At 41.0% G+C, this 72,089-nt stretch overlaps 2 protein-coding genes across 3 annotated transcripts; one reads left to right on the plus strand and one right to left on the minus strand.

Moving 5' to 3' along the window:
* Nucleotides 1-6,930: 6,930 nt before the first annotated feature.
* Nucleotides 6,931-49,559, minus strand: LOC126417381 (HMG box-containing protein 4). 2 transcript variants are annotated; one of them, XM_050085114.1, is made up of 3 exons: nucleotides 49,429-49,559; nucleotides 10,878-12,356; nucleotides 6,931-7,777 (listed from the first exon to the last, which is right to left on the minus strand). In XM_050085114.1, the coding sequence occupies exon 2, from the start codon at nucleotides 12,344-12,346 to the stop codon at nucleotides 10,892-10,894; it is 1,455 nt and encodes a 484-aa protein (XP_049941071.1). In that variant the 5' UTR covers nucleotides 12,347-12,356; nucleotides 49,429-49,559; the 3' UTR covers nucleotides 6,931-7,777; nucleotides 10,878-10,891. The 2 variants fall into 2 exon arrangements, with proteins under 2 accessions (XP_049941071.1, XP_049941070.1); XM_050085113.1 differs by having other exon boundaries at nucleotides 10,873-12,356.
* Nucleotides 49,560-69,363: 19,804 nt separating this feature from the next.
* Nucleotides 69,364-71,599, plus strand: LOC126459466 (raf homolog serine/threonine-protein kinase Raf). The gene has a single exon (XM_050095862.1). It carries the CDS (start codon nucleotides 69,364-69,366, stop codon nucleotides 71,566-71,568), a length of 2,205 nt encoding a protein of 734 aa, XP_049951819.1. The 3' UTR covers nucleotides 71,569-71,599.
* Nucleotides 71,600-72,089: the final 490 nt, after the last annotated feature.

Below are 72,089 nucleotides of genomic sequence, written 5' to 3' on the forward strand. Positions count from 1 at the left end.
TACTAGCATTTTTGTGGGATGTTATTAACTTTTCCTATTTGTGTTTGCACTAATTAACAGTGGTATTGGTATTGGCTGACTACATCACGTCCTTTGCTCTGAATCTGTGCTACCATCAGCTGGCGAGATCATGTGTTGTGAGCTATGATTGGCTTACAAAAGCACATCGCAATCTTGATTTACGTGCTTTGGAAATTAACATGCTGCATTTGGTGGAATTCAAATATATACTTCCATAATACGAAAATATGCAGTGTACATGTTGCTGCACATCAAAGATCTTTTTGAAACTTTTTTTTTTTCCTGGAACTCATTTTCTAAAGTGCTGGGAAGTTCTACACTAGTGTATAAGAGATGGCGTCGAAGATAAAAGTTCTAAATGTGTCTCTCCACAAAAACGTAAATTTTGCGACAAAAAAGAAATCGTGTGAAAACTGCAAGGGCGAAATTACGAAGCTAAATGAAGGAATTAGTAGCCTACAGTTCGTAATCAATGCTCTGAAAATGGATATTACTAAAATTCAAGAAAGAAAAACTGAAGTGAACACGCCACGTTTTCTGCAAGATAGTTCAACAGTTTCTGAAAAGTGGACAAAGGTGAAGTGCAGCGGCTGCAAACAAAAAGTACAAGATAGATCAAGATAATTGTGAAATAAATGTAAGCTTCGTGCACGACAACTTATTTCACGTACTTTCCACAGCAGATTGTGGAAGTGCAGTGATTAGTGACACACTGTGAAAAGCAAAAGGATCTTGTAAATAAGCCAGAACAAAAAAATATTCGTTGACGCAGAAAAATAAGAAATACGACGTAAATTTAGTAAACAAACATCTGCCAACATTATGTAGTTCTGATGGATTATCGGCTTGTGTGAAAAAGAAAGAGGAAATAAACAGCACAGTTAGGCCTACATTTTGTAGCTCCAAAACAATTACAAAAATCGAAATATATTCAGACAGCCAAACATAGCTACTGACTTTCGTAATAAAAGCAATGTGAACTTAACTTCCATGGTGAAACGAGGTGCGAAATTCTGCACAGCAACTGCAATAAGCCACGAAAAAATTCCCACATTAAGCAACAAAGACGTTGCCGTTTTCCTGGCGGGAACAAACGACGTCCCAAGAAATGAAAAACAAGATCTGATGCTTTCGCTAAAAAGGCGACAGTATGAACTAAGATGTACTAACGTCATTGTATTTTCAGTACCACATTGTCATGACCTAGCGGAATGGTCCTGCTTAACAAAGAAGTGGAAAGTGCAAATAGTGAGATGAAACAGATATGCTGACGATTTGAAAATGTGACTTTCATTGATATAAGCAAACTAGGCAGGAGATTCCATACTAGACATGGTTTCCACGTAAATAGATTAGGAAAAAATTTCGTAACTGCAAAAATAATAGAAATAGTAAATGCCAAAACGAAAGTAAGTTGTGACACTTCAAACGTAATTCCCCTCAAGGACAAGACCCACAGACTACTTGGTGAATCTGAAAATGAAGCATCACCACTAAAGACAAGTGTGATGTTCTGACATCGCAAGAAAACACCCCAAGTGCTAGCAATTCACAAGCATCAATGACACCGGGAGCTACACCAGCAGCAACAACAACAGCAGCAGCAGCAGCAGCAAGCAACTCACCATATCCCAGTGAACGACCTACAAGGTGCAGAAAACCTGTCCTTCTGGAGGATTTTTGGTACCTCGCCAGAGCAAGGAACGAAGTATGACACCACAAAATGTAAATACAAATGTAACCAGTTCTCATCCTCATCACCTGCAGATTCTAAGCTTAAACATTCAGCGTCTTAGAAATAAATCACTAGAACTAGAGGTAGCTATGAACAGTGCAAATATTGACTGCATGTGCATTGTGGAGCATTGGTGCAGAAGTTTTGAACTAAGTAGCATTAATATTCATCCGTTTAAGTTGGCAAGTCAATATTGTAGAAAAAATACAAAAAATGGAGGTGTATGCATTTTTACCAAACCAAGTATCAGCTATAAAAGAAGGTGTGAAGCTGAATCATTGAGTGTGGAAAATCATTTTGAAGCAGCAGCTGTGCAGTTGAATGAAATACAGCGAAAAGTCATAGTCATAGCAATGGTGATGCAGACATATTCTTTAACCTATTAGAAATATTGCTTAACACTCTGTTTACCGATAGAGCCACTGTAGTTGTGTGTGGTGACTTCAATATTAATCTTATGAGTGAAAGTAGGCTAAAAGACCAGTTCCTAAATCTGTTATGTACAGGGTGGCGCAGATGGATCGGGTGGTTTTAAAATACTTGTCAAACTGTCAATTGTAAAGGTATTGGATTGAAATAAAGTGCAAAACGTGTAGTTACAATGGAAGTTTATTAACAAAAAAATAGTAATGTTAGTTTTTAAAAATTACATCCATCAAATGCCCTCCTTCTCGAGCGACGCATTCTTGGAGTCGGTCCTTAACGTTCCGCATTGCCCGCTCAAGCACATCACCAGGAATTGATGTGATTTCGGTGTGAATTGCTGCCTTCAACTCCTGAATGGTCCGGGGTTTGTTCATGTAGACCCTTGCTTTTAAATAGCCCCATAAGAAAAAGTCACATACCGTGAGGTCCGGTGAGCGAGGGGGCCAATGGACATCTCCATTACGGGAAATCAAACGGCCAGGGAACAGAGCGCGTACAGCTTGCATTGATATCCTAGCGGTATGTGCAGTTGCCCCGTCTTGTTGGAACCACATATTGCCCATGTCGTAATTGTTCTCTTCAAGTTGTGGGAGAAGAAAATCTTCAATCATGTTCACATAACGCTGCGAATTAACAGTAACCGCCTGCTCCCTTTCATTTTCAAAAAAGTAAGGACCAATTATCCCTACCTTAGAAACCCCACACCAAACCGTCACTTTGTCACTATGGAGAGGCCGTTGGTGTAGATCTCTTGGGTTAGTGTCGGCCCAGTAACGGCAATTTTGCTTGTTTACGTATCCGTTAATGTGAAAGTGAGCCTCGTCAGACATCATGATAATCAGGTTTACATCTTCCAATAACTCCAACATCTGTTGGCTAAACTGAAGCCTTTGAAGATGGTCTGTTGGGAGAATCTTCTGTACCAACAGGATTTTATAGGGGTGGAATTTCAGTTCTTCGTTAAGAATCCTTTGAAGGCTCCGACGTGACATTCCAAGAGCTTGAGCACGACGTCTCGTTGATCGACGTGGGCTCGCAGTGACATCGCGTCTCACACGCTCCACGTTCTCAGGCGTTGTTATTGTTGGCGGTCTAGGCGTCCATTTTGGAGCACATGAACCAGTAGTGCGGAAATTATGCACCCAACTCAATATCGTATCTCGCTTAGGAACACTACCGCGAGGTGGGATGTTGAAACGCCGGCGAAAGGCACGCGTCACAGCAACAATTGACTCGTTATTGCGTATGAACTCTTCCACTGCGAAAACACGATGCTCAACGGACCACGTAGCCATCGCGACTGACTGCCAGCCTGCAACTGAAACTTCCCGTCCCCCCCCACCACAGGACGAAGTCGCCGAACACCTGGCTCCCCCCCTCCAGACGTACAGTCCACTTCAAAACCACCCGATCCATCTGCGCCACCCTGTAGTTTCAACCTGCTTCCACACATACACACACCCACAAGAATAACAAATAATACAGTCAGTCTTATTGATAATATATTTTCAAATGTAGGACGCACAGAAGTTGAAGTAACAAATACTGATTTGGGATTATCAGACCACAATGCTCTTGTCCTCAAAATTCCTTCAAGGCCACAGAAAGAGAAAAAAAACACACTTCATGTATAAAAGAAATTTTTTTACAGAAAACTGTGTAGAATTCATAAATATGCTAACTAATGAGGCTTGGGCAGAAGTACTATCCCTAACAAATACAAATGATGTATATAACACATTTTCTTACATTTTCATGGGATATTTTGAAATGTGTTTTCCAAAAAAGCTGTCAAAAATCAGGTCACATGGCAATACAAAGCCAAGTTCTTGGATCACAGCTGGCATCAAAACTTCCTGTGGAACTCTAAAGAGACTAATTTCTAAAATGAAAACATCCACAGACCCACAATTCATAGAATATGTCAGGAATTACAAGAGGGTATATAGAAAAGTAATTGCTAAAGCAAAATTCATGAGTAATGATAGTTTTATAAGACAGTCTGAAAACAAGTCAAAAGCCATATGGGGTATTGTGAAGACTGAAATGGGGAAGAGTTGTGAAAACCAGGACATTAGCCTCAAAAATTTTAAAAATGTAATATTAATAAACAAGATTTGCCAAATTATATTAACAATTATTTCATAAATGCAACAACTTCATTAAGCTTAAAATTTACAAACGAAGAAAAACCTGAATATCCAAAAACAGCTTGTAGGATGAGGGTAGAGCCAACAAATGAGGGTGAAGTGTTGAAAGTGATACAAAGCTTGAAACCCAAAATGTCGGCTGGCATAAATGAGGTGCCTGTGTCAATCATAACAAGGACTGCACCACAAATCACAAAGCCCTTCGCACACATAGCCAATTTATCATACAGTGAAGGAGCTTTTCCAGAAAGGCTGAAAATTTCAAAAGTGAAGCCATTATTTAAAAACAGCGACAAGTATTAGGTAAAAAACTATCGCCCAATATCTCTCCTCCCAGCATTTTCAAAAATATTAGAAAAACTGATGAAGCACTGAATCAACAAATATCTAAATTACCATAATTTACTAAACATGAATCAGCATGGCTTCCAAGCACGTAAAAATACCGAAACAGCAGTAATGTGCTACACTGAACAAATAATCAAAAATCTAGAAAAAGATTTAATATAGTAGGAGTAAACTTAGACCTCTCCCAAGCTTTCGACACTGTGAACCAGGACATTCTTTTATAAAAATTGGAAGTGTTGGGTATACATGGGATAGGAAAAAAATGGTTTGAATCATACCTAAAAAACAGAACACAGGGTGTAGGACTGACATCAACTTACTCCAATCACAAAATACATTCAGTATCAGAGGCAAAAAATGTAGAAATAGGAGTACCACAAGGCAGCATCCCAGGGCCCGTATTGTTTCTTGTCTATATAAATGATTTTCACACCTCAGATGATGCAGACAAAGCAATAATATTTGCAGATGATACTAGTGTGATAATAAGTGCACCAAAGCAATTGCTACCAACAACTGCTGATAAAGTACTAAATTACATCCACTCTTGGTTAAAAGCAAACAGATTGACATTGAATGTAAATAAAACAAATTATGTGCAGTTTGGGAAAAGATGTCAAAATGTAAATCTCGATCTGGTGTGGCATGACAAAGCCTTAGACAGAGTGACATCCATAAAATTGTTGGGGATTCATGTGGATGAAAACTTAAATTTTAATGACCACGTAATAAAACTTGCACAGAAACTTAATTCAGCCTGTTTTGTCCTCAGAATTATTGCAAATGTTTGTACCTCAGAGGGTGCCAGAATGGTATACTTCGGCTATTTTCAATCTCTTGCCACATACGGAATAATATTTTGGGGTTCCACAACAGGGCGCCTAAAACAAATTTTTTTGTTGCAGAAGAGAGCCATCCAAATAATAACTCAGTCATCCACAGACACAAAACAAACCCATATTCAAAAAACTTAGAATACTTACTATACCATCATTATACATATGCAAATGTGTATTGTATGTCAGGACCCACATTGCAGATTTTCAGACAAATGCCAACTTTCATAACTACAATACCCGTAATAGTGCAGCACTCCATACTCAGTGGACAAAAAGAACGAATACACAAAGGCATGTGAGCCATATCGGTGAAAAACTGTACAACACACTGCCAGTCAACATCAGGCAGTTAGAAGATGATAAAAAATTTAAAACAGAATTTAAAAAAATTCTAGTGCAACAGTGTTTTTATTCTGTAAATGACTATGTAGGTCAATAATTTTTTTTCTGATGGTATTTATAAAGGCACAATGGAAATACTCTATCTGTACCTAATCATTCATTACCTAATCATCCATTACATTTACATACTTAGAGGACAGCTGTTGTGTGATGTAAATATATACTTAAGCAATGTTGTGTATATAAGGACTTTCCGTTTAGGGAGGACAAAACTAAAGCCTTATGAAAAACAGACTATGCATTTAAAATAACAAGCAGGGATGTATATAGGCTATATTAATTTCACTGTATTATTATTAACTTCACTGTACTATTTTGTTTTGTACTTTTTTATGTATATATTGTTTGTGTCCCATTTCTTTGAAATGGCTTACATGTACCCTTGACAACATCCATACAATATTTATTGTCAATGGATGGATAAATAAAATAAATAAATAAATTGATAAGTTTTACTGTTCCAAGGAAAAGCATACCGTCACTCAATAAGGAAAAAGTTTATTTTTAACATGGAAATCCAGGATTTTCTTTTTCGTTGTCCACGTATATACCCTGATACTAGCAATGTTTCTTCCACCCAAAATAGGTCTTCGATTTTGTACATGTGAGAACTTGTTTGAAAAAGTCGTGTCAAGCCAACAAAATATGCTGCTGAAGAAATTGTGTAGAGGAAGATGAATGTCGACTTCAGGAGGTAGCAGAAGACAACTTGGGGAATAATGATGTTATTGAGGTATCACCAACATTAAGAATCTTTGTGCAACAACACTGTTAAAGCATGTGATGCAGAAAAGCCTAAGAGAGCAAGTGATTATTATGAAGAATATACGGCAGTGAAATTAAGAGAGTATACTACAAATGTACAAAACAATGACAGTATAAAATGAATGAACTGCTGGTTCAAGCTGACATGGGAAATTTGGTTAACAATCCCATGTAGTTCAGTGAACTTACATTTATCACGTGGTCAAATGCTACTGTATATTCATACTAGTATGAATAAAAATGATTCACAGTTTAGTTATTGTCTTTAACTGAACCTTTGCACATACATAAATACAGATTAATCACAATTGTCTTGTCAGGTGACTCACCCATCTGAGTTAAAATGTTGTGCAAATCTATTTTAAATTTCTGCATGTTTCTTTGAAGATTTTCAAGGCACAGGTCTCACACATAAAAATGATCTCTTGTGTTCACTACCTTGCCACCAGCTGGCAAGAACCACACTTCAATTTTGAGTTTTGTTGTCAATTGGTCCTATTAGTGTGTACAAGTGTATCGAGCTCTGACTTTTTCTTAAAAAATTATGCAGATATGTGCATGCTGTCTATGAACTCAGAAGCAAAAGTTTTCTCAACATCAGAAAAACTGCAGGCGTAATTCTCAAAATGTTCACTACCACCCCCTAGCTCTACCGACTCTGTAGTTGAAAACACTTTCAACCAGCTGTCATGTGTGTTCACCAAAGCATGGTTTCAACATATACTCATGCAGGGCAAGTGCTTGGTCTCCCTTGAATGTTTAAAGCACATTTGTTGTTCTCCCTACTAGTGGCACCTCCTCTAGTACACCTAAAACATTAGCATCAACCTGTTTCCAAAACTGAAGTATTTTTCAGATTCCACCATCTGACATGCATCCTTTGGGACTGATGTTTGCATACATTAAGTGGCTCCTAACAAAACTACACTGAAAAACCTGTCATAACTGTACTCATAAAAATCAGTTCCACTACTGGTAGGTGCACTAATTTCACAGTGCCCTCCATGCACATCTCCAAGGCAGTGTGACAAGTTCCTCAGGTCTTTATAAACCTTCACAGTCTGCAGCCATTCTCTTCTTTGGCAAGGAAGCTGAAACAACAGGAATAATTAAATTATTGTACTGTTTTGGCCTTCATATCTATAAATTGCACTTGTTAAGCAGAAATTGGACACACAATGCTTCATAAGTAGTATATCACTGACGAGCTTACTACACTATCTTGTAAGTGTGTGTTTGTATGTACGAATGTAAGTTTTTATCTTCATCACATGTTATCAATAGAAACTACAAGGCAGATTTTATTATATAAAACAGTGGTTCCAACATGGAGGTAATTATTCCCTGAGGCATAAAATGAATCTTTCTGAGGGGGTAGAAACCAAAAGGGTTTCACTTTCTCTCAGTCACAAAACTAAATTACTTTTGAAAGAATATTATTATTGCCCCTATAATTTGTAAGACTTTATTGATTATATAAGATACCAATAAAGTTTTTTTTCCAAATATTATCATTAAAGCATGACATGGTGTTGCAGAAATTACATCTAGTGAAATGAATGTCTAATCATCATCAGCTTTTTCACATTGTCCAATCTCTACAAACGTATATTCCGTTTTGTGCTATGCTTCTATGAGTGAGACATGCAAGTAACAAATGTTAAATATATGAAAATGTCTTGTCTGAGTTTTATGTAGTTCCTGGAATGCACCAGAAAGTCCTTCAATATTCACTTTGAAATGGAGAAACTAATTAATTGGTAATACAACAGACAGTAACTACATACCGGCTACTATGCTGCTCTACACAGTCAGACATGAAGCATTGGTATGCTTAAGTCTTCTGATTTCTGCCAGCTTGGAAAAGGAGATCCAGCAATCAAATGATTTACAAACATAAGTACAGTCAACACATTTTAACTGGGTTGGTTTTAGTTTGGTCTATAGGGTGCGGAAGAAGCAAGTGTCATTAGGTAGGGCAGTGGCGCAGCTTTAGTTTCTGAGTAGGAGTTGATAGCACTTGTGATGCACTGGGTATTGCTTCATCATTCATTCTAGCACACAGACTACCAAAACAAAGCTCAGGAAAAGAAACACTGAATTCTAGATATACATATCTGAAAGAGATTTTTGATAACGACATCAATGAAACATAAAGGATCTGAATAGACTCAGAGCATGACTTATTATGTGCATTTCCTGAGAAACCAAATATGAAGAGATGGTTAGAAATAAGCAGTACCATCCTGTCATTGATGCGTTAGTTCTTGGTTTAATAAGACACAAACAAGAACTAAATACTGTTTATCTTGAATCATTTCATAAATAAAAGCGATCAAAGAATTTTTTCTACTTAAGTTAAGGTTGACAATAACTTTTTGGAGGAGGAGTGGGGGTAATTAGCTAATATTTGATTGCACTCAGTGGTAATGATCTCAGCTGTTGCTGAAATGTGAAATAAACACTCGAGAATGGTGTAACTGTCTCCAGTTGCTGAGAATCAGAGTGCAACCAGTTGCTAAGAGCCAGATTGTAAGTGCAACTCTTTCTTCAGGTAAGACTGCTTGTCTGTAGTTGTCCTGCTTCGGATTTTTTCCCTCAATACCAGTAAGCAGCCAGCAAAACTTGTACACTGACGTACATGCAAAATTTTGGCCTAATTAAGTTGGAAACTATAATTCAGTGACTAGTGCACTACCAGCACATGTCTGATGCTTCTGCAAAAATTCAAACCCCCCCCCCCCCCCCCCCTCCTTTAAAGCTTCGATTTTTGCATCACCAACAGTGCAGCTGACATACACAACACCCCTGTCTGGATATCACTGTTTTTCATTGCAACTACTTCACTATGGCAGCATTCGATCTTATATCTGTGCATATGACTTTAGTGCCATATAAACAAAAATGCACTGTTTGGTTGGGTTCACACAATCAATGCTCTTCTCAGCAGTTTTCTCTTTCACTCGTCTAGAGTAAACACTTGTTAATTTATATTTATATTTATCACATGAGTTCTTAACTCTGTGTTACTCAAATTCTCCTTAAGAATAAATGGACTGATAATAACTAGAAAAAAGGAGTGGGGGGATAATTAGGACACGGCTTTTTTGAGGACGATAATCAGCAATGTTTTATATCTCCTTCTCTTACAGAAGAAACATTTGTTAAGTGGAATCATGCTAACAGTTATATCATTTACTCGCTCAGATCCCCCTCTCCCCCTTTTTTTACGTACCTTTAACTCTAAAGTTCCTGAATTAAAGATTTTGATATGGGCATTTTATCTTATGTATGCAATGATACACAAACCTTGAAACTTCCTGGCAGATTAAAACTGTGTGCCCGACCAAAACTCGAACTCGGGACCTTTGCCTTTTGCGGGCAAGAGCACTTCCCCGCGAAAGGCAAAGGTCCCGAGTTTGAGTCTCGGTCAGGCACATAGTTTTAATCTGCCAGGAAGTTTCATATCAGCGCACACTCCGCTGCAGAGTGAAAATCTCATTCTGGAAACATCCCCCAGGCTGTGGCTAAGCCATGTCTCCGCTATATCCTTTCTTTCAGGAGTGCTAGTTCTGCAAGGTTCGCAGGAGAGCTTCTGTAAAGTTTGGAAGGTAGGAGACGAGGTACTGGCAGAAGTAAAGCTGTGAGTACCGGGCGTGAGTCGTGCTTCGGTAGCTCTGTTGGTAGAGCACTTGCCCGCGAAAGGCAAAGGTCCCGAGTTCGAGTCTCGGTCGGGCACACAGTTTTAATCTGCCAGGAAGTTTCATATCAGCGCACACTCCGCTGCAGAGTGAAAATCTCATTCTGGATGCACAAACCTTGTCTGGATGTTCGAAAAGCAATTACTCTCCATGATAAAATCTAACTGTTTCACATCTCCATGCAGACCTGTGGCAGGATGTAATTACGATAATTTCTCGATGCAAACGTTTTAAGCAAACTGAAACTTCAAGACCTGTACATTGTGTTTTTACTGACAGTGAAATTATCAAACCTAAAATTATTACCATTAGCCGTGAACATGAATGTGGTTATGGGATGCAAGAATGGGGGGAAGGGGATAGTAAATGTCAGAACACACAAAATTGTTTGGAATGGGCAGGCAAGTGTGCTTACTCTATACCAGTCTAAATGAAGATTACAGTAAGTCCATAATACTAGAATTATGTTTGTGATAAACACTCACTACACCTCTCCTTTTACCACTAGAGGCCTGGCATAAAGTAGGCAATGTTGTCAAGCAGTTTCGACAGCATCTCCGGTGGACAGCTGTTGGTTTCTGGCAGCTGCCGCGTCAGGCAAATGAGAGGGCCAAGAGCACACAGAAGTGAGTCCAGCAAGACAGATAGGCTACCAGAAACAGCAATTTGACCCTCATGTTCTTTCAGGCGTTCACCAATAATGCCGAGTGATTCCCCGAGCAACTTCAGATGAGCTGCCACGTCCACAGGCTGTGTGCCAACGACCTTGTATAGGCCGGGTCCCACTGCAGGCTCAGCTACCAGTCCCCGCCCACCAGATGCGCCTGCTGCAGCTCCAGCCTTTGAATCTGCAACCTGTTGCTGCTGTTGCTGGTGGTGGCGTGCACTTCCACTTGATGCTGATGTACCTGCACTACTGCGTGAACCACTTCCAACTGCGCCAGTCACTGACATTCCTCCAGTAGTAGTGCCACTTTCTTGCCTAGCGGCTGCCCCTGATGTTGCACCCGATAATGAGGATCCACCACCAGCTTTATTGATGAACTTCGAGCGGGACCCAGAAGTCCGCCAGCGACCACCGTCCGTCTGCTGACTTGATCCGCCAACTCCTTGAGTTACAGAACTCTGTGCCGATGCATCTGATCCAGGCTTGGTCAAAGCGACACGTTTAGCACGCCTTTTCCAAGCATACTTCTCGTTGTTGGGTACTGTTGCCCAGAGCTCACCAAGACGCTTACTAATAGTAGCAAAGTCTGTGTCGGGATTAGCACGCAGTATTTCCTGCCTAACCTCCTTTGCCCAAAGCATGTAGGCAGTGAACCGTGTTTTGCCTTTATCCTTCCGTTGTGCTTTAGTACGTCCAACTACACGACCATCTCGCACCACAAGTTTCTTCTTAGTTGATTTCTCGAGCATATACAGTGACTGACCTCCACGAGATGCTGTTCCTGAGCCTGAAGGTCCTTCATCACCTGTCCGGCTGTTGCTTTCATCGGGGATGGCTGTTGTATTACGTTCTTCCACAAGTCGATCTTCGTCAGATGCTGCTTCATCATCAGAAGATGATGAAGAACTGGAACTGGACTCATCATCTTGAACATCTCCTGTGAACTCATCTGAACTTGAATAGATATCATCTCCCCCATCATTTGACAAGGTATCACGATGATGGACACCAGAACTGGATGTTGTGCGGTCTGAGTGTAATGTGGACGATGCCCTGCCTCGCCCTCTGCCGCCACTGCTACCGGCAACAGGAGAACTGAATGAGTCGCCACCACGTCGCCTATACCGATTGTCAATATCATCAGGCGATTCAAAATCCATCAGTTTTGAAGACTTCTTGCGAACTCGACCTGAGCGCGAAACACCTGTCACCTCCAATTCGTCTTGCTTAGCTCTTCCTCCAGAGGTCGAGTCCATGTCGTCATCAAATTTCCTCTTCAACATTTTGGACATAGCTTTCGCACTGAAACAAAAAACATACTGTAATTAGTGTTGCAGATGGATCAACGTGTACCAGAAAGAAAAGCAGGTACGTAATGAGCCCTGCATTTATTTGTGATAAAGTACTGGTAAGTTATTACAGGCTGTTTCTAAAAACATTTTGTGTTTTATGTCTCTGTTGCAGTCCATTCGATTTAGGCCTATGGGAAACAGAACAATGTAGAACGGAAATAACAAACAACTGGCAACAGAATATTACTTAAATGTATTACTTTTAAGTAACTATTTCTTATTTTTGAAACTGTTTTGAAATCTGACCCTTTTCAAAGTTCACATCCTGTCCTGCTCATGATGCAAATGAAAGAGACTGGTTGTGAGCTTATGTTATAACATGCAACAATAACACACAAATCTGCTTCATATTTCCTTTTCTACAGTTGCTTCATTAAATGAAGGGTCTTGAACAGTGTCTACATTTGAACAGTTTGCCACTGCCACTGCCATTAAAGCAGGGAAGAAGTGGTGTACTTATTATGTGCAAGTTTTTCTTTACTGTTTTCAAAGAAAGATGCTGAAAGCAAACACAGGTGTCCAGCCTACATTATAACAGATCTGTCTTCTTATCAGACAGAAAATCTAAAGAACTTTTGGTTCTTCCACTAAATCAATAAAAAGACTGAAGCCATCTGTTCGGACATTGTGACCATAATGGCATCAAAATGGAGGATGTCACAGAGAAGGCTGAAATACTAAACTCCTTTTTACAAAACTGTTTCACTGAGGAAGATCACACTGCTCTAAATAGTCATATGAATGTCAAAATAACAGATCACAAAATACAGAAAATCAACTGAAATTGCTCAACAGAGAAAAGGCCACTGGTTCCAATGGGATACCAATATAATTCTACATAGAGTATGTGAAATAACTAAACTCCCTTCTAGCAGTAGGTTACTGGAGAGAAAAACATTTCTAGCGATCAGAAAAAAATGCAGGTCATTCCCGTTTTCATAAGTCATCAAAAAGGTGCATAAAACAATAGGTCTGTATCGCTGACATTACTATGTTGTAGAATTTAGAAACGGGTTTTATGCTCGCATACTAGGACATTTCTGGAGACCGAAAACCTCATTCTTTAGGAATCTACATGGATTCCAAAAAGAATCATTGTGTGAAACCAGGTCGCTCTAATCGCCTACAGGATCAAGAAAACAGCAGCGTCCATATTGATACCATATGCCTTGACATCCCAAAGGCATGAAGGGTCCATAACAAACAGAACGCAGCATGTTAGTCTCAATGGCAGAAACTTTCATATATAAAAGGAACCTCAGGTGCATCCCTAAGGAGCGTTATAAGACCATTACTTTTCGACACTATACATAAATATCTAAAGGGTAGTGTCAATTTCCATGAGGTTTTTTGTGGACGATGCTGTAATATACAGAAAAGTTGCAACACTAGAAAATTATAGCAAATTGCAGGAAAACAACGCCTGATACATGGCTGGACACTTGGCTCTCAACTTAAACAACATTGTCCCTGGTCTTCACGGGATCAGCATCTTATTCTGAATTAGGCAGTATGTTGAATAGCAGAGGGTGGCCAGATGCCCTTCCTGTAGTCGAATTTGTGTACCACCATCCGTCTGTGTCTAATATTATCCCACGTGAAAGTGTGCAAACTTCTTCTAAATGTTTGCAAATAGTGTAATTGATATGACACATGAATATCAGCCTGATATTCATTCACCTAGTCGAATGTGGGAAACAGACTACAAACCACATCCAGGCGGCTAAGCACGTTCTCCCTCATTGTCAATCCACAAGGCAGATCTGATCTGGGCCCAGAAGTGGCATGCTAACACATGAGGCTATCCAGGCAGATCTATAAACAAATATAGCACACTGCAGATGATGAGGTGGAAAGATCCATTATTGAATGATTACAGAATTGCAGGACAATCACTGGAAGCAGTCACAGCCATAAAATATCTAGGAGTATGGTTATTGAGCAATTTAAAGTGTAACAACAACATTAAACTAGACAAAAAAAAGGTTCAAATGTCTCTGAGTACTATGGGACTTAACTTCTGAGGTCATCAGTCCCCTAGAACTTAGAACTACTTAAACCTAAGGACATCACACACATCCATGCCCGAGGCAGGATTCGAACCTGCGACCCTAGTGGTCGTGCGGTTCCAGACTGTAGCGTCTAGAATCGTTCAACCACTCCAGCTGGCTAAGATAGACACCAAACTGAGATTCATCTGAAAGATCCTCAAGAAGTGTAGTCCACCCACAATGGAGGCCACTTACAATGCCCTCATTGGCCCAATACTGGCATATTACTCACTGGTCTGGGATACTTACCAGACAGGATTGACAGAGGAAATAGAGAAGAACTGAAGAAGATCAGTGTGTTTCACAACAGGTTCAATTACTAATTGCAAAGGTTCACAGAAATTCTCAGCAAATTCTAATGGCTGACACTACAAGATAGGCTTCAAATTCAGAAAGAGTATGTTCTTAGAAGAGACAAATCAATATATTGCTACCTCCTCCGTACATCTCACAAAAAGGCTATAAGGTGGAACTAGAGAGATTTGAACTCACACAGAAGCTTACCAACAATTGTTCTTCTTGCAAATCATATACCACTATGACAAAAAAGGAGGGCACACAGTACAATCCTCCCCCACCCCCTCCCCTTCTCCCTGCACCCTTCCCGAGTCACCATCAAGTAGCTTGCAAAGTATAGATATAGAAGAGTTATGGGCAGCAGTGTTATGTGATATGGAGAACTCAGTATGAAAGGAGCAATCTCGGCCTTATAAATTTAATGCCCCTTTTTGTGTGGAGTAGCAGTAATGTTTAACATTGATATAGAAACTGGATGAACACTTAAATGTTTCATTAAACCAAAACTGAAATTGCCATATTAATCAACAGGTTTTCATAACAAGAATGTTGATTGCTGAAGATTAAGTTTCCTGAGTTCTACCCAGTAAGGACCTGAGAGGAAAATAAAATTGATTGACATAAAAATTAAATAAGAAAACACACCCATAATTTTCACAAATAAATACTACAGAACATGATGATATCATACAAAAAAATGCCTCCTTCAGGACTTTCGCTATCATTCCATTATATGTCCATGCGCGCGTGTGTGTGTGTGTGTGTGTGTGTGTGTGAGAGAGAGAGAGAGATGTATGAGAAAGGCAGTGGTGTGTGCCTGAGAGGCTATGTGAAATTCTAGATCAGGCAGTGAAGTCACTCTATGCAGTTTACCACTACTGGTCATTTCCTCTCCTGTTCCACTCACAACTGAGCAATGGAGAAACAGTTGTCCATATGCTCCAGTACGAGCCTTAATTACTCGTATCTTACTTTTGTGGTCCTTACATAAGATGTACGTCAGAGGCAGCAAAATCATTCTGCGTTCAGCTTCATATGCTGGTTTTCTAAATTTTCTCAACTGCGTTTCTTGAAAATGTCGTCGTATTGCCTCCAGGGATTCCCATTTGAGTTCACAAGTATCTCCATAATACTTGATCAGAACTAGTAGTAAAGAAATCTAGCAGCCTAGCTCAGAACTGCTTTAATGTATTTATTTAATCATACCTGGTCGAGATCACAAACACAGAAGCACTAATTAGAACTATTCATACTACTGTTCTGTACATGATTTCCTTTATAGGTGAGTTACACTTCCTCAAAATTCTCCCAATAAACCAAAGTCAACTTTTGCCTTCCTGCTACCATCCTTATATGTTTGGTTCATTTCATATTGCATTGCAACACTGTGCCTAGATATTTAATCAATGTGACTGAGTCATGCAGCACACCACTGATACTGTACTTGAATGTTGCACAACTGTTCCTCCTGCGCATGTGCATTAACTTACATTTTTCTAACTTTAGAGAAAGCTGCCATTCATCACATCAACTAAAAATATTGCCTATGTCATCGTGTAGCCTCCTACAGTCACTCTAAGATGTACCTTCATTTTCACCACATCATCTCATCAAACAGCTGCTTACCCTGTGTGTAAGATCATTGATGTATATATAGAACAAGAGTAGTCCTATTACACTTCCCTGGGGCACTCCTGATGACACCCTTGTCTCTGATGGACATTTGCCATTTGGGAGAACATACTGGGTTCTTCGCCCAACTCAAGGACCTGGGAACCTATTCCATAACCTCTTACCTTCGTTACTAGTTTACAATGGGGCACTGTGTCAAAAGCTTTCCTGAAATCTAGAAATATGGAATCTGCCTGATGTCCTTCATCCATGGTTCGTAGCAAATGTGATGAAAAGGACAAGCTGAGTTTCATATGAGAGATGTTTTCTCAATACATGCTGATTTGTGGCCATATGCTTTTCCATCTCAAGGAGTTTTATTATATTTGGACTCAGAGTATGTTCAACAATTATGAACAAACAAATGTTAAGGATATTGGTCTGTAGTTTTTTGTAAGTCTGTTCCTTTACCCTTATTATATACAGGAGTCATAAGAGTGGTTTTTTCCCCCCCTCCCGTCACCTGCAACTTTGCACTGGGAAAGAGATTCACAATAAATCCAAGCTAAGTAAGGGACAAGTGCCATAGAGTACTCTATGTATGTAAAACCGAATTGGGATTCCATCCATACCTGGCATCTTATTTGTTTCCGACTCTTTCAGTTACTTCTTTATGCCTTGTACTATGTGCTCCACATGGTATTCTGTACATATGTTTGTACAATCCTCCGGGGCATGAATGACTTCTTAAACACAAAATTTAAAACTTCAGCTTTTCTTTTCCTGTCTTGTACTGGCAAACGAGACTAGTCAACGAGTGACTGGACAGAAGCTTTTGAAACACTTACTGATTTAATGCAGGACCAGAATTTTCTTGGGTTCTTGGCATGATCTTTTGCTAAGGTATGACTGTGGAAGTTGCTTACATGTTAAACATTCTCAGTTTTCTTGCCGTGTCAATTCTTGATAAAATCTCAAGCTTTCGATGATATCCTCCATCGTCATTCTGAGGAGCAACTGACTGTCTTCAGTTGTGGAAGTTACTCTTTAAACATCAACCTTTTTATAGATGCACCAACTCCTACTATCTTTTGCTTGTTTTCATTTGCTCATTCTTTTTTGAACTGAGAGTGCAACAGTCTCCACTTTCTCAGCATTTTCTGAATTTTGCTAATAAATCACAGTGGGTCTTTTCCATCCTTAATCTACTTGCTAAGCACATACTTCTCCAGAGTGTGATTTTTTATCAGTTTAAACTTTGCCCATAGCTCTTCTATGTTCACCATACTTGAACTAAATTATGTCCATTGAATGTCTAAGTGGAATGCAAACAACTGCTTATCTGCTCTTTCTAGCAAAAGCATTCTTTTAGCCTTCTTGATGGATTTATTAACTTCAGTAAACATCACCACTATGATAATATCATGGTAACAACTCCTTGTCTCTATACTGACACTGTCAATAAGGTAAGGCAGGCATATTTGTAGCTGCAAGGTCTAAAATACTGTATAACTCCACTTTTACGTTACTGGAATTAACATTTTCCCGACGTTGATGACATTTTTTATCGGTCTCATAAAATTTCCTATGCCCGCAATGTTAATTTGCAACCGATTTTGTGTCAACATATTTATAATTTTCCAACGGTTTACAGATTACAAAAAAACGTTTGTGGAGAAAAAATGACATTGGCATGATGTTGGCCATCCAGTAGAATTTACAAATATGATTAAGTTTCTTGACACCAGAGCACTCTACTCAGCACATCTGAACCAGTAAACATGTAAAAGTTGGAACAATTCGTGCCATACCTATAACCACAACCATTTCTAAACTGCCTCTACTGTGCAAACGCAGTTTCGTGATTGTTGTGATACCTTTGTCGAACCATATTTAGCATGTTTCAGCATATGGCCACTTGGAGCACTAGCTGACGCCGTCATTCACTTTGAGTTGCTCAAACGTTTTTAGTGTGAATACAGCGCCGGTTACGTATTTTACTCACGCTGCACAAAACGTGTATCGAGAGTTTATTCTCGTTGTCAAGTGTAGTATTTACATACGTATTTTTTTATGATGTTACACGAACAAACGATGTGAGTGTTAAGTTTGCGTGTGTGTGTGTGTGTGTCGTTTTCTACATAACTGATGAGGCACAGTACCTCATACCTCAAAAATATGACTACAGTGCAAAAGACGCAGAATCACACATATTCAAACACCACACAAAATACTTGTGTACATATTTGCACTTGACAACGAGAAAAAATTCTCGAAATGCGTCGTGCTAAGCATGAAAAAATACGTAACTAGTGCTGTATTTCATTATTTACATAATGAATTACAGCTGCTGGCTTTCAAAAACATAATTATGCCGTATGAAACTGAGGCAAACGTTCATACTTCCCAGACAGTTATCAGTTCCAGTAACATCAGCAGTTTTTGTTAGATAATAAACCTTCATTAGATAATAAACCTTCATTAGATAATAAACAATCTCCTGACAAGTCTTTTGATGCCTGTTATGTATACATAACACATAAAGTGCCAGGGGGAATCCTGTACATAACTTTTACAGCTTAAAAATTATTTCCCACATTTTACATCATTTTTTTTAAGCCATTGAAAAGTGTAAAAGTGGGGTTTCACTGTATTTCCATTACATTTGGGCTGTCTGACTAACTGCTCAAGACTCGGGAACCATAATCGAAACTACTTCACAAGACTGCCTGTCTGTAACATCTGATTTAATCCATATATGTCCCACTCTGTACTTGGTAAGTTAAAGTCGCCTGGATATTTCAGCACTACTGACCGTAGACTTTTTTTAATGATACTAAAAATGTCACAGCAGAAGCAGATGGCCGGTAAATACATTATATAATTAGCTTGAGTTCACCTAGACCTGTTACATGTGTTCAGATAACTTCACAGACTCAATTTTGACCTCGGTAAACACAATATTTTTGGCAACTGCGATGAACACTTCCCCCTTCTATGGAGTCTAATCTGCCTTTTCAATATACATTCCATGTCTCGGTAAATATGTAGGAGCTTTCTACTTCGGGTTTCATCAGCTTTTAGTTCTGAGAATAATTTGAATGTGACATCTCTCCTGGAGAGTAGTAAATTTAAGACCTTTGTTGCAAATGCTTCAACAATTTGCTATTAAAATTTTGACAGTCAAAGTGTCATTACTTTGTATGCTGCCTGTTTGCTCTTTGCATATCAACTGGCGAACATTCATTAAAGGACCTAAAAAACTACCTCCCAGCCTAAAAGACCCCTATGTGCACTCCACAAGTACTCTGCTACCCGACTAGCTGCTTCATTTGTGTAGTGCACCCATGACCTCTCAAGATGAGCCCCACAATCCTCCCACACTACAACGCACGTCCAGAAATCTGCAGTCAAAACCATCATGGAATCGACACAGCCTTTTGTTAAGACCCTACTTTCATCTCCAAACTGATCAACTCTGGGTATGATGCTGCAAATTGTGAGCTCTGCTTGAACCCCGCAAGGAAGGTCAGCAGTCTTCACCACTTCTGGTAGTTGCCCACGTAAATGAAGATGGCCACAGAACACAACCAACAGACGTCATTAGGGCTGAAATGAGCCACAACTTGCACACGAGTGCACCCTGCTCGCTCATAGCCGCAAGCAGGGCCTCCTCCCCATCTCAGATGAGGCTTCCACCCTGGTAGACATACCTTATGCACACTAGACTTCTTTCCAATGCTGGATGGTATTTCCATCAGGAACTCCATAACGCAACTAACACTGGGGCTTCCAATAACAAGCAATCCCCCCCCCAAACCTGCTTCGATCCTGCTGAAGGAGTAGCTACACGTTCATTCTCAGGATGATTGGGGGAGAGGCCAGACACCCAGCCTGCAAACTGACTCTCCGCTCAAGCAGCGGGAATGTGTTACAACCTGCCATTCACCCAGCAGTGAGAATGGATCCACTGCATCAGGTATACTGCAAGGCACCTCAGCAGCAGAGCCTGTCACCAAACCAACAAACCTGACATGTCACATGCGATGCACCAGATTCACTGCCACTGCTACATCCAAAGCAGCAGTCTAAAGATGGCTCACCACACCCAAAAGCGTCTTCAGCTGTTAACGAACAGTGACACACTGCTCCTGCGACCGACATCACACATCCTATCCCTCCTAGTACAACTAACTTAAGAATTAACTATAAATGCACAAAGACAAAAGCTAAATATTTAACTTGCTACTTTCCTAGTGTGTCACCAACGGAGGCTGGCACCTTACTGAGCTGTGTAGTTGGTCATTCAAAAGAAATGACAACTCCACTACAGGCTGCATAAATCTACATTTTGCAGTTACTGAAATGACAGATTACAATTCTTAAATACAAAAACATACTAGGTATTAAGAATTAAACTATGAAAGCTCACAGAAAAAGCTAAATATAATATGCTACTCTACTGGTGCATCACCAATTGTAGCTTGATACTGACTTAGGCTGTGTCGAAGTATCACCATTAGGTATGTGGCAAATTAAAACAGGTAGTGTGAGTTAGAGATGACTCCACAAGATAACTAGTACAAGAATTAACAGTAAATCCAATATGGAGGGCACATATATTGCAGTGAATGGGATTACAGAGATAAGGTCCAGTGAGTACACTGTATCATTTGGGGAAGTTCAAATAAGTGTCATGCTACTGCCAATCAGTGTATTTTACACATCTTAATATGTATAAACCCCCCACCCCTCCCCCCTCATCCTTAATCCCACAACCCTCCAGACAGCTATCACCACTACTCATTGTTCCATATCCATTACCACCTTCTTATTTTTTTCACTACTACTCTGTCTACACTTCAATTAGATTTATATGTCTACGAACTTTCACCCATTCTCTTTTCTCTGCAGTTGTCTCCATCCCAACCTCTGCATCCCTATCTCCTTTCTCTTGTGTCTAACATGCAGCTATCCATGCAACACTGCAGCATTACCGCTATGGCATCACTTTTTGATTATCTTTCACTACACTGTCTCCTTATACCTTGCCCTTTGATTCATCTTCAATTCAACCAGAAAACACAAAGTTTCCCATGGAACAACTCATATTTGTTCACCTGATGGAGGTAAGAAACCCTACCAAATTTTAGCATTTCATCTCTCTCTGTCTGCATCTTATTGCACTACAAAATCTGGAATTTTTTTCATTTTTTACATTTTGATAGCAAAAACGACACTTGTTAACATTTTGAAAATAAATAACCATTTTTTTAGGCATCATCAAAAAACTGTGAAATTTGGAGTCTGTTTACTCAATAGCAAAAGGATTGAAGAAAAAATATCTCATGCCTATAAGTAACACCATCAAGGCAGGAAAAATATGTGCCCTTACAAACATTTTGGAATTTATTCTGCAAAAAACACACTTCACAATTACATCAAATATTACATAAAACAAAAAGGATACTTACTTTATCCCCTCACCCCAGCACCCCTCCCCCCCCCCAAAAAAACAGAGAACACATCAGCAACCAGGCTAATAAAATTAATGTATTTTGATCCACTGTTATTTTTTAACACAGAACAGTTTTTAACTTTTGTTTTGAGAATGTTAAAAAAAACAAAAAAAACTGACTGATTTTTTTAAACAACGCTATACAAAATAAATGTAATTTATAAAAGTAAGATTTTTTTCTTAAGTGTTGAAACACTCCTCTGAAAATTGCTAAAATCTTCCAGCTGTGGTTTCACAACATTCAACAACAGCAAGCACATGAGGAATGGGAACTGGACAAGTATCCTCTCATTTCGGGCAATGGAATGATGGTGAAGGTCCTGAAGGATGCATAAATGATACGGTAACATCATGTTCTGTTTTTTTAGTTCAAAGATTATCCCAAAGTACCTCACATTAGAACATTTACAAGCCACGTGTCTTGATGGGATCACATTTTCTTCTCTCCAAAGGATGCCAATATATTCCCTAAATTATGCTTCATGCTTGGTCCTACATCACTAATGATATTCCTTGCTTCCAGATTACATACCCAAAGTTAAAGGTGGCTTAAAGTTATGAAAACTTCTGGTTCAAGAAAGTGTTTGAAGATCAGCAAAGCATTTTATAAGGTACGAATGTGTGTTATTTATAGACTCTTCTAAAACAACATTAAACATCGGTGAGCAGTGACCTCCTACGATGCTCTTGGCAGGACAATTTCTGTGTTGAAGTTACACACTCTGCGGAGTCCTGGTTGGCTAGCAACCTCTATTTAGGATGGCCACGGCTCACGAGGTGAGACTCGGTCAGGGGCAGTGACGGAGACTCTGTCGGGGCAGTGACAAAGAAATGGTCGGCAGCAGTGACAGAGAGAAGACAGCACATGGAGCATCACAAGTAGTCAGTCAGCACTTGGTGTCCTGCAATGATGCACGGTGTTGACATTCTGGCACCTGGGTCTGGCAGCGAGAGGAACTGGAGTGCGGAAGCACTCACCGGTCAACATAGGCTCGGTTTAAGAGTCGTGTCTATGTTGAATCCCGAGAAGAGTGCGAGAGTACAAACCTGGCGTGGGTGTTAACAATGAGCTCCTGGACTAACTTTAAATGGTGAGCCATTTTATGGTGGAACTTTTGGATGTGACAGCTCCATGTAGCCACTGTGATTTTCACTGGTCGTTCCTTAAACCACTTGGACATGGCTCCAGGATAATCGGTAATGCAGGTCCATATAACTGCGCTATGCCCTGGTTCTGTTGCATTTATCTTGAATTAGAAGTGTGGCCAATATTTGGTGATTCCTGTTTTTATTACTAGGTCTACAACTTAGCTTCCGCCGTTTTTTCTCGGAGTTCAGGGCTTTATTGTGAAACACTTACAAAAAAATTATGATTCATAGTATTGCCCGTCACTGGTCACTACATTCTCCCATCTTTCAGATAGCACACGAATCCCATGGCAGAAGGACTGGCCATCTTTTGTGGGGATCCATGAATCGATTCAATTTTGCACTTTTTCATATGATCGGAAGTGCTGGTCAGCCACACTGTATTCCACTGATCGAAAAAGGTGGTAGTCAGAGAGAGCAACGTATAGAGAATATGGCAGGAGAGGTAGGACTTCTCATTTCAACGTTTCCATGTATATTTTGACAAGTTTTGTGACATGAGGTCGAGCACTGACCTGCTGCAAAATTACCTTTAGGTGTCTATCTCTGTTTTGTGGCCGTTTGTGTTTTGGTGCTGGGCTCGAACGCATTCATTGCTTTCGATTATGATGTCCTGTGACTGTCTTCATCTATTTCAGTAGCTACGAAAATGTTCTGTCTTCCACTGCCATGCTGGTATTTGGCATCAAAATCACCGTTGTTAAGGTGTTGAAAACATCCTCTGCATGTTCTTCCACTAATAGTTCCCTCACCATTCGTCTTACCCAGCATTTTAAGAGCCACAGCCGCAGATTTCTTCATGTTAAAGCAGAAAATTAAAATTTCCCGCAAATGGTGAGAAACGGGAACGTAAGTTGACGTACTTAATCAAGAATAACCTTATGATGCAATCACAAATTGACTAATATTTTTATGGCATTATGTTTACAGATGCCTAAGCTTAGTGTATTACACCTATGCCCAACCGCCCGAACCCCACTTGCTGCTGCTGCCGTCTATTGTAAAACAGCGGAAGCAAAGTTGTAGACCTAATATTATTGTTAATATGTTAAGTGGTCAATTATATTAATTGAAGTTTATTCTCTGTATAAAACTTCAGCCACCAATTTTAATTAGAATTGTAAACTTCTTTCTTGATGGCAACTACAACAGTAACAATTTTGCACCGTCAAACAGTGCTTTGTATTTAAGGTTGTGTGTGGATTGTCAGGTCATTATCACCTTGAGCTAGCTGTGGTTTATAAATTTATCAAGTTAAATTTCATGTCATTGGAGATTGTTTAATGAACTATTGCTTTAACAGCAACTGCAGTTGTCATACTATGATTTGTAACATCTCTTCCTGCATTTGGCACTACCCAGTGCTTGGCTGTTGGTTTTAGTATTTTAGTGACCTATATATTAATACTGGGTCTGTGTGTTCTGGAAGCCATTATTGATGTGCACAGGCCCTCCTGCCTGTTGTTGTCACTTGAGCTCTCGAGCACAGAATTCTGACATGAAGCTGACGTGGACACCAAATGTCGAGAATGTGCTGATTACTGAGTAGATCTTTCAGAATATCATAACATCATATTGCCAAATATTGTTCATGATAGTTAATTAACGTCTTTATGAAATCTTGCTATTTGAGTTTTTTTGAAACCTAAAAGCTTTTACAAATCATTATTTTTCATATTTACAAAGCGTGATAATTGACTTAATTTCACAACTTCTGAGCTCAGATCTGCAGTTATGTTACACTCGTGTAAAGCAATTTTTTTGTTAATTTAAAGTTGGGGCAATAAGGCTGTTTTTCTTTTAATTTCTTTTGAATTATTCTCATTTCTTTTATGTAACTGAATAATTGGTGTAGATCACCATAATTTGCAAATGCTAATTAATCATTGTGTTGTTACCAGGGCTCTGTTTTAATTAATGTGGTGAAAATAAATTTTTGTATCCCGAAACGGGGTCGGCATTCCACTACAGCAGCCCATGTGCGGTGCTTACTAATCCTATACCTTACCAATTGGTGATGTTAACATAACAACTCTGATGCAAATAGCAGCTGATTTCTTAAGGGTCTTTGTAAAATTTCCTTTTGTGCTAATCTTTTAACTGGCCCCTCCATGCCATCACACTCATTTTTTTCCATGGCTTGTTGCAAAGTGTGCATTCATTTTTTTCCATGCCTAGTTGCAAAGTGTGATCATTCAACACATATATTAAAAGCATTTTGATGAAGATACAAGTTTGTAAAATTACTTTTATTGGTCAATACAGTCATCACAACAACGGTGCATTACCTTTTTTAGCATTTGAATGTGTTTCTTTGATGAGTTTAGGCACAGTTTCTTGCATTTTGTGCACCATGCAGACACCTTGTTTGATGTCATCAGGTGTAATGCAAAGACATTTAACAAATGATAGTCTCCTCAGGTTTCCTGCCGGATGCTAAAATCAACATGATTTGATACTTCGGTTATCCATCTGTTCACCATCTTCCGGAGAATGCTGCTGCTGCTGCTGCTGCTGCTGCTGCTGCTGCTGAGTCCCACTGAAAACGAATGCCCAGGGTGCAAATTTTTATCCAAACAGGCCTCCATACGATACACAGCGAATGCGCAGACCACCACAGATGCTTTGTGTGTGTGTGTGTGTGTGTGTGTGTGTGTGTGTGTGTTTGGGGGTTTACAGGTGCTCAACAGCAAGGTTACCAGTACCCTCACAAATATTTTAAAAAAATGAATTTGAATAAAAGGGGCTAAAAATGGTGTCACACCAGAAGGAGTAAATCTACTAAATGACACTCACTCACACATCACCTGCATTGACCCACACCATCACTCCATCTCACTCGCCATAAAGCAAAGGAGAAACAGTGAAAGGTGCTATATCTGGGATTACGGGCAGCAACAATATATCACACTCTATGAGTACTTTCAAACACTTGGGATGGCCGCACCAACGAACACTGTATTTTGTTGTGGGATAGTACAGGGTGCCAACCCAAGTGTTTGAAAGTAGTCTTCGAGTGTGACACATTGGTGTTCAACTAAGGATGGTGTTACCAGAACAGTCTTGGAGAGTAGCAACTGCCGTGGGTGGGGCATGCACCCTGTATGTATGGAGGCCTATATGGAATGATGATCTGCAAGCTTGGCATTAGTCTTCAGTACAATTTAGAAGCAGCAGCAGCATCTTCTGAAAATAGCGGTCTGATGGATTGCGAAAATACTGAATTGTGTTGACTTTAGGATCCGGCAGAAAACCTGAGGAGACTATCAAGAATTATTATGCCAAGAAAGACTACAATGTCACATATTTAACAAATCTTTCACATTCAGTATTTTTTAGATTAATTGTAATATGATCTACAGTACAAGAGTGTCCAATGTTGTCATTATCCTGGTTAGTAAAAAAGTAATTTTTTTCTACATCCACTAATGCTGTGGCAACATTTACATCAGATAACTGTTTAAGTGTCTTTGATGATTTTGATTGGTAGAATGCAGCGTAAAAATGTGGGACAAGCTTTCCCAATTTAGATGAAAGATTCCAAATATAAAGTCCACAATGTTTGCAGTGCATATGATCATTCATGTTATGCCAGTTAAAATTTATTAAGGAAAATAAATGGTCTCATTTCCATTACAGTTTTTCAAAATTTTCTTTTAAAAATTTAGTAGTTTTTCTTTTGGAGGGCATTCAATAACAGCACCATAACATACAAGTTTTCATATACTATTATATTTGTGATATCTTTACAGCTCTCTTCAAATGGTACTGCATTCATCAGTAACATTATGTTCCAATGAATGACACAGACACATACTGAGAGAGAACCACTAGCACCTGCTAAAACACACGCTTCAGGGCAAGCAGAACTCAGTGTAGAAAAACTTACTTTACTGGCGGAGGTCCCTGCAGGAGGGCTCAAATTTGCTTTACCATGCCACTACTGCGAATAAAAAGTAAGGCACAATCAACAGAATGCCTGTCATCTGCTAAGACAACTGACAAATTAGACGGCAAACATAGACATAAATGTAAACAGTTAAAAAATGGGCACTAGATCAGAAAGTGGCACACTGTCAAGGGTTGAGGGCAGTAGGCACAGAGTTGGTCGTCACTTAATAAATTGCAGTGACTAAAACGACAGTGTCCTATATGTAGCTGGGCTAAAATGACCTCCTCACAATGTGAGGGCTGAGGGGAAGTCGACCACACTATTGGGAGGGATTCAACGTCCCAGAGTTTGTTCCCCTGGAGAGAAGACCATTGTGGACACCAAAGTGATACTACATGTCGACAGACAGCAACAGGAAACTCATCTGAGGGAACAGAATGACTAGCAGGCCCAAGGAAGAAAGCTGCGACTTTGCAGCAGCATCAGCATCAGCACCCTTGTTCCCTGGCATGCTGACGTGACCAGGAACAACACGTTGCCTCCTCCCCCCCCCCCCCCCCCCCCCCACACACACACACAGTAAGCTTGTGGAGATATTCTTGGATCTGTTGTACTAAAGGGTGCACTGAGGGATGTACTGGGTGGCCTGATAAAGGGCGTAGAGCTCCAAGGTAAAAAATCGAGCACTGGTCAAGAAACTGATACTGAAAAGGATCATCACCTAGCACAAAGGCACACCCAACACCTTGGTTGATCTTAGACCGTCGGTGTAGACAAAGACACTGTCCCCAAGCTGTGTGCAAAGTGCAAAAAACTCACTGCGATACACCAGGCCAGTAGTAGTATCCATAGGAAGCAAAAGGAGTCCGAAATGAATGCATACCTCAGCACAATGTCAAGGTGGTGAAGAGCTTGCACCCACGGAGAACATGGCAGGAAGCATAAAGCAAAGCTGCCGAAGCAGCATACAAAAGTGAACTCTGAGAGGTAACAGAGAAGATGGGCGCAGCCCATATCGGATGTCAAGGGAATCATCAAAAAAGGGAGCATAGGATGGGTGACGAGGCATAGAAGATAGACGGCACACATAACAACTGAGGAGAACATCGTGCTGATAGGAGCAGCAGCCTTAGCAAAAAGACTCTCGATGGAGCTAATACAAAAGGCCTCCCTCAGTGGCTACACATATCCCACAACGGGGGATAATGTTAAGACGATTTAAGATAAACGGACATGTGGATGAAAATACAATACACCCATGATCCAGTTACAAACAGCCAAGGGACCAGTATAAAAGGAGAACGGTGGTCCGATCTGCTCCTCATGAGGTGCCACATAAACTAAGTAGAACATTGAGGAAGCGAATACAATGAGATGCCAGGTAAGACATGTGGGAAGACCAACAGAGTTTCCTATCAAACATGAGTCCCAAGAATTTCATTGTGTCAGCAAATAGAAGAAGAAATGGGCCGAGATGTATACATGGGGGAAGCAACTCCCAGTGCAACCAGAAGTTTATACAGACAGTTTTGTCAGTGGAAAAGCAGAAGCCATGGTTGATGCTCCACGGTTAAAGATAATCAAGACCTCGCTCTCAAGACGCCACTCAAGTGGACACATTCGTTGATGACTTTGCAATCTATTGCAGCTTCAATGAAAACAGAGCCTGAGATGCCTGGCAGGAGACAATCCATAACAGTGATAATGGCTATCGCAAATAAGATGATGCTGAGCACAGAACCCTTGAAGCCCCACTCATACATAATACGGAGGATATCCGTCCTCCAAATCAAAAAACACAGCCACAGGTTGGCACTTCTGCAAAAAATTGTTAACAATACGTGTTGACAGGATGATGACATGATCAACTGCAGAGCGGTGTCTAGAGAATCTACAGGGTGTTTCAAAAATGACCGGTATATTTGAAACGGCAATAAAAATTAAACGAGCAGCGATAGAAATACACCCGTTTGTTGCAATATGCTTGGGACAACAGTACATTTTCAGGCAGACAAACTTTCGAAATTACAGTAGTTACAATTTTCAACAACAGATGGCGCTGCGGTCTGGGAAACACTATAGTACGATATTTTCCACATATCCACCATGCGTAGCAATAATATGGCGTAGTCTCTGAATGAAATTACCCGAAACCTTTGACAACGGGTCTGGCGGAATGGCTTCACATGCAGATGAGATGTACTGCTTCAGCTGTTCAATTGTTTCTGGATTCTGGCAGTACACCTGGTCTTTCAAGTGTCCCCACAGAAAGAAGTCACAGGGGTTCATGTCTGGCGAATAGGGAGGCCAATCCACGCCGCCTCCTGTATGTTTCGGATAGCCCAAAGCAATCACACGATCATCGAAATATTCATTCAGGAAATTAAAGACATCGGCCGTGCGATGTGGCCGGGCACCATCTTGCATAAACCACGAGGTGTTCGCAGTGTCATCTAAGGCAGTTTGTACCGCCACAAATTCACGAAGAATGTCCAGATTGCGTGATGCAGTAATTGTTTCGGATCTGAAAAATGGTGCAATGATTCCTTTGGAAGAAATGGCGGCCCAGACCAGTACTTTTTGAGGATGCAGGGACGATGGGACTGCAACATGGGGCTTTTCGGTTCCCCATATGCGCCAGTTCTGTTTATTGACGAAGCCGTCCAGGTAAAAATAAGCTTCGTCAGTAAACCAAATGCTGCCCACATGCATATCGCCGTCATCAATCCTGTGCACTATATCGTTAGCGAATGTCTCTCGTGCAGCAATGGTAGCGGCGCTGAGGGGATGCCGCGTTTGAATTTTGTATGGATAGAGGTGTAAACTCTGGCGCATGAGACGATACGTGGACGTTGGCGTCATTTGGACCGCAGCTGCAACACGGCGAACGGAAACCCGAGGCCGCTGTTGGATCACCTGCTGCACTAGCTGCGCGTTGCCCTCTGTGGTTGCCGTATGCGGTCGCCCTACCTTTCCAGCACGTTCATCCGTCACGTTCCCAGTCCGTTGAAATTTTTCAAACAGATCCTTTATTGTATCGCTTTTCGGTCCTTTGGTTACATTAAACCTCTGTTGAAAACTTCGTCTTGTTGCAACAACACTGTGTTCTAGGTGGTGGAATTCCAACACCAGAAAAATCCTCTGTTCTAAGGAATAAACCATGTTGTCTACAGCACACTTGCACGTTGTGAACAGCACACGCTTACAGCAGAAAGACGACGTACAGAATGGCGCACCCACAGACTGCGTTGTCTTCTATATCTTTCACATCACTTGCAGCGCCATCTGTTGTTGAAAATTGTAACTACTGTAATTTCGAACGTTTGTCCGCCTGAAAATGTACTGTTGTCCCAAGCATATTGCAAAAAACGGTGTATTTATATCGCTGCTCGTTTAGTTTTTATTGCAGTTTCAAATATACCGGTCATTTTTGAAACACCCTGTACATTGGGTATTGGTGAGGAGATTCCAAGACTCGAGCCACCACACCAGTTAACCATTAATCATACATTCCAATATCTTTCAGGCGCCACTGGTGAGGGAAATTGGGCAGTAGCTGGAAGGTAGGTGTTTGTCCTTACCAGGCTTAGGTATGGGAATGACGATGGCCTGTGGCCAGCGACTAGGAAATGTGTCACCTTTCCAAATATGGTTATATGTATGGTGGAGAAAGCGTTGGCCCTTGGGAGATAGGTGTTCCAATATCAGAACATCACCTGCTCCAGGAGTGGATGACCAGGATGAAGAGAGTGCATGTTTAAGCTCCCTGATAGTGAACGCAGAATTGTAACATTCACGGTTCTGGGAGGAGAGACATATTGTCCTTGCCTCTGCCACCTGTTTCAGAGGGAGGATGGTAGTGGGAGCAAGTCGAAATGTCTGCAAAACATTGCTTAAAGTGTTGGAGATACCAAGAGGATCTACAGTGACATTGTTCACTATGGTCAGACGAATAACTGGGAAATTAACCACAGTTCTTGAAAGCCAACAGAGGTTACCCGAAACAACAGAAGAGTGATATAAGTGTTAGAAGAGCTGTGAAAAGAAAGCCTACTAGCTTTCTTCTATCCCTGAAAATGTGGCGACGCCTTGCAAGTATCTGTTTATAATGGATGCAGTTTGCAATCATGGGATTGCACTTAAAAACATGAAGAGCTCATCTCCGTGCGCAGACTGCATCACGGCTTACCTCGGTCCACCAGTGGATTAGGCATGTCGTGCAAGGAAGACGTGCAAGGTACGGAACATTCCGCAACAGTAAGGACAGCATCTGTAAGGTGCTCTACCTCGTCGTCAATGCAGGGAAAATGGTGTTCATTGAAAATGGCCAGTGATGAGTACAGCTGCCAATCAGTTTTGGCAAGCTGCCAGTTGGCTGGACACACATATGGGATAGGCATTAGCAAATGAATGACACACAGGAAATGGTCACTCGAGTATGTGTTGGAAAGAATGGACCACTCGAGATGACAAGCAAGCTGAGCAGTACCGATCGAAAGACCCAAGTGGGAAAAGGAGTGCATGGAATCAGAAAGAAATGTGGGTGTACCTGTGTTCAAACAGATTAGATTGAGCTGGCTGAAGATATCTATAAGGAGAGTACCTCTTTGACGGGTGGCCCAGAAGGGGATGGTGGGCACTGAAGTCACCGAGCAGCAAAAAGGGAGGAGGAAATTGAGCAATAAGTTACAAAATATCTGTCCTGGTGACAGCAGAAGACGAGGGTGAGTAGGCATTGCAAAGAGAGAACTTGAAGGGAAATATGGACAGCAACGGCTCAAAGCTGGGTGCGCAAGGAAATGATGTGACTATATCTTCTCGAATGAGCAACATGACTCCCCATGAGCCAGAGGCCGTGCCTCAGAGGGGAAGGACAAAACGAACTGAAGTGTGGAAGGTGAAAGTGATAGTGTAGTTTTGTTTCCTGGAGGCAGAAAATAACTGGACAGTATGATAGTGGAGCTGTAATTCAACCCTACTGGAGCCGATGCCACAAATGTTCCATCGGAGAATAACCATATCCAATGATGGACAGAAGATAAGTCAAATAGGGAGGGTAGTCACTGTGGTGGCTTCCCAATGCCAGAATTCGAACAAACACTGCGACCAGGTTCAGAGGCTGGAGAATCCTGGACCATTAGTTCGACAGAGGTGTTGGTATTTGCCTTTGGCAGACTGGTTGTTGTTGGTGCATCCCAGTGAAACGGAGGACTGCTGGGTGAGTATATCGCATGGTGACACCACTGAAGAAGAACTCCGAGGTTGAGAAGGGGAACAGTGTTTGCCTGTTTTGACTGCTTAGAACCTTGGCGTTTGTCAGGTGCAGACCCACATGATGGCTGGCTAGATGTGAGCAGACAGTCATCAAGACAGTACATCTTTTTGGATTTCCATGCTTCTGTTTGTGAGGCATGCAATTTTGCAGGCTAAGGCAAAGGTTTGTTGGTGTGGTGTGGTGTGGTGTGCACCCGTAGCAGGGGGTGGTGAGAGTGTGACCTTGGAGCTGGACGATTTCACAGCCATGACACTGAACTGGAAGTTGCAAGTCTGCACTGCCATATCCTTCATAGGTCAGGGTGTAGTGAGACTGTAATATAATTGGCAGAGGGTGGTGTACAAGGTATGCGGCTAGCCAACATTTTCTGAGCAATGTGAGTGGGAACCTATTCCTTCATCCGAATCTCCTGAATGGCTCTCTCACTGAGGTAGATTGGACAATCATGGAGGAAGCAGCATGATCACCATTGCAGTTGATACAGTGAGGAGAAGAAGGGTGGTCACTCACCCTCACGAGCTTCCCTGCTGCAGGTTAGGCATTTGGCTGAATTTTTACAAGACTCACGTGTTTGGTAGTAGCACTGACATTTATAGCAACGCGTGGGATTCGGGATACATGGTTTAACAGTAATAGCTTAATTTTTGACAGAAGTACCACATGGTCAAATGTGAGGTATAGAGTGCAGGTTGGCAGTAATTCTTCATCAACCCTTCTTATGATGCAGTGAACTGCAGTCACTCCCTGGTCAGTGAGACAGACTGTTATTTCAGGCTCAGTCAAGACATCAAGCTGCAGCTGAATGTATATGAAACCATGGGAGGAATTTAGAGTGTGGTGGGCCTCTACTTTGACAGGATAGCTGTCGAGAAGAGTAGCATTAAGCAGTTTCTACACTTGAAAAGCTCTATCCATCTCCAAAGGCAAGGACCCATTAGACAACTGAGATGACAACTACACAGGATTGGTAACGACATCTACACCCTTCTGAATAAGAAATCGATTAACTGTTGTGAAACTGTGATCATCTTCAATGTGTGACACCATGAGGTATCGGCGTGCAGCTGAGAGAGGCACTGATTCTTTTAACACAACTCATTTATGTTTCTGAGATAAGCAACTCACCATGGGCACTCCTTCCTGCTGACACCCCCCTCCCCTTCAGGGGGCAGGGCCTCACCCGCTTTAGGTGATTGACCACACTTCCTTGACTCCAGACAGAGGGACCAGCTCAAGCAATCAATCCTTCCTGGGCCTGGCCTGTACCAGCTGGTATGTACGAGCCCTACCTGTCAACCTGGCGCTGGGAATTTACCTGTCAACCTGGTGCTGGGAATTACACGTTACCCAGTCACCTTTTAAGTATCAAACCTTGGGCCAGCCTTCATGAACGCACAGGAAGGAGGAAGGAAGAGGAGGAGGAAGAAGAAGAAGAAGAAGAAGAAAAGGCAAAAGAGGGACATCAAATACCTAAGCGGAGGAAGGGTAAGAAAAGGAAGGATGGGGAAAGGAAGATGGGTGGACAGGATGAATTCATACACAGTTTTACCAGGAACAACTTGGTCACCAAGGGAGGGGCAAAGAATAGCAAGATGACAGACATGCAATGCGGAAAGGGAAGTAGCACTGCAAAGGCGGGTGGAGTGGTGAGCCCCCTGGTGGAACTGTAGTTTCTGGTTATTCGCTTTTAAAATTTGAATAAATTTCATGTAAACTGCCTAAATTCAACAATTTTCTTTCAAATTGCTTTTTCCCTGTGATTTTGACATCTTTTCAGACCGTTCATCACAATGGTAAAAATTAATTACTAAATCAGCTGCTTTAGAATCAGTTTGTACCCTCTTTTCAGATTTGGTTCTGCTGAGAAATCTTTATCTTTAAAACAATTCCGTGCTTGCTGTGCCAAATTTTCACAAACTTTGAAACTATTTTGAATTTTGTACTGAGACTAGTTCAGTGTCACATACTGTCAGCAACTGAACCTGTCCCTTTATTGCACCTTGATGCGAATTGTCTCTTATGTAATCAATCAGCAAGGACATATCCCTTAAAGACTTGAAGATCTTAAATACACTAACCACTCTGTGGTACTTTTGGATAGTCAAATGGTTCAAATGGCTCTGAGCACTATGGGACTTAACTTCTGTGGTCATCAGTCCCCTAGAACTTATAGCTACCTAAATCTAACTAACCTAAAGACATCACACACATCCATGCCCGAGGCAGGATTCGAACCTGCGACCGTAGCGGTCACGCGGTTCCAGACTGTAGCGCCTAGAACGACACGGCCACACCGGCCGGCTTTTGGATAGTCATTGAACTGAACACAACAGAATATGATGTTATTGCACAATTGATGGATCCCTCTACATCATTCCATTTGTCCAAGAGAGTGTGTCACAAGACTAGTTGATAGTCTTCTGAACAAAATGTTATAAGTGTTCATAAACTCAGCCAAGCACAGACACAAAATATCAATTCTGGTGCACTTTTATCAAAACATTTATTTAAAACGAACCACAGAAACTTAAGTAGACATGCTAAATAGTTGCATTGAGTTGTAATATGACATGTATTTGAACGAGGGCAGATACAACTGCTATGGAAGTCCAAGCTCAAGCAGCAAATAAAGCGTCGCACTGCATCTTTTTTCATTTTGTTCGTTGTTGATCGTTGTCTTTGGTCGTTGCGGACGTTACATGACATCCATTCAAGTTCGTTTATTGATCCTTCCACTCAGTGTTTTTATTACAGAGGCCAACCAGCTCTCTGACCGAACATGCTGAGCTACCGTGTCGGCTGCATCAGAGAGAGAATAATCACAGCACTGCTGGTGAACATTGTGTGAACTCGTTTGATAACTACAAAGAATAAATCACCTGACAGCTAGATGATGTATGCCACTACACCAGCCCCCTCGGAGAAAATGGAGGGTTATTCATGAATTGCAACAGGAAGCATATGCACCGTCCAGAATGAACTCAGTGCTCTAGTTGAGTTTCATCTTCCAGTGGAGGTTGCTGTACTCGATGGGCAGACTATGGCTGGTTACAATGTGCAAGTGTTTGTAGTAATTCTGGAAACAAAAAGGCTGGCTTAACCTGGTCAACTGAAACAGTACAGGGTTTGCTGTTATTCAAAATCTCAATGATTCTTTCACCTCTGCCAACGACACACTGAGGGCCCATGTAGCATAATGTCTGCACGATTGTAACTCATGGAGCACATTGCTGTGTGAAGTTCCAGGCTTGATAAGCCTGGTTTTGAGTCATCTGTTCCTTCAGGGAGGAAATACAATCTGTTTGATTGGTGTCATCCATCTCAACTGCACTTGGATCAATAAACCTGTCAAGCAGTCACAGTGTTTCACTATAAATGAGATCAGCCAATGAACAGTAGAGGTCGGGTTTGTAAGTGCTTTGCAGACCAAGCAAGACCAATGGTAAAGCTGTTGTCCAATTTGAATCAAGTGACGTGAGTGTGACTTCTAATGAACAGCACCAGCGTTCTATCATGCCATCACTAATCGGGTGATAGCTTATGGTCTTCTGCTGTATGGTACCACAGCATTTGCTCAGCTGGGCAAATTGTTCAGCCATGGTCTGTTGTGATATGTAGTGGACAAACAAAGAGTGAAATCCAGTGTGAAACAAAGGTGGAGAACAGTGTTTCTACTGAAATATTGTCAAACGATATGGCTCCAGGCCAGGGTGTAATATAGTCAGTTGCTGTTAACAGGTATCATTTACCATTCAATGAAGGCAGTGGTCCTACTATTTCAATGTGAAAATGTGTATATTTTGTGTTGTGTCAAAGAGATTTCCCATAGGTGTATTTATGTGGTGAGGCACATTACTACGTTGATACTGAACACATGCATGAGCTCAAGCGTGACAGTTGAACTGAAGATCTGATGCCAGGGTTGCATAACTTGTGAAGGCTCTCAAAAACCTGTCTGCAGAATGAGGAACGTAGGATCAGATGAGATCTCTTGTCAGAGACTTCACAGTAAAGCTCTACGTTTGTGGCAGGAAAAATGAACAGTTTCAGCTGAAGGCTGGAGGAAGCATCTGTCAGAATGTCCTGATGCTCATACTCCGACTCTTGTGCTTTGTCGAGTTGAGCAAAATCTATCACATTCATTATGTTATTTATGTGGGATATGTCTTCTATGTTATCAATTCCTCACATGTGGCATACACCAGTGCTGAATAATGAAGCAATAAATTCCATCTGATTATGTTGTTGTTGTGAGCATTTATTGTATTCTGTCTGAAAGCACAGATGACTGGTTTGAGGTCAGCAAAAATTGTAAACACCCTTGCCTCCAACCGTGAGCAAAAGTGAAACTTCCTGGCAGATTGAAACTGTAAAGTTTGGAAGGTAGGAGACGAGATACTGGCAGAAGTAAAGCTGTGAGTACCGGGCGTGAGTCGTGCTTCGGTAGCTCAGATGGTAGAGCACTTGCCCGCGAAAGGCAAAGGTCCCGAGTTCGAGTCTCGGTCGGGCACACAGTTTTAATCTGCCAGGAAGTTTCATATCAGCGCACACTCTGCTGCAGAGAGAAAATCTCATTCTGGTGAGCAAAAGTATTTGATAGCTTCATATACAGCAAGAAGTTTACAATCAAATGCCCTCCATTTCTGTTGTGATGGAGAAAGCTTGTGTTAATAAAACACCAGTGGCTGGTATGCACCAATTACATGCTGTTGCAATGTTGCACCGATTGTGGTTTGGCTTGCATCCATTATCAGCACAAGGGGTGCTTCTAACACGGGATGTGCTGCATTTGCTATACTTTGTTCAGCTGCTTCAAAATCAGAGCTCATAGCTTCCGTCCACTGGGTTTGCATTTTCCCCGTGGTTTTAGGACCAGATAATACTGCAGTTAATGGTTCCTTTTGCGGCTTCTCACAGTGAAATCCTCAATACTGTTTATAGCTTTCCAGGAAGTGGAAATGACGCTGCTGGAGAGATAAGATGGCCTAAAAAGATAATTTCACATTGGCCAAAAACACACTTGGAAGATTTAATTCAACCCCATACTGGTCCATATGTTTAAAGATTTTGGCAGGTGTTGTTGGTGTTGCTCTGCCATGGCAGAAAAGACAACAATGTCATAGACACTGTTGAATAAGCATCTGCAGCTGATTTCGTAGTACATCTGCAGCCAACAACTTGACCATAGAGACACACAGCATGCAACACACAGATTTGGGTTTAGGATTATGCTGCACTTTTACTTGCAACTTGATCATAGCAGATGTGACTGAACCCATTATCAGGCACTAAGCCTACAAATCTCTGCCAGGTCTTGGCAGGACTGCTTAAGCTGAATGTCATGAACTGACTCTTGAAGAGGTCAAATGGGGTTATTATAGCTGTCTTCAGTATGTCCACATAAGCCATAGGAATTTGTGTGTGTGTGTGGGCCTTGATACAGTCTAGCACAGTAATTTTAGTTGCACCATGTGAGGCACAATTATGGTCTATCATCAGTGGTCCTGGATAATGATCTGGTATCATTCTAGCATTAAGGGTGTGGTAATCTCCATATGGATGCCATGCTTCGTGGGCCCTAACTGTACAGGCAACGACCGTGGATTACTAGAAAATCGAATGATGCCTTCCTTCAGCAGAAAATTGAATTCTGCCTTGGCAATAACAACAGTCCAAGGTAAGGCATCTCAGCCTACAGGATATTGGTGCACCCACAGCAGTCTAAATGTAGTACACACTGCTGTGGCCTACCTCTTTTGGAGCGTCTGGAGGTTATGTAATACCTGGCAGCTGCCCCAGCAGGTCAATCTATCTGCTACCTGCCAAGTGAATAAGCTTGGTGCTGTGCTTCACTGCACTGTGTCAAAACCCAGAAACAGCTAGGCCAGTGATGCTATGGATGAGACATGAATTGGTAATGTCCAGCTGCAGACAGTATTGCGCCAGAAGTCAGCCCTGATGATGGGTTCAGTCACATCTGGTATGATCAAGTTGTAAGTAAAAGTGCAGCATAATCCTAAACCCAAATCTGTGTGTTGCATGCTGTGTGTCTCTATGGTCAAGTTGTTGGCCGCAGATGTACTACGAAATCAGCTGCAGATGCTTATTCAACAGTGTCTATGGGTATATACATAAATCATATCCTGTGAGCACCACATACTACTGTCCTGTCTTCTGATCTTTTATGAACAGATGCAGGGATGGGAACTGGCAATCGGGTGCACCTACATCAGATTGTCATTGCTATTTGGGAAGGTGTGAGTTGAAGTGCATTTACACACCTAATAAAACTTCGGAAGACAGTAACATATGTCAAATGACCTCTGTGCTGTGCCACACTCTGCTAAGAAGTTTGTGGAGGAACGACTTCTCTACCTTCTATGAAAGCATCCTCTAGCATTCCGGCTAGAGAATAGCTTGCTGGTTTGTTTGTTCAGGGCGTCAACCTTTTTCGCAAGCTAGTCATAAGGCGCACACATCATTGTAGCTGTCGATACGCTGTCGCTGTTGCCCACCACCGCAGCTATATTGAATGGGGATGGCACAATTGCATCCTGAATTCTATCAGCCAGACCCACTATAGCACCTAGTGGCATCTCTGTCTGGGATGTTATAAGAACCTTACTTGAGCCAGCAGCCGAGCCAGCAGCCGGCAGCTCCACAAATGCACAGCAGTGCATTCAGTACCATACTCACATTGAACCTCCCATGCAGATGTCAGAGATACTGAGACGGTTTTCTGTCTCCGATGTCTTCCTGAGTAAGTAATTGCATCTCACACTGCTCCTAAGAGTTGGACACCTTATGCATCAACTCTGCCTCAAGCTGCTGCAAGTGGTGTAGTTATTATATCATGGACTTCTGCAGCGACGATCTTGTTCGCTAACCACTAGAGCAAATTTTGTGGAGTCTGTTGTTACTACAGCGCAGAGAAAATTTTCCTTGACTTGAGCAAATGTAGGGCGGGACTGTGTGGCCAAAATGGGAGTAGCCACACTGCAAATTGTGATATGGTGGGTATTTCCATAATCTCAGAAAATTTTGAATCTTGAGGAGTCAGTCTTAATTCTTCTGGTAACTCAGGCTTATTCACACTGACTACATCACATTGGCATCACCGCTGTCTGAGCCAAATGTTATAAGTGTTCATAAACTTAGCCAGGCACAGACATGAAATATCAGTTCCAGTGTACTTTGATCAAATCATTTAAGTAGAGCAAACCACAGAAACTTTTACACAGTCACTAAATAGTCACGTTGAGCTGTAATCCGAATGTGATTTGGAATAAGGGCAGATACCACTATTACAGAAACTCACGATCGAACAGTAACTAACTGCAGTTCTACATCAGAAAATCAATAGTCGTAAGGCATTGTATTGCAGCAGAGAGAGAATAATCACAGCAATCCTGGTGGCTGGTGTATGAACTCGTTTGACAGCTACGAAGAACAAATCAGCTGAAGCTTGTTGACGATGTGTGCTGATGTATGCTGCTACAAGAGGATATTTGGCCTGTTCCCATTCTTCAGGTGTTTGCTGTTGTTGAAACAACTGGAAGAATTTAATTTTCAGATGAGTGTATGTGCTCTACTCAGAAAAAGTTACTCTTGTCAATTATGTCGTTCTATGTACTGCTATTTAAAAAGACATTAATTTGACCTTTAATAAGTTTAATAACTTAAAATTTCAGTTACCAGTACGTCATAAGTATATTATCGAGATCCTTGAAATTTCAATGGTTTATTTTATGTCCTTAGAAAAAAATTAAAAACTATTGTGTGTTACAAAAACAAAAAACAACAAAGGAACAAAAACTTCATTAATTACAATACTTTTCTCAAGTGAGAGCCTGTGTTTTGAGGATTATTTTGAAATAATAATAATAATAATAATAATAATAATAATCAGGGTTATACCTTTCTCTTTATGTGATATTTGATGTAATGGTCAATCCTGTGTTTTGCAAAATAAAATACAAAAGTGAAAGTATGCTCTCCTCAGTGGACACCGCCTTACAGTAGCACTGTCCGTGCAGGTGAGGGGGTTTGCGTGCTCTGGATCCTGAGGGCTATGCCGGCGGTAGCTTAGCTACCAGCAGGGTCACCCATGCCGGATTGGCCGAGGGAGAGGAGTCAGACAAAGTGTGTCCCACTGGGCCTTTTCACCTATCTCAAGCCTGTCCTTACCCTGTCCTTGTCCTGTCACCTCAAATCATAACAAAGCATAAGGGGGTACTCTTAGGCGTAGGGAAGCCAGCCGTGCTAGGGGAGTAAACCCTTAAAAGAAAATCGGGCAAGTCTGGAGGCTCTTAGGTGGCAGCCCCACCACCAGACTAGGGAGCTGTAGGCCAATCACCAGCACTCCCAAAAACAAGGATGACGATTTTTGGTATGAAAAGGACAATGAAAATAAGTTTCTGGAATATTAGAACATTGAGAGAAGCCAGCAGACTGAAACAGGTTACAAAGGAGGTGATGAGTTACAGGCTGGATTCTCGGACTTAGTGAGGTGAGATGGCTAGATTTTGGAGAAATCCAAACACAATATGGATACACCTTTTTATACTCTGGACCCGCTGGAGAGGATGCAGAAATGGAGTTGGACTTTAGTTAACCAAAGGACCGAAAAAGAGCCTTATGGAATGGAAACCGGTTTCAGAAAGACTACTGACAGCACATTTTAAGACAAACATTAAGAATGTCACTGTCATCCAATGCAATGCTCCTACAGAATCCTCAGATACTGAAAAGAAAAAGAACATTTTACCTCTCCTTAAGTGACACCATTAAAAGTACCAGCAAGAAAGACATCTTGATTATTATGGGAGACCTAAATGCAAAAGTAGGAAAGAACAATGAATGCCTAGAGCATGTAAAGGGAGTCCATGGTATCGGAGAAATGAATGAAAATGGGGATATGTTTAGAAATTTCTTTGCCAGTCACAATTTGGTGATTGGAGGTACATTATCCCCACACAAGAATTGCCATAAGGTTACATGGATATCCCCTGATCACAGAATGGAAAACCAAATTGATGACATAGCGCTAAGCAAAAAATTTAGAAGGTCGCTGATGAATGTAAGAAATAAACGTGGGGCTGATGTTGGCAGTGATCACCACCTCATTGTTGCAAATTTCAGACTAAAAATAATGGCTACAAATAGAAAGTTCGAACAACGAAACAAAAAATAAGCTGTGGGAAAACTTACAGTAACAGCAAACAAGAAGGTTTCTGTATTGAGCTAAGGAACCGCTACAAGACACTCCAAGAAGCACAGGAAAATTATGAAAATAGTGTTGATGATACATGGACTCCGATTAAGGACGTCTACTGCAATGTGAGCAAACAGGTGCTTGGTGTTAAAAACCATCTGAAAAAGATTGGATGTCTAAGCGTACATGAAATTTGATCAGCTGTAGGAAGGAGATTAAGGCAAAATTAAATATGAGTAAAACAAGACAGCAGAAAACTCGAATGCAAACTGAGTATGCAGCTACTGACTCTCAAATAAAGAGGAGTGTGAGGAATGATAAGAGAAAGTGGATGGATGAGCAACTCTAAGAGCAGAGACAGCCGCAGCAAGGGATGATGCAAAAGAACTGTACCGCATCACTAGAATGTTGTCCAAAAAATGTTTCAACAAGAACAGACCTGTGAATAGCAAGGAGGGTCGACTGTTGATGACAGAAGAAGACAATCTTAGAAGGTGGAGAGAAAATCTTTCTGAAGTCTTAAACAGAGAGCAACCTGATGAGAGGGAGAGGCAATGGAATTTTCCAGATGCCAGTGACAGAATCAACGTAAACACACCAACTAAGACTGAAATTAAAATAGCTCTCAAAATAAGCAGGCATTGACACCACTGTAAATCTACTGCATCCATTGTTTGAGACAGTATGGTCAGAAAAGAAAATATCAAAGGATTGGAAAGATGGGCTGATTATTAAGTTGCCAAAGAAAGGGGATATTAACAACTGTAATAACCAGCGCGGCATCACCCTCCTACTTGTACCAAGTAAAGTACTCTGTAGATTGATGCTAAATCATATCAAGGACTCAGTCAAGACTCGACTGACAAGGTGTATACATGGAGAAGGAAAAAAATTTCCCGGTCGAAAATACACTTTCTCCCAAGTGAAAATACATTTTTTTCCGTGTTAAGTGACAGTATACTTTTCCTCGGCACTGTAAAACTTATCAGTCCTTTGATGGTTTATGGTTGTATACACCGGCACTTTAGAAAATGAAACTCAGGGGGAAAAACACATTTTGGAATGATCTTTAATGTGCAGGAACGTGTACGCTACATGTTTTTGTGTTACGAAGGTATAAATTCGAATTCCACCGAACACCGCATGTTACTTTCCGAAGCATTGAAATCGAGATTGCGACGTCCTTTTGTAAGCCAGGCACAGCTCATGTCATGTGATCTCGCCCAGCTTATGACAGCATAAGACACGTGATGTAGTCACCCAATAGCAAGATCACTCTTAAGTAGCGCGAACACAAATAAGAAAAGTTAATGCTTTAAATTAATATACATATTGTTGCTACAAGAAAAGCAAAGCTTTCACATATAATATTGGTCTCTAAGATTAATAAGCTGCAACAGAAGTTAAGTTTCCACATATAATGTTGACCTTTTTTGTGCGTGTTACACTTTTAAGATACATCACATAACTGTGGCAGTAAAATTTTTAATAATGACATAAATGTCTGATATGGGTTCGAAATTCTTCTAGATGGTCGTTCCCAAAGAATTGATTTTTAAATGAGAGTCAAACGCTCTGTGATTTAAGAAATTCGTCGTTCATTCTCACACATATTTCATCTTGCATAAAAGGAAATTTACTTTGAAAATACAGCTTTTCAAACCACCATTCGCACTACTTTCCCGTGACCAGTTAGAAATAAGTTCGTTTCACCAGTTTCCAGAGAGCACCAGATAACAGGCGTCACTGCGCTTGCTCAGCTACGATGACGCAGGAAGCCCGTATTTTCGTACGTGTAAAACATTAAAAGATTTTGGATTAAAACGAATCTAATGTAAACAGCTCACACGTCGCGCTCATCGGAGGCAATTTGTTGTTAAGAAGCACTGCATAGTCTCCCTCAAGCCTTTGACATGCTTTGTTCTTGGCAGACGATTGTATGAGCACTGTGTTTTGTTGTTGTATATGGTGCATTTCCTTTGCGACTTAAGTTTTATTTCCGTTTTTTTCTCTCGTTCATGTTTTGTTGCTGCAGTATTATTCTGCAGAAGCGGGATACAGTAATATTCTTTGATATAGTATTGGTTCTTATCACTCAAAATCACAAAAATTTAACTGAAAACTAAAACAATGAAAAATTCCCAGAATTCTAAAAAATTCCTGGGTTTTTCCCACATCTCCCGGTTGTCCCGAGTCGTATACGCCCTGACTGAGAAAAGATCATGCTGGGTTTAGAGACCACAGAAATTGTGTCGATCTCATCAAAACACTGCGTATAATACTTGAACAGAGTGCAGAACACACTCTACATTTATTGGTTTTGAAAAGGCATTTGACTCTCTTAATAGGAGAGATAAGTGGCATACCTTGGAAGAATATAGAATACCATCAAATATAATATGTATGATGGATATGAATTTAGGGTGCTACACAATGGGAAACTTACTAAATCTATCCAAACAAATGCTGGGGTGGGGCAGGGATGAATTCGGTCACCTACCTTGTTCTTGTTGGCACTGGACAGCATAATGAAAAGAGTTGGTGGCAGGAGAAGAGGTATTCAGTGGGGAATGCAAGACAGGCTTGAAGACCTCGACTTTGCTGACAATATCTGTCAGCTCTTGCAAAGATTGTGTGGCATGGAAGAAAAGTCGGAAAAACTAAAAGAGGAAGCAGAAATTGCAGGACTTAAAATAAATGTTCAGAAAACTAAGGAAATGAGAACACAATCTGAAAACAAGCAAAGCTAACAGTGTATGGAAAGGAATTGGAACAAGTAGACTCCTTTGTATATCTAGGAAGCACCGTCTGTAAAGATGGAGGGGCCGAGGAGGATGTAAAGGGTCGGATACGGAAGGCAAATGGAGCCCCTGTACAACTGTACCCTACCTGGCGTAATAAGAACATCTCAAGATGAACCAAGCTGCGCTTGTTCAAAAGCAACGTAAAGTCAGTCCTCCTGTATAGTTGCGAAACATGGGAGGTAACAAACATGATTGTAAACCAGCTTCAAGTTTTCATAAACCAGTGTCTTCAGCAAATTATAAATGTGAGGTGGCCAGACGTTATATCAAATGATGAATTGTGGGAGATGACAATTCAGCGACCAATCCGTGCACAAATAAAGGAAAGAAAATGGAGGTGAATTGGTCACATTATATGCAAACAACAAGGAGCTGTTGAAAAGGCAGCAATGGATTGGAACCCACAAGGAACATGTAGACGTGGCTGTCCGAAAAGACATGGAAAAGAACAGTGGAAGAAGAAGTTCTGAAAGTTAGTAAAACATGGAGTGAAGTGAAATGTTTAGCTGCCAACAGAACAAGATGGAAGGTCTTTATTGCTGCCCTATGATCTGACAGGAACAACAGGAAATAAGTGAAATAAGTCAAGTAAGTCAAGTCAAAGTACGCAGTTTTTTTCTGTCTTGATGGCTTTAAGTAAAAGGCATGTGATTTTTTTCCCAACAGTACTTTACTATAGTGTGCACAATTTCCAGATTTTACACTCTTCAGATGATACATGAAAATGTGGGAATTTATTTTCAATATGTTAGCAAGTGTCATTTTTCGCCTTCACAATGTTAAAAACAACAAAATTATAAACTTCGTAGTGCAATAAAACATAGACAGAGATAGTTAATATGCTAAAATTTGGAATCATTATTTATCTCTATACAAAGAACCAATAAGTGAAGTTTTATCAAAATTTTTGACTGACTGGATGACTTGGCACAGGGTTAGCCGTGTTTACTTCACCCACTACACTCAAAATGAGCCATAGTGCCCAGACAATGACACCTCTGTGTGGTACAAAGAAAAATGCACATCCATAAGTTATGCTATTGGACTGAAGAACTTAATTTATTTTTACAACTAAGCTCAACTCAGCTCTCTGTACTAAATGATAAATGCTAATCTTCACTAATTTCAATATTTTCCATCCAAGATTGTAAAGTAATTCTAGATATTCATAGAAAACACATGAGAAGCAAATAACGAAACTTGTTCCAACTCATTTTTCAACGTTGGTGTGAGCCCTTATTTCCTATTTTAGCCTATGTCTGAGTAGCTTGTTAAAAATCTTTGCACTGCAACATAGGATTCCACTACAAACAACAGATGACCAAGATGCCAGGTGGCTAAGTATAGGAATTATGACAAAAGTTGTGTACACAATGATAAGTTCATCCTGGTAAATCATTCTGGATAGTCAATGTATGAAAATCTGTAGACTATATCACATTTTTCCATATTGTTACACAAATATGCCTCTCTTACTTTTTTTAAACAGTTGTTTAAATAAAATTCTTACCATATACATTTGAAAATATGGAACTGAACTCTCAAAATTTAGCTTTGCTTTTAAAGAGTATTTAACCATTCAAATCGTTGGCAAACTAAAAGTGGAGCCATAAAATATGAAAAATGTTTATAGTACAATCAAGAAGCCTCAAAAGGAAGGAAAAGAGGAGGGGCATTCAGAAAAGGGTAGAATTGAAGAGAGAATTAAGGAAGTACTAAGTTCTGTTTTAGAAGTAGCCTACTATTGAAGGCTACAAGCATTTCACTGATAAAATGTATGTGCTGCCTTTCAAAGTGTTGTAAGAGTTGAAAGACTGTTTCTCAATAGCTAACACAAATAGCTACAACCTACATTTTATAATGCAAACCACGATTAAAACTGCGAAGGTTTTCCCCCTGTCAGAATAATTTGTGCTAAATAAAATGTAAATTTCGTGTGACTAGGGCCTCCCGTCGGGTACACAGTTCGCCGGGTGCAAGTCTTCTGATTTGACGCCACGTCGGCAACTTGCGTGTCGGTGGGAATGAAATGACGATGATTAGGACAACACAACACCCAGTCCCTGAGCGGAGAAAATCTCCGACCCAGCCGGGAATCAAACCACGGCCCTTAGGATTGACAGTGTGTCATGCTGACCACTCAGCTACTGGGGGCGGACGTAATTTGTGCTGATACACAATTTTCAAACAAAAAGGGAGAGCATGTGTGCAATGAAATAATTTTATGACAATGTGCCTGACTCATCTACTGCACAGACTACAATATAAAGAACATGTTTGTCATACAGTAGGCTAACTTACATTCTAACAAGTGACAATAACTGTCTCCAGGAATAAACTTAATGAACTGAAGTGCTAACCTGTGCAGTGAGCATAAACAACAATGCATTTTCTGTAATGTGGATAACACATAGTAACCTTCCACAAATCCTAAGACGAAGGTTTTGATCCTGCCATACAACTGCTGAAAGACATCTATCATAACCGAGGAAACTGAATTACATAAAAAGTGCATCCAACAATGCCTTTACCCCAGCCCACCTGCACTTACCAAACAGCATAAAACGGTATACATAATCATCTTCTTTATTCCCGTGAATAAACTACATTTTCATGCTACATTACATTTATCGTTTTTCATGGATCCCAGCTATAATCCTTGTGAAGATATTCATCGATGGAGTAGAAGGAGTTGGCCAACAGAAAGTTCTTTAATTAACTCTGAAACCGATCCTTATCACTTACAAGACCTTTGATATGCTCTGGTAAGTTATTGAATATACAAGTATGCATGTATTTGACTCCTAATGTAAAGTTTTTTATGGTCCTTATAGAGAGTGTTTTTGGTTCTAGTATTATACTCATGTTTTGCACAATTTTGAGCAAAAAAGAGACATGTTGGAAATGACATTGAACATCAATGAGTATATGTACTGAGAAGTAGTAGTTAGAATACCAAGAACACTCAAAGACTGATTTAAAAATTTCTTAGTTTGTGCTTACTAAATCTCAGTTCTAGCTTCTTAGGTCTCAGATGAGTATTCGTTTCAGTTTACAAACCGAGACCTCTGTTCTTGGGTCTCAAATTTTTGTATTTTGTTTCCATTCTGTGCCTCCACCTCTTTTTACAGGCATTTGGGCAAATTCATTGAGCTCTTCACTTTATTGATAGATTCTTACAATATACTGTGTATTTGTAATAACAAGTACATAATGTTCCATTAATTTTTAAAAAAATGGTTATTAAAATGAAAGAGGGTAAAATATTTTGAAAACAAGTTCTGTTCAAAATAATTAATTTGTTTTAAGATTAGTAGGGTAGTTGGCAATAATATTTGTGGGTGTCTCAAAAATACTTGTGAATGCCACCACTGGGTTCTGTCTGCCCATGTGTGGTATCACTACCATAGTGGAGGTCGCAGGTTTGAATCCTGCACAGGTATGGATTTTAATAAGTGCCGTTACTAGGTCCTTGAACCAGCATCAAATTTCAATTCAATAAATTCAAATGTAGAAAAAAGTTACAATACAAACAACGCATAATGTGTGATGAGTAATTTCACAGTGATGAACAGATTTAAATTCAGGTATATTTCTGCATATCTGTGGAGGCTTTGATCAGTATCCACACTGAGCCTGAAAACAAAAACTCTGTGATTATTACACTGCCACAGCACATTTAGGAAGGTAGTCACATGAATCAAAAAGGACCAATACTCGTGTCAAGTATACAATTTTTGGGGCTGCTACGTCAACTGATAACATGTCTCTTGAGATTTATCTTACCATCATTTATTATTATGGTTGGATGGGTCAAAGACTGAAAAACAGCATGGAGTGGAAACCTCTGAGGAGAGGAGAGAAGAGGTAATCACCTACAAAAGCACCTCTTTTCGGTGTGTCAATCGCTGTTAATTATTTCAAGATTCTTAAGAAAACACTATCAGTTTCACTTTGGTATATAGGCCCTACTACATAAGTGTTATGTTCTAAAAAAATTGCTAGTATTTCTGCAAGACGATTTACTACTTAACTACTAATATGACGTCGACAAGGGCTGAAATTGGTAACCTTGAAATGATAAACGGTGACAGACACAGAATTTTTTTTCATATATTTTCCTTACAAATAACAATATAATGACGCTCTATGCTGACAAGTATGTGCAGTTTTGAAAAATCCTACTTTCAAATGCAAAGGCGGCTAAGTATGTACAGTAGACGATTATAATTACAAAGGAGGGGGAGTATGCTGCAATATTATTTGTTGTATATTCATTCCCTTCTCGGTTTTTCGCACCTCTACAACAGGGCACTTCAAACATATACATATCACTCTCAAGGGCGAAAGAAAAAGATTCTAGACTTAGGTTTAAACCTCGCACCTTGAGATTTATGGTCCAACACACTGAACACTTATTTCATATATGGAAGAAGTCAGAGCGTGCGTCTGCACACAATATTTTAATTACCCTTTCATCATTCATTCGCTTCTATGTTGGAACCACAATGTAAATCAATACTGACTTAAAAAATTACAGTTATTGATCATAATCATCATCATTTAAGACTGATTATGCCTTTCAGCGTTCAGTCTGGAGCATAGCCCCCTTATAAAATTCCTCCATGATCCCCTATTCAGTGCTAAAATTGGTGCCTCTTCTGATGTTAAACCTATTACTTCAAAATCATTCTTAAGCGAATCCAGGTACCTTCTCCTTGGTCTGCCCCGACTCCTCCTACCCTCTACTGCTGAACCCATGAGTCTCTTGGGTAACCTTGCTTCTCCCATGCGTGTAACATGACCCCACCATCTAAGCCTGTTCACCCTGACTGCTACATCTATAGAGTTCATTCCCAGTTTTTCTTTGATTTCCTCATTGTGGACACCCTCCTGCCATTGTTCCCATCTACAATAAATAATTTGTTTTTGATTACGGCATTATGAAGTAGCATAATACTTATATGAACGACAGTTCAATCGTAAAATTGGTAATGCATAACTGCAAATATTATTAAAAAGGTATCAAATACGTTGAAACAGCGTTCCCTTTGTATTTGGTTCATTTATATATTCAAACGTTGCTCAATGAAAATCTATTTTGTGCCTGCTGTCTAGTGCGAAAAACCATTTGAAAATATTATATTACCACTTCTTAACTGCATATTACGGGCAGTCTGAGTTTTTGTGACTAACTTAAAATCAAATTACCTGCGACGTCAGCAAATGACAACAAACTGCTATATATTATTACAACACATTCACCACACAGTGTCCATATCACAAAGTTCCGAAGTTAGTGAAACTACGCCTCCGCAACATTCAAAACACACAACTGCGACTCATCAAAGACTACCTCAGGAAAAATATTTCAATACCATTAATGAAATGATATCTAAACCACTAAGGTCAAAGGACTTTTAATTAAAAAAAAGCTACCGACCCTAAAAAATTACTTTCCATCTGTGTCAGTATTTTTCAGGATACATCTGTTTAGGGCTTCGTGCACCTGTTACGTTGATTTACCGCAAACAAAGAGCAGAACAAAATCTGTAAAATTTTATAAATATATTTCATACCGACACTACCAGGCAATTAGTTCAAACGAAGTGAGTGTCTGTTCGCATATAATTTAAAAGGTTCAAAAATATTTTACGACATTATAAGGTAAACTGGACATCGCTCAGAAACCGATTACAAATATTTAAGTAAAACGTTTCGCTTTAGAAACAAAAAAAGTGTTCTCCAGGACTGAAAATATAAATTTCGAATGTACATTTCCAATAACTCTCCAAAATAAAAAACTTCAAACATCAGTAAACACTTTTTGGGTTTGATTCTAGAAAACTTCGAATATCAACTACACATTTCTTTTGCTTTTCCGAGAAAATCAGCCGAAATGCCACAAGAAATAAACAGTACCCAACATACAACCACTACCCCTCTTCTCCGAGATTCAAGTAAGAGAGAACTAACTAAAAAAGAATAGATAACAGTAAGGTTAAAAACATGTAGTTATCTGTTTGTAAGAGATGCTGGAAGTGGTGGCCAGTGGCCATCCAGTATCATTGACGTCTTGTGATGACATAACCAGCAAACACACAGGAATTCTGCAGGCGTGATTTTGTTAATATCTCTATTAATCTTCCGTGTGAAAGGATCGTCACCATACACTTTACTTTTTCGTGTGCCCATTAACCAGAATCACACAATGTCAAGTCTCAGGACCTTGGGGGCCAGAGGACTCAAGTCACCCTTCAGGGAACATGTTGGTGATGTTGGCCATTCTTTAGTTTCACCATCTTGTCAGAATACTACATACAGTTTCTCTGTATATGTTACACTGAAAAGCCAAAGAAACTGGCACATCCGCCCAATATCCTGTAGGGCCCCCGCGAGTATGCAGAAGTGCTGTAACATGATGTGGTATGGTCTCGACTAATATCTGAAGAAGTGCTGGAGGGAACTGGTACCATGAACCCTGCAGCGCTGTCCACAAATACGTAAGAGTACAAGGGGGTGGAGATCTCTTCTAAACAGCACATTGCAAGGCATCCCAGATATGCTCAATAACGTTCATGTCTGGGGCGTTTGGTGGCCAGTGTAAGGGTTTAAACTCACAAGCAATTCTGGATGTGTGGTGTGTCGCATTGTCCTCCTGAAATTGCCCAAGTCCGTTGGAATGCACAATGGACATGAATGGATGCAGGTGGCCAGCCAAGATGCTGTCAGGGTCGTATATCTGCTGACATGCAGGGTTCATGGATTCATGAGGTTGTGGCCATACCCATATACATCCATCTGCCTGAGTACAAATATTTTACGACATTATAAGGCAAACTGGACATAGCTAATAAAAAGATTACAAATATTTAAAAAAAAACGTTTCGCTTTAGAAACTCATCCGACTAGGCAACATGTGTCCAGTCACCAATATTCTAACATCGGTGTTGGCGGGCACATAATCGAGACATTAGTTCGAACACAACGTCCTGCACCGGCAGCACTTATGGACGGCTATAGACACAACATGGCTCAATATATCTGCAGGAGGCTACTAACGACTTGTTGAGTCCATGCCACCTCGAATCACTTCACTACGCCAGACAAAACTGGTCTGACACCATATTAGAAGATATCCCATAACTTTTGTCACCTGAATGTAATTAACGAATACAGAACACAGAAGAATATATTCAAAAAGAACTTAAAAGTAGTTAAGTACTGGATTAGTGCTAGTCTAAATCTGTCTCTATTCGCATGGAAGTTCTCCCTCTGTCACTTCATGGAAAGTCATAAAAAAACAAAGAAAATAAGTCAACCACTACTACCGAATAAGAGTACCTCTGGTAGATGGTGCAAGAATCGTTTGATAGTTGTGAAACGTTAATGCAGCAGTCGAAGATCTTGATTGTTGCATCAGTCCCTAGAGAGATACGAAGTGTCGTCCATACTTCTTGCAAGAAAGTTCACTCTGCATCCGAGACGTGTTCTTTGTTCTGCCAGTGAGTCTGCTTCAGATAGTTCTACTTGTACCTGAGGCTGAAGCTGATTTCACTGCGGGAACGTAGATGACTCTTCCGGAACCATATATGCAGGTTTTACTCTTTCGATTGAGACTGTAGTAGCTTTACTATTACATGTGGTCCTCTATACAGAGGTCTGTACATAACATTACATGCATGCAAATTTGCATGTTTGCAAGTGAGTGTCATGACTATACAGGGTTATTACAAATGATTGAAGCGATTTCACAGCACTACAATAACTTTATTATTTGAGATATTTTCACAATGCTTTGCACACACATACAAAAACTCAAAAAGTTTTTTTAGGCATTCACAAATGTTCTATATGTGCCCTTTTAGTGATTCGACAGGCATTAAGCCGATAATCAAGTTCCTCCCACACTCGGCGCAGCATGTCCCCATCAATGAGTTCGAAAGCATTGTTGATGCGAGCTCACAGTTCTGGCACGTTTCCTGGTAGAGGAGGTTTAAACACTGAATCTTTCACATAACCCCACAGAAAGAAATCGCATGGGGTTAAGTCGGGAGAGCGTGGAGGCCATGACATGAATTGCTGATCGTGATCTCCACCACGACCGATCCATCGGTTTTCCAATCTCCTGTTTAAGAAATGCCGATCATCATGATGGAAGTGCGGTGGACCACCATCCTGTTGAAAGATGAAGTCGGCGCTGTCGGTCTCCAGTTGTGGCATGAGCCAATTTTCCAGCATGTCCAGATACACGTGTCCTGTAACATTTTTTTCGCAGAAGAAAAAGGGGCCGTGAACTTTAAACCGTGAGATTGCACAAAACACGTTAACTTTTGGTGAATTGCGAATTTGCTGCACGAATTCGTGGGGATTCTCTACCGCCCAGATTCGCACATTGTGTCTGTTCATTTCACCATTAAGAAAAAATGTTGCTTCATCACTGAAAACAAGTTTCGCACTGAACGCATCCTCTCCCATGAGCTGTTGCAACCGCGCCGAAAATTCAAAGCGTTTGACTTTGTCATCGGGTGTCAGGGCTTGTAGCAATTGTAAACGGTAAGGCTTCTGCTTTAGCCTTGTCCGTAAGATTTTCCAAACCGTCGGCTGTAGTACGTTTAGCTCCCTGCTTGCTTTATTCGTCGAATTCCGCGGGCTACGCGTGAAACTTGCCCGCACGCGTTCAACCGTTTCTTCGCTCACTGCAGGCCGACCCGTTGATTTCCCCTTACAGAGGCATCCAGAAGCTTTAAACTGCGCATACCATCGCCGAATGGAGTTAGCAGTTTGTGGATCTTTGTTGAACTTCATCCTGAAGTGTCGTTGCACTGTTATGACTGACTGATGTGAGTGCATTTCAAGCACGACATACGCTTTCTCGGCTCCTGTCGCTCTCGAGCGCTCTGGAAGCAGAAACCTGAAGTGCGGCTTCAGCCGAACAAAACTTTATGAGTTTTTCTACGTATCTGTAGTGTGTCGTGACCATATATCAATGAATGGAGCTGCAGTGAATTTATGAAATCGCTTCAATCACTTGTAATAGCCCAGTAGATTAATTGAATATTAACGATATTAAGCAAACGTATTATAAAGTCCTAAGATAAGCACACCTGCTTGTTCTACTTAACGACAGAGGTGGACAGGCGCTCTGTCACACAGGTGCTCTGAGAGAAGATGAGGCTCTGAGAATAACACCAGTGTAAAGGGTAAACACCAGCTGGTTGAGCCACAAGAATCGTATGTCCGGGAACCTTCAAGTACGCCATGTCAGAAAGTTCCAACCAGGGACTCTGGCTACGAGAATGAAGTACACACGAACTCAGAACCTTCCAGGAGAACAAAAAATAAATTGGAAACGAGGGGAAAGCATATACACAGCATTGTACCGAAATAAGAAAGACCTTCGAGAGGTATGTAAAAGGGGCAACAAAGGCAGTATCAAAGCAGTTCAGGCGGAAGTCCAGTACAGCAGGAGATGTGTATCCAGTGACCATCAAGCAGCAACTGGATGCAGTGAAAGGATGGCAGCTATGAGTAGTAGCCACAACAGCAGTAGATACAGTGATAGAATTTCACCTATGAGAAAGCAATAATTCAGCAATGCAGAAAACGTTTGATTCATCTTTTCATCTTCTCGAATGAAGACAGTTTGCCTTTGTCTCAAATAGTAGTGTCTTGTTTTCAGTTTTTAGCAGGAACAACTAGCTGCAGAAGCACTTGTCTCCTGTGGAATAGTTCAAGTGTCCACTGAGTTAATAGATGGCAGAATGAGTGGCTGCAACAGTACTTGTGTTTGAGTTAGGTTCCGAAGATACTGTATCTAACAGTGAGTAGAGCCAAAAGCAAAGTGGCTCTGGTCTCATAGTAATAAAAGAAGTGAAAGGAGATCCAGCTGATGAAGCTAGATGTATATATTTGTTAGATGATTTACTGGTCAGACAGCTCACATATATAAGTGAGTTTAAATTTAAATAAACGACCAATCCTTATATCACCTGGACAGATTAGCACCCCTGCCAAGCTTCTCCTCTTCTTCTGCTCGCCGGAACCACAGACCTAAAGCAACCAAGGAGGCTCTACTGTCTCTCAACTCCACTATAAAGTTTAGTTATGGAAACAAACAAACCCCAATATCGTCAACGTTCTGACTACACCAAGCAGGCCACACCAACCCTCCATCGCTACATTAGCAGAAGTTTTCATTTAGCTTTTTTCTTTACTTTTTGAATAGCAGCTAAAAATCAATTTCTGTGCCAAAAACTAGAAAAATGTAACTTACTAAGCTAAAATGACAGCACCATAATTGATGGAAGTAATAATGAAACTGTACCAACTTTGACTATGATATTGTACTGTAATAAACGAACAGAAAATTAGGAAGAGACAGTTCATAGCCGCTATCTACCATTAGCTCCATTGGAAAAAATTCGGGAGGTGAAAGTTTAAAAGTTATTGGGCTGATAATGTTATACTTTTGGAAGTATGTTACGCTCTATTACACAATGTGCCCTCATTCTGTCCATGTCTACGTCTACTTATTCCTCAGATGGAGTTAATGACTACAGGCAGATTGTTTTTCGGTCGAATGTCTTGCGAAACTGTGTAAAAGTAAACATACTTGGTTTAATAATTTAACTGAAAGCCCATGTTTCATATTCGAAGTTCTGTTTCGTGTGCTACCAGCTGTATCATAGAAAACCACATGGTGAATATCTGAGATAGTTCTCCACATTTACGTAGTTAAAAATTAAAAACAAAGAGTAGAAATCGTTTCTGAGCAGTGTGAAGTGCTGAGTATCTTAGAATAAGCTTTAATGACTTTCAAAACTTTCGTCAGAATATACTGCTCAGTTAAATGACAGTAGACTTGTTATTTATCACTGTTATTCCTGATTCCTCCATATTATTCTTAGAGTATTAGAACTTTTATTTCATTTTCAATGAGCTGAAGTATGGAGCTTTGGACTGATGATTATTGAGCAGTACGTTCTCCATTGCCTTCTGGTTGTCGCACAAATAATTTCAGGCCATTGTAAATTGGCTATGGTATCCAAAACGTTCTCCATTGCCTTCTGGTTGTCGCACAAATAATTTCAGGCCATTGTAAATTGGCTATGGTATCCAAAACTCGCACAGGACTACAAAATATTACAACTTTTAAAAGTGATAAGGACAAATCCAAAATTTTTAGGTGCCCAGAGCTGCATGATGAACCACCAGCTGTATATCACCAGCTGTCCATGTGATCACTGACCTCGATGTATACATGTCACAAGCACAGATCATGGATTATGTGCATGGGACACGGAGCTACATACATAGCGCAGAACTTTCAAATCCATAGCCTTTTTTATAGCACAAGGCACGATACAAACATGCATGCTGTAGCAACGCTCGCCAGCTGGTGTGTGAAGGCAGGCAGTATGTGGTCTTTATATTCACAGAAAATGAACACAGCATGAATACCTCATATATTGTCATACTTGTGTATTTATTTAATGAAGAGTGAACTATTTTGCCAGTAACTTTATTTAAATATTAATTACAATTTATAATACAAAATCATCTTAATTTTAGAAATGGTCAGTCACATGTGTTACTTGACACCAACTTTGTAAAAGAATCCTAAAAGATGTTTCTGACAAGCAGGCCTAAATAATTGTGTAAAGCGTATTTACTGGCAATTTTATTCTCAATGCACTTGCACAAGAATACTAGCTTATTTGTTTATGGACAAACCTTTATTTATATTTGTCATGAATAGTCTGAGTGTCACCAAATGTTTATAACATTTCTTTGTTTAACCTTTTCGGTCACGAATTATTTTTTCTTGAAAAAAAAAATCGTGGCTTTGCTATCCAGTTCTTCGAATTAAATTATCATTTTTCCGATGTATGAAATATTCCGAGGTGCCCCCCAAGAGGGGTACAATGCGTCCCCAAATGAGGACATTGTGTTCAAGTGGGTGCCGTATAAGTCGAAAACTCAAAGTATTTTGTTTGATTTTATTTCATCAAAATACATAAATTACAAAAGGCTTACTTAACGATTATCTACATAAACTATGGTTGTACCCTTGTGGAGAATGATAATCAAAGAAACAACTTTTTTCTATCCAGACATAAGTCAATGTTACATTTTGCACAATAAAATTTGATTTTGCAATCCAGTTTCTTGCACCTGTCAAATGATTCTTTTGTCACTGAACACTGTAAGATACCCAGCATTGTCGAAATGAACATCAGCTTCTGGACGAACTTCCACATTGACTCATTTTGAAGTACTTGTAGATGACATTAGACTTTCACTAGTCGGACACCCCTTTTCCTGGCAGCTGGCTTACCTATTTTTGTCAGTACTTTGATCACACTTGCCCTAAAGCGAGGCAAATCAAGTATCTTATTTTTAGGAACATCTAATTCTGATGCGTTTTTCTTGTACTCTGTCCATGCATTTACACATGCAATATCAACTGCATGAACCAACATGGCTGTCGAAAATCGTGTTCGGTTTCAAAAGCAGCATGTTGTCTTCAGGTGCAACCGCTAAATGCCCAATAGGCGTGGCTTTCGCCCTGCCATCTCTGGGCGCAAAGCATATGAACAGACATCAGACTTACCAATCTAGACATTCAAAGCTACCTTTCAGTCTGTTACGACTAAAATGGGTATTTTTCTTATTCAGCTTTAGACTGGCTGTGCTGTAACAAATTCATACGCAACAATAACATTCTCGCTGACAATGTGCTGTCGTTTGGATGGGAAGAGTGTTTCGTGATTATCTCAGTGTTACTTATCATGCAGTTAGCGGGCTTTGCGTTTAGGCTACTTAGCTTACAGTATACCTTATGGTATAAGACGTCTATGGACTGTGTAACAAATTGCAAAATTTCTAGGTATGAATATTGATTCTCAGTTGAAGTGGTGTGAAAGCACAAAAGTACTTGCAAACAGAATGTCATCAGCATGTTATGACCTTAGAATCCTATCATCAGTGTGTAACATTCGGTGTCTTGCAGTTACATATTATTCATGTGTACACTCAATTCTTAGCTATGGCATTCTTTTTTGGGGAACAAACGCACAAAATATGAACACAATTTTCAAACTCCAGAAAAGAGCCATAAGAATAATATCCAGAACTATTAGTCGAGCTCATTGTAAAGATCTGTTCAAGACACTGGGGATTTTAACTGCTGCGTTTGAATACATTTACCAGTCAATTGTACACATCAAATATAACATTGGTAATTACTGCACAAACAGCTCTGTCCGTGACCGTGCAACAAGAGACAGACTCAACTTACATTTACCAAGAAAAAATAAACATAAAACTCAAAACAGCATTTTCTAACAAGGAATAAAACTGTACAATAAATTACCAAAAGAGATTAAAAAAATTGAATAAAATACACTTATTTAAAAAGGCAGCTAAAAATTACCTGTTATGCAATACATTTTATACATTGAAGTATTACTTAGATAAAATAGAGTAGGTGTTTGATAAAAAAAATGTTATCAAATAAATATTAACAATAATGACTATAAAACATCCAACATTCCACATAACACCTTCACTTTACGTTTTTTTCCCTTTTTTCCCGTTTTGCAAATACTTACCCCCCAAGCTAGGCAGAACACAATACTAACACCTCTTCCTCTTTCTGGGCTCAACATCTCATTCATTATGGAGGGGTGCTGACTCAGTTTCTCAGGATAGCAAATGGGAAGTTGCGGTATAGAAAATGGCCCAGAGATCACTAGTGTGTGTGTGTGTGTGTGTGTGTGTGTGTGTGTGTGTGTGTGTGTGTGTGTGTGTGCGTGTGTGTGAACTCTTCATTAAATAAATACACGAGTATCGCAATATACGAGGTATTCGTGCTGTGTTTATTTACTGTGTAATTGTGGAGAATACAATTCAGATAAACATTTGCATAATGAGAAGATATGAAAAAATAATGAATCAGTAAATAAAATAGATACCAATATGTAGCTTTCAGACATTATAGCTATAATGCAATGCTATCATCTGATATATTGTATGTTATAATAGCATGAAGCATTTAAAAGTTGTTAATTCAGAAGTTCATTGTGAAAATATTTATTCACTGTAAAATATTAACTTACATAGTTTTAAAGATATTGAAAATATTGTGTCAATGGATGCACGTCATTTCTCTTGGATCGCAGATGTATTCAGATTTGCTTTAATGCTTGACTGTGAATTATTACAGTTTCTCAAAGAGCTGCAAGAAACCATCTTTCAGCTTGTCTGACACTTCGCTATTTCTTGGAGCACTGTCTGTCCTCTTAAGTGACTGTCCATCATCAAAATTCCCCATACTGGGATTTACCCCCATGTGGCCCTTTGATAATGCCCTTGCACCTGAAGTGCTCTCAGGCCTGAGGCTGCACAAGTTTGCAAACAAATTCAACTCACCTCATACCAATTATAGGTGGCCGATTAGCACGCCTACTTATGCTTAACGGTACAAAGGGGAATGACTGAGATATTAAATTTATTTTGTCTACCATCTGGAAGCCAAAAACAGGAAAGCCATCTAACCCAAAGATGTTTTGTGCCAATGTGAATTAATCACTAACAATGTAAGTTGCCATTTCACATTCGTATAATGTACTGAAGCAGAGAAGTTCCCCTTTCCATGGAATACACTGTTTACTGTAAGGCACAACTCGATGTAGTGGCTGTTGCAATGCAGGGCAATCAAAGAGTCTGTATGTGTCTAAGTAAGTGAGGCTGATCGTTGCTCCTGTGTCTATCTAAAACACAGTTGCTCACCCATCGACAGTCAGTGTTAGCAGAATACTCTGTGGAAATGCTTCTGGGACGTTAGAGATAGCCTCCAACGCTGGGACCTCTGACGCCTGCCCGGTGTCTCGCCAGCTGTCGCAAACTGATGTCAAATATCACAGTCCTTGACATACTCCACACACTACGCCTACCTGTGGGCAATCATGTCAAATATATAACACGACAACTGTGAGAAGACCACCGGCTGGCCCATTGAGCGGAAACACATGCAGAAGGAGAGCAATGGCTAGACCCTAAAGAACATCACGCTCGAGGACCACAACTCTTTGACTTATTTGTAACCACCATGATGCTGTGGCCGAAGGTGGTGAGTGTCATGACATTACCACATGCAAATTGTCAAAGGAGTGATGACACGGCAACTCAATGAAGCACATGGTCAACTAGCCAGCCCTATGGGTCATGGGAGGGGGGGGGGCTGTTTACCATGTGTTTCTAACTTCACCAGCTGCAGATTATAGGAAAGCACATTACTTGCCACCACCATACAATCTGGGCAACATTGGCTAAGCAGAAGTTGGGTAAGGCCAGTCCCCTAGTTTGGACCCTGTGATCAGGTGCTATGTGGAGAAACATATTCCAAATTAGCGAGTTCACATACATAATAGCACACTAGGGACATCCGGACTGACACTTGCTCAAGAGATCTTGCAAATCGCTCCAAGCTGCATATGACTGTCCAGGGTGCTTGTTGTGCTGGTTAAATTGCAACCAGGCAACTGGGGTCTGGTGGTGAAAATACTGCTACAGTAACTGACAGAGTACCTAGAAGTGAAGTTTCTTACACTCGTTCGTGGACTTCGAATTTTACATGATTTCGTACAACCCTACAGTGTTGGACAACAACAAGTCAGCTTTACCAGTGGGACTGCCGATATGCCTTATCTGGAAGTGCGCCAAGAACCATTGCAGGTAATTTTTCCACCTTTTCGCAGACTTGTTGAAGCCGGCAAACAGCTTTGGGGGTTGGGGGCAGCAGGGAAGAAAGCTTCTCTGCAGGCACTTTGCCTGCCACTATTATAACGTAAGAACAGACCAATTCCGCATTCTGTTTGAACAGTTCCTGCATGTACTCATGCTACAGCTTTCATTGGTGCTTCTGGAGGCATAACTGCTACTGTCAGCATTGCAAAATGCCAGATCCACAGTAGCCACAAATTAACGCTATGAAGAAAGAAAGAAAAAGAAAAGCGTCACACTTCTAAGAATATCCGCTGTCGCCTTTTTTGTGTCTGCACAGGTCGTCACAATACCGCAAACCCATTACTGTCAGTATAAATATAGCTACACTATGTGACAGTGGCTTGACTACAAAGCTGGGGAGTTGCACGCAGGAAGAGGGAATGAAACTTGATGTGCGAGTCATCTACAGAGAAGCAGATTTTCCGAGCATCGCATAGAGATGAGCCTGGATATAAACACCAAGTGTGACCATCGCGAGCGACTGAACAACCATATTTGGGTTCGGGTAGAAAGGCAGCGGAGTTGGGGCTTGCACCACGAACTTGATGTCATACATCCTCTGGCAGCCAATGAGCGTTCACTACTTGTGCTCTTCTGTGAACATCATAGCCAATGCGAGCATTAAATGTGATTGTAGTGAGTTATTTGTTGAATTTTTATTCCATATGTTTGCGTGTTGTCGTGGCTGGCGAAAAATTCTCCATAAAAAAGCGAGGATATAATTATAGGATAACGCCTTATTCAAGCGTGGACAGGGCAGCTCTTATGCTGTTGCCGGACGAGGAATCTTTAACACAGCCTCTACTTTATCAGGTAATGGACGCGACCTTTCCGTTGAAATTCGGGTCCAAAAATGTCACTTCCAGTCGTCCGAACACACATTTTGACACGTTCAGGACGATACCATGCGCACTCAGGCGCTCGAAGACCTATGCCAGGTGTTGCTGGTGCAATTCCGGAGTGTCAGAGTAGATGGGAAAGTCATCAAGGTAAGCAAAACACTAAGACATGCCATGTAGGGCGGAGTCAATAAACCTTTGCCACATTTGGGCTGTATTACAGAGGACAAAGGATAAAGAGGCTCTCAAACAGACCTTAAGGCGTGATTATTGCTGTCTTTGGCATGTCTTCCTCCGTTACCGGAATCTGTGTGTACGCTTTGGCGCAGTCAAGGACGCTAAACACACGTTTTCCACTCAGAGCATGATTATAATCTTCGACATGAGAAACCGGGTATCGGACGGGAACGATGCGAGCATTCAGGTAATCGCCACACGGTTTCCATGCGCAGTTCTTCTTAGGGACGGGATACAGCGGGGATGACCAGGGACCACTACATGGACGTATAAGCGTAGCATCAATCTCGGCTTTGGCGATAGCGTGTCTGTCTAGAGCTAAGCGTCTAGGTACACACGAAACCGAAAGCGCCTGCTGTGGTATTGATATAAAGAACGATGCCATGACAATCCTGATCAGGGGCCCCCGGAGGCCTTGTGAGTGCAGGAAACTGGTCGAGCAGTCTGGCACACTCGTCTGATGTTCGTCTTGATGAGTTTGACATCGCAGCTGGCCTCATGGCGTCGGTAAGTGGTCGCTGACAACCCGGTGACTCCGCATCGGAGACAGGTGTCGGCGATGTCAGGCAGCAGGTGTTGGTGGTGGTGCAGGTCCGCACCAATAATTGGTTCTGCGACGTCTGCTACGATTAATTTACAGATATCGCGCGGCGTACTTTGTACCATTAATCAGAAAGTCTGAATTATTCGCTGTTGACCGCTTGAAGGTTCTCGGCGGGCGATATTTGTGCATCCTACCCCTCGGCAGAATTTTCAGATCGGAGACGATGTCTATCAAAAATTTACGGCCCAACTTGCGGTCTGTTAAGAACAGGCGGGTAGAGGCGCAGGTAGGCGCGTCGATTTCTGCTTGCTGTTTGGTATTTCCGTACTCGCAGGGTAAATTACATTTTTGGGCTTCATCTACATCTACATCTACATGATTACTCTGCAATTCACATTTAAGTGCTTGGCAGAGGGTTCATCGAACCACAATCATACTATCTCTCTACCATTCCACTCCCGAACAGCGCGCGGGAAAAACGAACACCTAAACCTTTCTGTTCGAGCTCTGATTTCTTTTATTTCATTTTGATGATCATTCCTACCTATGTAGGTTGGGCTCAACAAAATGTTTTCGCATTCAGAAGAGAAAGTTGGTGAATGAAATTTCGTAAATAGATCTCGTCGCGACGAATTACGTCTTTGCTTTAATGACTTCCATCCCAACTCGCGTATCATATCTGCCACACTCTCTCCCTTATTACGTGATAATACAAAACGAGCTGCCCTTTTTTGCACCCTTTCGATGTCCTCCGTCAATCCCACCTGGTAAGGATCCCACACCGTGCAGCAATATTCTAACAGAGGACGAACGAGTGTAGTGTAAGCTGTCTCTTTAGTGGACTTGTTGCATCTTCTAAGTGTCCTGCCAATGAAACGCAACCTTTGGCTCGCCTTCCCCACAATATTATCTATGTGGTCTTTCCAACTGAAGTTGTTCGTAATTTTAACACCCAGGTACTTAGTTGAATTGACAGCCTTGAGAATTTATCGAGTAATCGAATTCCAACGGATTTCTTTTGGAACTCATGTGGATCACCTCGTTATTTAGCGTCAACTGCCACCTGCCACACCATACAGCAATCTTTTCTAAATCGCTTTGCAACTGATACTACTCTTCGGATGACCTTACTAGACAGTAAATTACAGCATCATCTGCGAACAACCTAAGAGAACTGCTCAGATTGTCACAGAGGTCATTTATATAGATCAGGAACGGCAGAGGTCCCAGGACGCTTCCCTGGGGACACCTGATATCACTTCAGTTCTACTCGATGATTTTCCGTCTATTACTACGAACTGCGAACTTCCTGACAGGAAATCACGAATCCAGTCGCACAACTGAGACGATACCCCTTAGGCCCGCAGCTTGATTAGAGGTCGCTTGTGAGGAACGGTGTCAAAACCTTTCCAGAAATCTAGAAATACGTCTCCTAAACGCCGATGATGCCAACGCATGTCGTGCATTGGCGTGTCATCCTGATGTGGAGTATTGCGCGCAAAGGGGCTGTGCGATAACGGTCGGCAATCGTCCTTTGCACCGCGATCGACGAGAAGCTCGCTCAATAGTTTTGTCAAGGCTTCAACTTTGTTACATAAGCCGTTATTCAGTTGTTGCTCCAGTGCCCTTACCTTCTGGGATAGTGTATCGAAGTCGCGTCGCACATCTACTGAGGTACTCACACTGATTACCGCCGAGTCAGTATCGGAGGCAGACAAGATAGCGTATGGATACGGTTGGCTAGGGCAGCTACGTTATCCAAGGAGACATCCGTCTGCGTCGCTATTATGGCTTTGACTTGCGCCGGCAGTTTGCTGCTCCACAAGATATGCAACAATGCGTCGGGAACTGTATTCGCATTCACAGTACTTCGCAGGTAGCGTAAGTACTGCGAACTCTTTTCATATTCGACGCCTCAGTGCTTGAGTACTTGGCGTACTCTATCCTCTTATGAAGCAGATACGCGGCGTATGAGCTCAGTTCGCGATTTGACATACACTCCTGGAAATGGAAAAAAGAACACATTGACACCGGTGTGTGAGACCCACCATACTTGCTCCGGACACTGCGAGAGAGCTGTACAAGCAATGATCACACGCACGGCACAGCGGACACACCAGGAACCGCGGTGTTGGCCGTCGAATGGCGCTAGCTGCGCAGCATTTGTGCATCGCTGCCGTCAGTGTCAGCCAGTTTTCCGTGGCATACGGAGCTCCATCGCAGTCTTTAACACTGGTAGCATGCCGCGACAGCGTGGACGTGAACCGTATGTGCAGTTGACGGACTTTGAGCGAGGGCGTATAGTGGGCATGCGGGAGGCCGGGTGGACGTACCGCCGAATTGCTCAACACGTGGGGCGTGAGGTCTCCACAGTACATCGATGTTGTCGCCAGTGGTCGGCGGAAGGTGCACGTGCCCGTCGATCTGGGACCGGACCGCAGCGACGCACGGATGCACGCCAAGGCCGTAGGATCCTACGCAGTGCCGTAGGGGACCGCACCGCCACTTCCCAGCAAATTAGGGACACTGTTGCTCCTGGGGTATCGGCGAGGACCATTCGCAACCGTCTCCATGAAGCTGGGCTACGGTCCCGCACACCGTTAGGCCGTCTTCCGCTCACGCCCCAACATCGTGCAGCCCGCCTCCAGTGGTGTCGCGACAGGCGTGAATGGAGGGACGAATGGAGATGTGTCGTCTTCAGCGATGAGAGTCGCTTCTGCCTTGGTGCCAATGATGGTCGTATGCGTGTTTGGCGCCGTGCAGGTGAGCGCCACAATCAGGACTGCATACGACCGAGGCACACAGGGCCAACACCCGGGATCATGGTGTGGGGAGCGATCTCCTACACTGACCGTACACCACTGGTAATCGTCGAGGGGACACTGAATAGTGCACGGTACATCCAAACCGTCATCGAACCCATCGTTCTACCATTCCTAGACCGGCAAGGGAACTTGCTGTTCCAACAGGACAATGCACGTCCGCATGTATCCCGTGCCACCCAACGTGCTCTAGAAGGTGTAAGTCAACTATCCTGGCCAGCAAGATCTCCGGATCTGTCCCCCATTGAGCATGTTTGGGACTGGATGAAGCGTCGTCTCATGCGGTCTGCACGTCCAGCACGAACGCTGGTCCAACTGAGGCGCCAGGTGGAAATGGCATGGCAAGCTGTTCCACAGGACTACATCCAGCATCTCTGCGATCGTCTCCATGGGAGAATAGCAGCCTGCATTGCTGCGAAAGGTGGATATATACTGTACTAGTGCCGACATTGTGCATGCTCTGTTGCCTGTGTCTATGTGCCTGTGGTTCTGTCAGTGTGATCATGTGATGTATCTGACCCCAGGAATGTGTCAATAAAGTTTCCCCTTCCTGGGACAATGAATACACGGTGTTCTTATTTCAATTTCCAGGAGTGTATGTAACAGCCTGTGGCGGGGATTTAATGATGTCCGGGACTTCCGCTGCAATTGACTCACTACGAGTGCAAACTTCATGGAAACTGTGTTTACTCCAGAGCATCGGAAGTTTGCCTCCACTAGCACGAACTGCAAGGTGGAACTCGTTGGCCAGAAGGGCAATAGTCTCGCGGCGTGTCTCGAAATATTAAGGGCATCATCCCTCACTTTCACACGGCCGGGAAATATTCTTCATTGTTATCATACTCCTTTGAACACGATCACGTCAAGGTCATCCCTGTGCGCAAGTCAGCCACAAACTAAATGCATGTTACGTGTGAGTGCGATAAGAGGAAAGAGCGCTGGCAGCTTATTTCGTTGCAGCAGTTTTTACTCCCATCTACACTAGAAACAATGGCGTAAAGGGAAGAAGAACATTTATTGTCGAGAACTAATACATTAATGATTTATCGTCAAGTCCGATAACAAGAGAGTAATAGGCTACAATATAAATCACAGTATTTCACCGCGACACTCTATTCGGTATGGAACAAACGCGCGGACAGCGGGGCGGTAAATGTCCGAACCTCTCTGACTGACATGACACTGGTGATAACTTTAGATGCTAACATACTTATACTATGGACATAAAAATTGTGTTTTATGAAACTATAACCTAATTAATTGTATTTCGGTGGATAAATAGTATTTTTGGATTATGTTGTCACATGAGAAATGTGTATATGAAGAGAGTAATAGCAAAACAACTATGAATACCCATGGATAAAAAATCCTCACAACACAAATAGTTTGTGATTTTTGTTAATTAACCTATATCCTAACACAATTATGATGCTGCAGATGACAGGCTATCCAGTCAACATAAAGGAATGTTCTACAAACAACAAAAAGCTGTTGGCTTAATTGTAATCGCCATTGTTATGTTTCACATATCTGAAACTATTTTATATACTACCGGTGTACTGGAAAATATTTGGATGAAGAAACCGAAAAAACCAGGGTAACCCATTTGCATAATGTATTAAATATTGTTTGCTGATACTGTATCCAAACACTGAATTTAGGCCTTGAGAATTCATATGTCCAACAGAAAAGTCGAGTCCAACAAACAGGCAAAAAAAAAAAAAAAAAATAGAAATCGGTCAAACTAAAACAGGAACATTGGAACACCAATAATATTGGATAAAACATTAAGAGATTTTACTCAAAATTTGTTATCATAAATCAGGTGTATGTGCTATAGATGCTGACGCTCTAAGAGATACTGGCGTCATCTGAATACAACAAAGTCAATTCAGATTGCATTCGAAGGAGAGGACTGTTCGAGAACACAGCTGTTGGTCATCAAAATGGCACAGATTTTTTTTTTAAAATGATACATCAATGAAAGTAATTGTAATCTATTTTTCACTTTAGTATTTTAATTTTTCCCTTTATTACGAGGGCTATCCACAAAGTACATTACGTTTTGGAATTAAAAATAAATAAAGTATTGGAATTTTTTAAATTATATACAGATGAAAGCCACACTTAAATACTACTTTTCTACATAGTTGCCATTTAAATTAAGGCACTTATCGTAGCGATGGACGAGCTTGGATATTCCTTCGTCGTAAAATTCGGCCGCCTGCGCCTTCAACCACGTGGTTACCTCTTCTTGAAGCTGTGCGTCGTCATCAAAACGCTGCATAGCCAACCACTTCTTCATTGTTGGGAATAAGTGGTAAGCCGCTCGGTGCCAGGTCGGGACTGTACGGCGGATGAGGAAACAACTCCCACTTAAAAGATTCGAGAACTTCACAAGTGGTATTTGCCGAGTGGGCCCGGGCGTTGTCGTGAATCAGCAAGATCTTTGAGCCCAACTTTCCCCTTGCGCTTGTTTTGTATTGCTCTTCTGAGGTTGTGCAGAGTTTGGCAATACCTTTGAGAGTTTATTGTAGTGCCTCTTTCCAGGAAATCCACAAAAATCACACCTTTTCTGTCCCAAAAGACAGTCATTACGTGGTTGAAGGCGCAGGCGGCCGAATTTTACGACGAAGGAATTTCCAAGCTCGTCCATCGCTACGATAAGTGCCTTAATTTAAATGGCAACTATGTAGAAAAGTAGTATTTAAGTGTGGTTTTCATCTGTATATAATAAAAAAATTTCCAATACTTTATTTATTTTTAATTCCAAAACGTAATGTACTTTGTGGATAGCCCTCGTAGTTTGTTGTGGGCATCTTGTTCGTAGGAGGAATGATGCATTGTCCTCGTTGGCCCAGCCTTGTTAGACCCAGAGAAACGCAGCTGAGCTTTTCTTGGAATGGAAAATATGATACGTCCACTCAAAATTACTGTCAATACATATGCCCAGGATATTAGAAGTTATCACACTCATCAAGTCTTGACAATTACATTTATGGTTAACCTATTCCCTGCAATTTTTTGTTCACATGAAAATGATTGCACTTGTTATGTCTGCATTTATACAGAGTCAATTTGCATCAAACCATTTTAGAATGTCTCCAAGAATTATTTATAATAGCCTCAAAATTGTTTTTGACTGGTTTGATAACCATACAATCATGTCATCAATGTAATGTGTTAACTGGTTCCCAAAACTAGCACAGACTGGACGAGTGTTAATAAAGGTGACGAACAGGAAGGGATGAAGCACAGAGCCCTGTGGGACTCCATAATTGACATCGTTCCACTTGCATATACAGCTTTCCATTTCTGACATTCAACAAAAATTTCTGCTTTCTGTTATTTAGATAGAATTTAATTCTACATAACCCACAAAACTCAGATTTCCTTGAAATAATCTGATGTGTGACGTCAAAAGTTTCAGACAGATCACCAAGGGTTCCAGTATGCAACATTATTCTTCTAATTATTTCTAAGGTTTGGTTGGTAAATGAGAATATGCCATATTCAGTTGATATACCACGCTGGAAATCAAATTAGATTTTGTTCAGTGAGTTGTGTATTCTTAAGTGGTCAAAAAATGGTTCAAATGGCTCTGAGTACTATGGGACTCAACTGCTGTGGTCATGAGTCCCCTAGAACTTAGAACTACTTAAACCTAACTAACCTAAGGACATCACACACATCCATGCCCGAGGCAGGATTCGAACCTGCGACCGTAGCGGTCGTGCGGTTCCAGACTGTAGCGCCTTTAACCACTCGGCCACTCCGTCCGGCCTTAAGTGGTCAACTGACCTTCAGTGAACAAGTTGTCAGAAGCATATTAGAACGGAAACTGAATGATAACTAGTTGCTTCCATTTTATCACTGTTTTTACAACACGTTTTAACGGTGGCATACTTAAGTCCACGTTTTTGCGATTCATTAAAAGCATACCAAAGTTTCCCACTTAGAAGATGATAAAACTGTCTAAGAATTTTGACAGGTCTGTCATCAATGTCAGTGGAGTTTTTAGTTCTTATTTCTCTTATTTCCCGTCAATTTCATTTACAGTGACACCAGTGACATTTGAAACTGTACATGACATCTGAGGGACACGTTCTTTAAAACAGCGCCAAGGCCTCATCAATAGAGCTACTACACCCAGTTTGGGATGCCGTTAAAAATGTCTTCTACTTCTTCAGTTTTATTAAAAATGATACCATTGTGTTTCACTACGCTGAAGTTACTCTGGTCTGAATTTTCTACTGTCTTCTTATTGTACACCATATTTTGTAGGTCTTCATGATAAGTGGTTGATAAAAAATATGAAATTATATAATTATTCACAAAAGATATAAGTGTTTATATCGTCTCATAATAGTGAGATGTCATGTTTTACTGTAGATGATGTTTAGTTATGCTTCACTGTTATATAGTAGTACTCTAGATGTGTTCTGCATACTCTTATTATCGATGTGGGAGGCCCTACATTCCTGTACTGTATACGACATAGCAATCAGTCGCCCAGTGCAAATAAATTTTTGAGTCGTAGCTAGACCAGTTGGTTCCATTAACATTTAACCCATCTTGCGTGTATGCTTTCTCTTTCGCAGTATCAACTGTAGCAATTACATTTAAATATAGACGATATGCAGTATCTGGAAATGAAATCCAGTATTAACTAGTTGCAGAATACAGTATTCTTATTTGTGAGACACAGGAGATATAATCATACGAGCGGTACAAACTAGTATATTCGTCGTGAAATATTTATCATTACTTTCAAATGTTACATTTCACTGTAAATAAAATGTGTTCTCTTTTCGCCATCGTTATTTTGTAGTAGCGAACGTCTTTGTTATTTACCTGCATCAGTTGAAGGTCCAGTACAAACTATCTAGAAGGCAGTGACATAGGTGAGAAAATGGCAGTCATAAGGGAGACTAGGTTTAATGGAACAGTTCCTACATTATCGTTAAATAGCCCATCGAAGTCTACAGAAGCCGAAGATGTTGATCCAAGGCACGACGAGCTTCACAACATTCAAAGTATGATTCGTCTGACCCGCGAAAATATCGACGCACTCAACGCAAAATTCGCAGGTTTTCAGCATCCTCCGTCAATGTATCTGACAGAGTACCAAGAATTGACCAGCAAACTTTACGAGTTCCAAGCAAAAGAACACGAATTAATCGAACAACTTAGTAATGGACGTGAAAGCCCGCAGGATATAAGTGAACGTAGTGGTTTCAGTAACAATAACAGTGGTTGTGGTGGTGACAGTTCTCCAAAACTAGTACCAAGATCTCCTCTTAAGTCAGTGGTGCGTGCCCATCTACCTAATCAGCAGAGAACAACAGTGCAAGTGAGACCAGGCCAAACTCTTAGGGAAGCATTGGCGAAAGCGTTAAAACTACGTAAGCTCACTCCCGAAATGTGCGTAGTGTACAGAGGTCAAAGTAAGATTTCCATTCCATGGGAGGCAGACATATCCTCATTGGAGGGCGAAGAAATCACCGTTGAAATTCTAGACAGGTTTTCAATTACGACAAGTATATCTCACAATTTTGTAAGGAAAACGTTTTTTTCTCTGGCATTTTGTGAGTGTTGTACACGCTTGCTGTTCCAAGGATTTTACTGCAGGACTTGTGGTTACCGCTTTCATCAGCGATGCGCTACTGGTGTTCCAGCATTGTGTCAACAGGTGCGCATGCAGGACACGTACTACCGCATCTTACTAGCCCAGAATCCTGTGACATCTGCTGGCATTTTGCAGACTTCATCAGATTTTGGTTCTTCGCATGTGTCAACACACTCCCAACGCCAGTCAGTGCCTCGTCGTCACCCTCCAGCATTGGGTGCTCGAGAGAGATCCAGCTCAGCCCCCAACGTTTGTTACAATCTTGTGGGTCATGGTGTGGAAGGTCCATTGCTGGATGAGTTTGCAGGTCGTGTGGCACGGTCGGCAGTGGGTATTCACCAAGGCCTCGGAGGCACCAGTGGACAAGGTGCTACATGCAGTCCTGGTGGCAGTCCAACAAAGCCATCCCACAGCCAGAGTGCCCAGGCTTCTCCAACAAATACTCTTCGACCATGGAGACCACGTGCACGTTCTGCCGACGAGAGTGGTAACAAGGTGAGACCTCCACGAGAATCAATAGAGGATTGGGAGATTCCTGCGGACGAGATTCTCATTGGTCCTCGGATTGGTTCGGGTTCCTTTGGAACTGTATACAAGGGACATTGGCATGGTCCAGTTGCTGTGAAGACACTCAATGTGAAAGATCCCACACCTACACAACTACAGGCTTTCAAGAACGAGGTGGCTGTCCTGCGGAAGACTCGACATGTAAACATCCTACTTTTTATGGGTTGTGTGAGCAAGCCACAGCTGGCAATAGTTACCCAGTGGTGTGAAGGTTCCAGTTTGTACAAACATTTACATGTGATAGAAACAAAGTTTGAGTTATTGACTCTTATTGAAATTGGGAGGCAAACTGCGCAGGGTATGGACTACCTCCATGCAAAAAACATTATACACAGAGACTTGAAGAGCAACAATATATTCCTTCATGATGATCTCACAGTTAAAATAGGTGATTTTGGACTGGCCACCGTCAAAACAAGGTGGTCTGGATCACAACAGTTCCAACAGCCCTCAGGTTCTATTTTGTGGATGGCACCTGAAGTTATCAGAATGCAAGAAGATAGCCCTTATAGTTTCCAGTCTGATGTCTATGCCTTTGGTATTGTGCTGTATGAACTGTTGGCTGGTCAGTTGCCATACTCTAACATAAATAACAAAGATCAAATTTTGTTCATGGTTGGTAGGGGCTATTTGCGACCTGATCTCAATAACTTGCGATCTGATACTCCTAAAGCACTTCGTAGGCTTACAGAGGACTGTATCAAATTGAACAGGGATGAACGTCCTCTATTTAGACAGATTCTTGCTTCATTAGAAAGTGCTCTTCAGTCATTACCAAAAATACACAGATCAGCATCAGAACCTACCCTGAACCGTACTCAGCTTCAGTCAGATGACTTTTTGTATATGTGTGCCTCTCCTAAGACCCCGATCAATTCTCAATTTGGAGCTTTTCCATTTTCTGTTGGTGGTATCATTTAATTGTCTTTGACTGTAGTAAATTTCTTTTCCTTTTTCCCCTTTACTATTTTTTTTTTTTTTTTTTATTTTATTTTTTTTTTTTAACTTTTCTCGATTGCTGTGTAGAACAACATAGCTTTCCATACTAAAATAACGTAAATCATTTGAATATGACTGTGGAATTATTTTTCACAATTGTCTTCAACAGTAGAATGTTCAGAGTAGAATTTAGCAATTGTGCCTGCACAGTACTTGCATATATGCAATCTTCCTCATCTGCCAAAGAATTGTGATAAACGAATAGATCTTTTGAATAATTCCTAAAAAACCAGTGCCATTCTAATCTCTCAGTATTTATGCCAGCAAGTTGGACTTATAAAGCTAGGATTTTTCTTGTCAAATACCTAGTATGTAGTAGTGTGCATGAATTCTTTACTCTTCTTCAGTGCTATTTCATTGCTTGCTAGCTACATTTTCTCAAAGCACTAGTTAAGACATTTCTGTATGAATGTATTTAAGGAGGTAAAAATGCAGTATAGCCC

The sequence above is a fragment of the Schistocerca serialis genome, chromosome 1 (genome assembly GCF_023864345.2).
Source record: "Schistocerca serialis cubense isolate TAMUIC-IGC-003099 chromosome 1, iqSchSeri2.2, whole genome shotgun sequence".
In the NCBI taxonomy this organism is placed as follows: Eukaryota; Metazoa; Arthropoda; class Insecta; order Orthoptera; family Acrididae; genus Schistocerca; species Schistocerca serialis.

Excerpts from the sequence above, each read along its gene's own strand:
- LOC126417381 (XM_050085114.1), bottom strand. The coding sequence starts at position 12,346 with ATGTCCAAAATGTTGAAGAGGAAATTTGATGACGACATGGACTCGACC.
- LOC126459466 (XM_050095862.1), top strand. The coding sequence starts at position 69,364 with ATGGCAGTCATAAGGGAGACTAGGTTTAATGGAACAGTTCCTACATTA.